Here is a 72,089-nt window from a genome sequence, read left to right as displayed (position 1 = left end):
AAACAGTATGCAGCTTGCTGGAGCTTTGGACAGGCACCCTTGGCAGTAGATGTGGTAGAGCGTATTTAATGCGCAGACGTATTTCTTTGTGCTTTTTGCCTTTTTCTTTTTTTTTTTTTTTAACATTTCCTGGATTTTTGTGTCCCAGCGGCCTGTTCTGTGTGATTATCACAGCTGAGTGTAGGTGCAAACACAAGGTCTTGCTCCACGCAGAGACATCTGTGTGCCAGCATTGTTAGAGGGTATGAACTGGGTTTTGTTTTGGTTTGCTCTCCCTTTTTTGATTAATATTAAGCCTCTTTAGACTGGGCTAAAAAGGCAGGGTTCTGCCACTGTGATGACTCTTTTATTGCCTTACTGGGAACAGAGACATGTCATTCACTTTTCACCTGCCTTTAAAAGACCAAGCATGCTGTATTTTACTTCCCCTATTGTTATTCAATATTCAGTATATGATATTTAGAGAAACCTTGACATCCTTTGTTTGGTGTGTGTTAAATAACGAACGGTTGATTGCCAAAAGAACAAGGCAATTCCCAAACAAGGTTCAGTCATCTAATTCCTTTTTTTGGAGATGGTTTTAATTTGCTTCATATTGCCTGTAAGGTGCTCTGGGAAGACATGTCCACATCAGGGCCAGTACCTTGTTCCTGTTGCTGAGGGATGAGAGATGTTGGGGGCAGTTGCTGGATCAGCGCTTTGCTTGGATCCATCAAATCTCCCGTGGAAGCTCAGGGGAGCTGCCCAAGAGCCATCCCCCTTCCTACCCGCCCTGATCCTGTTCCCACTGTGTCGCTGCAGGGAGGGCAGGGTGGATTGTTGGCAAGACAGCGGTCTCCTCACTCCTTCCCTTGAGAGCAGGGCAAAAAGTTTCTACCGGCTGGATAATCTTTGCTAGCACACATTTCTAGGTGGAGCTCTTCTCCTGGCAGGTGATTATGTATCTGTAATCAGCCTTATTGTGCTTAATACACCCCAGAATTACATTCCTGATGAGGGGCTGCTGCTGCAGGACAGCTCTCAGCCCATCCTCTTTGCAGTGGGGGATGCTGCATCCCTTCATCAGGATGCTGTCCTTCATCTTAGCAAAGTCTCAAAGTGACATCTAGTGGAATACCTAGTCTCTGTGGGGAAATTTAATTAAACCACAGTCCCTTTATACCAGCACAAATATTGTGAAGGAAAACAACTCAACTCCTTTGACATTTTTACAAATAGGTTCAGTGGAAACTGCTGTGTTTACTTTACCTGACATTTGTTTTTTCAGTCAATTATCCCCCAGTCTTTTTTTCTTCCATAATTTATTACATGCAGCTCAGCCATAATAATAAATACAAAGTTGTTTCCCCTTTCTGTTCTTGTCTTTCAGACTGTGCTACAAACGAATGAAATAAAAATGAGTCCCCCTAATCTCTCTTGCTTTCCCATCTCTGTGGTAGCCTCTAACTATTTATTATGGACCTTAGCAGTCTCATACGGAGCAGAGTTTAATTCCAAATGTGAACAGAAGATTAGTCTGAAACTCTAGTATTTTTTCCTCATGCTTGGGTCCTGCTCCAAACTGCACTAAAGACACTAAGAGGGTTGGTTGTTTTTTTTTTTTTTTTTCTACTTCAGTGGTCTTTGGAGCAAGCCCTTTAACCATGACACTTAAACACAGCTTTTAGCCAGATGACATCTTTCTGACTTAGTTGCTCCATCTGAACTAAAGGACAAACATCCTACCTTGATGCAGTTCTTCACTTCTCACTTTTAAATTTGTTCAAGACTTTCAGGAAATCTTTAGAACTCTCCAAAGAAAATCTACCCAAAAATCCAATTTGTAAAAGGAGGGCCCTTATAATGGTGGGTGGTATCACAGGCTGGACTTTTGCGAGTGTTTCCATTGACTTCAATGCTTGGGTTGTAGCCAAAGCTGCAATGACAAATTATTTTTCTAGCTCTTCAATCAAAAGCTGCTGGAATAGAGGAGAAACATGACTTTTTTTTTTTTTTTTCCTTGCTGTTTAAGAATGAAAATAATATGTTTGCAAGGGCAGAGCATGTTCCTCACAACTCTTAGGCATGCAGCAGCTGTTCTTTAAGTGATTTAAGAAAAAGCAGTGAAACAACAGAGCATACTATACACTCATTTAATCCATCAGGTACTGTCATGCTGCTACTTTTCTTTGTGCAGAAAAATAGTCTGATCTTTAATTAAAAACTTTCATCAAAGCAAACCAAATATTCTACAGCCAAAAATCTTCCGCTGGTCAATTTGAAAATATTTCCATTTTCTGTACAGTTATTTTTCATAAAATCCTACCCATTGAAAACTATTTTTCTTCCTTTATTCTTCATAAAGGGCAAAAGGAGCACCTCAAGAGCTACATAAAGTTTTATATTCCATCTGGGAAGCTCATCAGCCATCCACAGAAATGAAGCTATTTAAAGTAACAGTAAATAGAGATGTGAACATTTGGAATTTGGAAAGCTGAATCCACTGGAAAGGAGTTATTTTTCAAAGTCCTTTTCAATATGGCTTTTGCCAATAATACAGTGAATCTGTGACATATGTGATGATTCTATAAAAATCCTTTATGTTCAGTCTCCCAAATAATCAGGAAAACAGGAGGACAAAGAAAGGGAGGAGGAAGGAAAAGAGATAGGAAATAAATATAAAAGCGGTATTTTATAAGCACCTAACAGTGTTAATTTTTTAATTCCTTGTGCTTAAAAGTTTATGTGCATCTAGCTTGGAAATGCTTCCTTGCCATAAAATGCTTTGCACAGAAATACTTAGAAAATCAAGTGGGAAGAGGGATTTCCTTTCATCAGCTTGACATATAAAGTTTGGACAACTGTTAAGTTCACAGATCTGTTAATTGGGATATGCTGGAAAATGCCCTTCAGAGGACAATGGTCCTTGTGGGCCATAGATTTACTTTGATTTCTGCAATAAATTCCACAGATGTCAATGGAAGGGGCTTGGTATGGCTCTTAGAGGAGCTGAAAGAAGACAAAAAAAGGAAAATCAAAACTAAAACTGAAAATGTGTTATGGACTTACTGCACTATCTTTCCTATGAGTCTGTTTTCCCTGGTCTGATACAAAACCTGTTTTGTACCAGGTATGGATGAAGAGCTTAACTCCTCTTATTCTTGACTGACTCTGGTGGGACTTCAAAAAAATCCTCTGACTTATATTAATGTAAAAGCAAAGCAAAAGACTAATTGGGACATGTATAGTGAAGTATGCCACACAGAATACATGCAGTCACGCCTTTGCTAATGTAAATGCCAAAACCAACTTTTTAACTGGAGAGGTAGGCAAATGGTGTGAGTGCAACCCCAGACACTGGTGAAAGCTTGAGCGGATAGTCCTGCTCGGAGGAAAGAGGGGAGCAGCCCAAAGGCTGAGGTTGTCGTCTAGGGTAGAACACTGAAACAGAGCAGTCGAAGAGAAGAGGAAGCAAGCTATGATCTGCATTACCAGGTTTCATTTGACATTTAAACACTTCTCAAATAAGCTGCTCTTTTTTTCTTTCTTTTTTTTTTCCCCTCAACTTTAATTTGGAAAAAAGTGGGCCAGCTTTTTAAAGGTTGATCTCATTGGAAATTAAGCATTTCAACAGCTCCAAAAATCTGACCCAGAAAGATCACCTCCAGTGACATTGCAAGCACACCAAAATAGCTGAGCTTTCCCACTGCAGCTTTTGTGAAAAGATGAGTTCAAACTTTGAGATTGAATTACTAATTCTGTATCAAAATATGTAAAATGATATAACCTTTTTTTATGAGATACTATTTGATAAGGATAATTTTATTAGTTTTAAGTTTAAGGTAATTTGATTGAATGTATTCATTGAGATAGGATTTTAAAACTGTCATTCCACATTTCAGGTTACCTACAGAAATAAAGGAATGAATGATTATCACTTCAAATAGGGACATTTGTCCTACAATAAGGGCCAGATCCTGCCAGTTCAGCCCAAGCTAGAGACTAGTAACAACCTTCTGAGTATGATTCTGGCCCTGGTATCAAAAAAAATGAGCACACAAGAGAGAACTACACCTGTGCTTGTCAATAAGAAGAAGTTTCTTCGGAGAAGTTAGACAAGGATGTGACACAGACACTACTCCACGTAATTTCTAATTTCCTGAAAACCAGTTTACTTTTGACCACCAGCAGGGTTTCTTTGTTTTTCATTAGCACATGGCTAAAGCTCTGTGTGTAACCATATCCAGATTGCTGATGAAAAAATATTGTCTGGAGTCGCATATGTAATCTGGAGACTAGGGGTATAATGAGGGTAGGGAGCAATGTATCAACCTGCGCATGTACTGGGTGTCTTTGTTACCCGTGCCACTGCCCCAACGGAGCCTATGCTCTGCTGCTCCTTCTGGCAGATGTCTGTGAAAATCTGCCTCTAGGTGGAGTTTCCATAGACGAGTGCTCTTGCAGACTTCAAGCCCTTTCATCTCTACTTTTTTTTTTTTTTTTTTTGACGCAGTGCCCTGTCCTCACGACTGAAAATTTAACTGAATTCTAACTAACTTAATAGAAATAACAGATCCTTACATTCTGTGAAATGTGATACATCACAGCAGAATTGCCTCCATTTTTCACATCCTGCTCCAATCACAAATGATGCTCATCATGTACTGTAATAATTTTTGGTGAGGACTGACAGAGTTTCTGACGTGGTTCTATGCAATAAAAGCTATATGATAAGGCAGGCTGGGCTGCTGCGGGTAGTAACAAATCTTCTGTCGCTGCATGTACGGCCACGAAAGCACAGACTCCTGCATGACTACAAAACCAGTGCGGTGCAAACATAGGACAGATCCTTCCTGAAACCAGAATAAAACTGATCCTGATGATCTGAGGCCCTCTGAACTCATTGTCCGTTTTACCATGAAACGCCAGTAAGGCTGTTGCTGTTGTGAGATACACCATGTGCTTTTAGGGTGCTACCCTGTCTTCTTTTTACTCTCTGCTCTCCCATGCATTTCAGTTGAGGTTTTATCTTCAGATGCCTCCCTTGCAGATCAGACCGCACCTCGTTTTTATGGTGGTGTCCAGCTGATGCTCGGGACACAGGGGGAGAAGGAGCGGAAGAGGGAAGCAATCATTCTCCGCGTACGTAGACGCTTCCTCCTTCTCTCCCACCCCTTAGAAGCGCAGGAAGTTCATCCTCAAACCATATGGCACCTAGAGATACGCCATGAGTCTTGGGGGAGCGCCAGCGCCCGGCAGTACCCTCGGGGGCCGGGGGGCCCTTCGCCTTGCCTCCTCTCCCCAACTTTCCGTGGCACGGTTTCCTTCGCGAGCTTCCTTATCACACTTCTGCCAGCCCGTCTCCTTCCTGGCCCGCAACACCTGTGCTGCATTACAGTGCAGAAAACAATACCCACACTGAGACAGGCAAACTGTATTTCATTTGTCAGCCTCGCTCAGCTCCAGAAAAGCCACTGGAATTAATCCACTATGCAGCCTTTGATAGTCTGTTACTGAGGGGCTGGGTGGAGGTACTGGGGGCACTCCGGGAAGGGTTACCTCAAGGCCTTTATAGCGAGGTTTGAGAGCACCGAGTTGTGTTTGACCTGAGCAGCAGTAATTGTTTCATTACTGCGATGTGCTGTTTCTCTCTAAGCTATCCATTGGCAATGATGTCATCAAAGTCACCTGACATGGAGTTGGCGGACGCACAATGGTTTGTCTGCTTTGGCATTTGTGATTCACTTTGTTAGTAGGACCTGCTTATAATTTAAAATGTATGATTTCCTTCAAAGTGGCATAGCTTCGAAAAATAGCATGTGATGCACTAATAAATTATTCAGTCTTCTGAACAGGCTACATGAAAAGCACATTTTTTTCGGCTGCATCTGGCTAGGCATTTGCAACTGTTTCTCTTGGATCTGTACCGCAGCACACTTAGCCATGATTTTGTGACCTCCAGAAAGGATTAATGCAATATGTTGTGCACAGGGCTGCTAGTGAAGGTCACTTGGAAATGTAGGCTAGTGCGACATGTGGCTGCCCACCTGCTCGGTGCTGTTAGCTTCAGGGAGCACCTTATTCTGTGCCTCCAAACTGTAGTGAGCTCATGGACTCGGCAAACAACAGGCAGAGGCCCCGATTCCCTTCTAGCCTTACTCCAGTTAAGTGCTACAGTACTCAGCGCTGCTGGGTTTGCTGGGGTTATTTCTCACTGGACCAGTAACAGGAGACTATCTACAGTTATTGCAATGCCACTTAGGAAAAATCGGAACTTGAGACCAGACCCTTAAAACCTCTTTTCGGGGAGGAAAAGGAGGACCTGCTGTAACTGCTGGCAATAGGGAGGCCCTTTATCATCCCTGTCAAACTTACACAAGGGGTCAGTACTACTCACCCGTTAACAAAAACTAATCCTTTGTGGTTTGATTCACTCTCTAGAAGTCGGTTTGGATTAGACACTACTTCTTTTTGTTGGGAGAAAGATGAGATCAGCTGCAGCGCTCAGGACCCCAGTCTAAACCCAAGATGTTCTTCGAGGAGGGGCATCAGGATGGTGTTAGTCCAAGGGAACTGAAACCTGTTGGTAGCTTGAGACACCTTTTTACTACTTTTTACACTTTTATTAATTTATTGTTTTTGTTGTGTACCTGCCTCCCGCATTCAGAGGTATAGTTCATCAATCAAACAAGTAGCATTTGTACATGAAATGAGTACTGGAGTAGTTTGCAACAACCTGCAGAAAGCCAAAATGGTCTCTGAACCCTTAAGCATACCGAGTTTCATAGGCGGGTATACTCTGTTGTTAGGCGCTAGATAAAGAATGATGATACAGACTGAAAATAGAGCCACACGCAACATTTTATTTTTGTGACAAAAGCTGCTCAGTGTGGCAGAAACATAACCATGGTCACATTCAGCTAAAATATATCAGGATTTGAATGCCCTGGGCCTTAATTTTGATGAAAGTCTTTTGCATACCACCAAAAAGAGAAATAATCAGTACTGCCTAGGGTCTGGCATGTCAGGCTCAAAACGGTTTCTTTGCCAAGGTAAATACATCTTCCATATCTTGGGATAGGCTGGATGTCTAACATGTTGGTACTAGAAGAAAACAAAAATTGGGCATGTTTAGACTAAGATGAGAAGTTTGAGTCCTACATGACAAGGAAAAGGTTCGTATTCTTGTTAACTCGGACAAATCTGAGAAGTCAGAATCCTCATTAAATGTAAGGAAAAAATAATAACAATGAGGGAAAAAGATAGCCAGATTATGCCTTCCTATTATTTTAATGTGGGATTTAGTAGAAGGAGGAGTATTTACACAAGCCATGAACAAATATGATATATTGCACTTTGGCTAGATATATCAGGCGCAGATTTAAAAGGAGAAGGTGGGGGAGCGTGTCACCTGCCTCCCCCCGCCACCTGCATCACCACACTGGGGGAAATGCAGGCAGCGCAGTCAAGATCACGCTGTTACCTCCCAGCTCAGGCAACTGGTCCTCAGCACTCGGTCTCCTATGGCCCTCACCTCCCTCCATCCCAGCACCACACTGCCAAGTGTCTCCTGCTTCAGCTCCACGTCCACAGCTCAGAAAGGCTTTGTCAGTCCCTCCCATAAGGGCACCCCAGTTTAAAAAAAAAAACATCCAGAAAGGCATAATTACCCTGCTGCCGTTAGCGCTACTGTCTTACCCTGCTATGAGGCCTGCCAGCGTATGGATTGATACGCAGGATCTCACGCACAGGGACAGAACAACCTGAGCCACTCGGTCGCCTGTTCTCCTGGACTCTTTTGCCGCTCCTGGCTTGCATCCATCCCTGCACAAAACGGGCTGCATAGACAAAAGGTCTCTGTCTGGCTCTCACGCACACAAGAAGCATACGTTTGTGATAGAGGTAACTGAATCCAGTGAGACTCGGGAGTGAAGAAAACCCATGGGATCAAGGCTGAGAGAGGGTCTTACCAGTCAGAAGCAGTTACTGCCCCAAAAATTTGGGGGTTGGGGAACACAACTTTTTGTCCTCTTCAGAGCAATGAAGCTTGCGTTGCCCGTATCGCATAGCTCAGCCCTTGACTGTGCGTCAGCAGATAGCCAAAGGATGATATTTCACATCTCTGCAGTAGCTAGGCTGACCTTCTGCGAGGCTCTTAACCTTGAGCTAATAAGTATTGTCCTTCAAGGGGTAAAACATTTAACTGCAGCTGTTTACTATTTACACAAAGGGACTGACATGTGAGCCTTCCCATTATGCAGTTTGGCCCATGTGAACTTTGTTCAAAAAGAAAAGAGAAAGAAAGTTCAGATTTTATTACATTTGCAACTTACAGAGGGCAGACTGTCCTCAGCTGTCGCTCGTGAGCTCTTTCTTGAGCTTTGCTCATTGTCAGAGACAATATTAATTATTTCAGTCATTTTCTTTTCCATTTATTGTTCAACACCAAACCATGAAAAATGAACGCTGACGTAATGATTGATCATGAAGCTGGGGGTTGAAAGTAAAGGCTAGAACTGTTGGGCTGTATATGAAAAGGGTTTGGGTTTTTTTCCTTTTTTTTAGATGATAATATATTGTTTGTGAATGGGTTATTTATTAGAGCCATGTGTAGCCTAAAAGGTTTGTAAAGATGATTACTAAAGCATATCCATATGTGGAATGTGTGTGCATATTTGTAAACTTGGCAATTTGTCCAGAATTTTTTTTTTTAAGGTTTGTAGAAAAAAGGTCTCTGAAATTGTGTAGGGTTATTCTTTTTCTTAATAGTAGGCAATATATTTTCAAAGCTATTGTGCTTTGCATAACTTATGCTTCAGTTCTGACATCAGATGCATATGTACTGTTGTATACTTCTGAAATGATGAATAATCTAAATATTTGATCGTCTGGCATCAATCTTAGCAGAAAATTGCTTCTTTGCCAGCATATGATATTCTCCAAATATTGTATTAGATCAGATACAGACCTCTTAATGCATCTGTGTTGGAAGATAACAAAAACTGGCATGACTAAACTACTGTTGGAGATCTGAGCACTTTATCACAATGAAAACTGTCACATTTTTGTTAAATTTTGGAATCCTGGGGTACCAGATTTTTCTTAATGACACTTTTGGCCAGATTACACTCTCCCATGAGTTTTGGAAATAGAAACAGTGGAGGCTCAGACAACAAACAAATACTCTTGTTTCCTGCTCTTAACCAGTGGGTCTAAATGCAGAGCTGTTGTGCTACCGTAAGCAGAGGAATTTGGCAATAGGACTGGTGGGGCTGAGAACAGGACTTTTTCTGTCATATGTTCCAAGACACTACGAATGTTAATGGGAATGGGTTCTGTTGGGTCTGACGGCATTAAATCAGGCTTTTACAAGATCTAAGCACTGGACAAAGAGGAACGTCCTGCAGTGCACCTCAGAGGCAGGCTGCTATCTATTAGTCTCATTTTAAAGGAAATGAGGAAAGCGGCACAGACAGGTGCTCCCTAGCAAGGCAGCACAAACATCGTAGGAAATCCATGAGCTGATACTGCAGAGAGGAAACGGGCTTGTAACTCAACATTGACAACAGTCAACCAGTGGAAAGAAACTTAGGTACTTGTGTACGCAGCTAAATTCAGGCCCAGGGCTTAGTTGCTACTCCCCAGTCTGGGGAGATGCACAATTATCTGCAGCGATCTCCCCTCACTGCTGTTCAGAGCTGTGCAAATGCACGAGACTTGCCTCTTCGAGGTGTCCATAGCAGCACTGTGCTGTCGCTCTGTGGATCACCCTGTGAAGTCCACGTGTTGAACTCTGCTGTGAATATTTTCCCGTACGTGCGTAAATGTCAAAGTAACAAAAGAAACAGGTAAAAGCAGCCTGTGAAAACAGTCCCAGATCCTTTCCAGATAGTTAAGAGTTTATATTTCAGGAAATAGGGATGTGATTACATTATGCACATAGTTAAGTGCCTTGGTTTATCAAGGCATAAATATTTATTTACAATACTCATGTAAATGAAGGCAAGGATCATTTAAATTCATTTTCAAGTTGCCAGAATGCCTCACTGGTTTGGACTGGAATTAAGAAAGATCAGAAAATCATGTCACAAACACAGCAAATATATAAAATACAGGTTTACTAGAGAAAAAGATCTAATAAACAGACCAATCTGAAACTCAATGAGAAACTTAAAAGGGATTTGGGAAGTCAAACACTGGAAGCTATGATTTGCTTCTCATGTTAAAAATAGCACCTCCTTCACATCTCCTTAGGATCAGGCTTATTTCAAACAATTCTAGTTTATGGAGACTATTCTATGGAAAAATATTTAATATATTAATTTTCCTTTAGGCAGACACTTCAGGTGCAATAATAAACCATGCTTGAATTTTATGAACTAATTAATTTTACATCATAGCTATGGTTTATGCCCATATAGAGTTTTGTGTTATAGCCCAATGTGGAACAAACATTTAGAAACAGGGGAGCATTTAATTCCTAAAATATGCAATAAATGTCCTTGAAAAAGGTATACAGTGTCTTGCCAGTGATGCTGTTATTTATCTTCAGGTAACTGTTATTTTGGGGAGCAATTTAAATATTTAAAATGAGTAACAGCAGTGAATGGGTACATGGAATAATTGTAGATTTTTATACCTGAAAGTTATGAAAACATATAACTAGGTTCGGATTTTTCAGATTGGTCACAACTAGTCTCTAATTTTGTACCAACAATTTTTTGGAGGGGGGTTGAGTAGGGTTTTGCAGTAATTGTGACTGTGATTGATGCCAGTTTAAAAGTCTTCAGAGCTGGTTTGTTTTATTTTAGTCAAAGATCAACAGTGGTTACACAGGGTTTAAACCATTACCAAGTACTTAAAAATTTCTCACCAGATGTCTGTATGATTATGTTTTCTAGCCTGGTGTTTAATTGGGCATCTACGCAGTATCAGTGGCCCTATGATTCTTTGTGTTCACAGAAATGGAAAGTAAATCCTTACTAAATTGATCACATTAAATCCTTGATACATCCCACTGCTTGGTATCTTGCAATGTGGAAAATTTACCATTCTGTTTCTGTCTTAGATTATTCTTTCATCCATCACCATTTACTTTCATAACTTTTTGCTTTGTGACTGTCTAGGACTTCATTAAGTTCTTTAAATGAATTTGGGCTCATTTCTGTTAAATTATTGCAACTTGTCCTTTGTACACTGTGGTGTGGACATGCACAAGACACATTGGTGGCTACTACACGGTAATACTTGATCAACTGCTCCTCCCCCCAGGCATTTGTACCTTCTGCCTGAACTTTTATTACCGCCCGTTAAATTATAGCAATCCCATTAATGTCTAACAAATGTCTTTGTTCTCCCGGAATTGTCACTGTATGTTGGTCTTCTCCCAGCTGCTGGTTATGTAGTTCTCAGTCTTTGCCAATTATCTCAGATGCAGGTCTGGCTTTACTTTGGTTAGGTGGAGCACCAAAAGTTCTCCAGCATTGTATCAAGATACTGTCCTGTCTCTTCTACGCTGTGGATTGAGTCCCCATTTTTCCTCTTAGCTAGCCGGCCTTGTATGTTGGGGGAGAAGTGTAACAAAGATTACTTTAGAAATGTTTTCATTACTTTAGAAATGTTTTCCCAAATTCTGTCAGTCATGCATCCCGATTTACCATTGTTTCCAGTATGAACTATAATCGCTATATCCATTTCGCCCTTACATACCACTCCTCCAGCACACATGTATGATTTATTTTATTTGCTTTGCTGACAGTTAAAAGTTCTTGGCATTTGAGAAAGTAAGCGTTGGCATTCCCAGTCCTGTGATCATCAAATACAGATAAGTATTCCCCTGCAGATATTCAGGGAGAGTTATGTTTCTCGCTACCTGAGCTGAGAGGGTTGCAAATATAAATGCAATATAAATATAGGTTTTGAAAGCAAGAATGAGCAATTTCTTCCCTTTTCCATTTCAAAGTGTATGTGAGAATGTCTATCCCATTGCTGGTAGTTTTCGCACAACAATCACCAGATTTTTTTTCAGACAGAAATGATATATTATTTGGTTGTAGCTATCTCTGTTAGAGAATGGTATCAGGTAAGAAAGAGCGTTGGGTAGTGTCATAATCTAAGAGTGCTTGCAAAAGCATCATATTCGACATTTCTCAGAAGAATGTGACATAGTTATAAGGTCACCTTTTGGTATCTACGGTATTACTGGTAGGCCACCTATCCTCTTGGTGTGTAGGCGTTCCCTTTTTACAGAACTGCATCTTCAGCAGAGTGACAGACACCAAAAGCCATGAAATTCAAAACACATGAGATACAAAGACAAAGGTCTTCTCAGTGAATTGCTTTACTTTCTATGGCTATGGTCTGTACTGCGGGCCTGAACCAAAGTCATGTGGCCAGGCTTTTTCCCATATCCCAGGCTGATGAGGACAGACCACTGCAGAAGCTAAGCAGCTTGCAGTTTTTAATTCCTGGTTACTGCATTGTGATTATTTGCTCTGGCTGGTTTTGTGATGCTCTTGGTAGTCAGTGTAGGCCTTGCTTGGCTGAGTATTAATTGCTAAATTTTAGGACCACTGGAGAGGTGGGGATAAGAGAGAGTGAGACAGAGGAAAGGAGGAATCATTCTAAGTCTGTAACAGATGTATAGTCATCAACAAGGTGAGGAGAAAGGAATGAACTATTTGATAATATGTAAAAAGAAGCATTTGGTTGAAAGCAGAGGAGGATAGGAAGCTTTTCCCTTCCCCAAAGTGTTTCTATGAGATCACACCAATGATTTCATAAACAATGCACTTTCCATCTTTACTGATTGACTGTTTCACAGTTGCCTTCCAAATAACCACAGAGTGTGAACTCGTACTTGGGCTGCACCACACTATGCTAGACACCAGTATGGGCAACACATCATAAGGGATTTGCTTGCTGGAAAGGCCTAGGGCTTTGGCTGCGTGCATGTGCAGACTAACTGGACTGAGAAGCTATTGTTTACTGAATAAATGGACAATAAGCACAAGATATTACTAATAAAAAAAAATGTAACTGTATTTAGTAACTTGGTAACAGTTCCAAAGGTGTCTGTGAAGCAGGATGCTAACAGATGCAGCTTTGTAGTCTATCAGTGAAGAGCAGCAACATCATCTTCTGTCTCTAACAAATAGCATACTTTTCACAGAATCATAGAACGGTTTATCTAGCAGGGACCTCTAGAGTCACCTCATCAAATCCACTATTCAAAGCAGAGCAGACTAGCTTAGGTTACTCAGGGCCTTGTTCAGTATTTTGTTCAAGTTGAGGTTTCTTTTAGACAAGTTGTTCCATGTCACGCCAACTGGTCTACTTCTTGTATGCCTGTTTTGCTCCTGGATAGCTCCGTCCATGTCAGTCAAGTTATTCCTCTTCCACATTGCTTTGAGAAGAAAATGGCTTTGAATAATTTGCTGTAACAGTGCACAGTACTCTCAAAGAACCCAAGAACTGATGAAACTCACACATCAGGCAACTTCAGACTGTTTTTTTAGAATTTCTTCAGCTGAATGCTTATCTCAAGAAATGGCTATTTCCAAAGCCCATCTGAAGGAGCCTGCAACTTTGACTGCAATATGCCTTAAGTAAGCCAAATTCTTGTCTGCGCTAGGTGTGGCTTGTACTTACGTGAAAGAAAATAAGGCTGCAAGCAAGACTTACCAAGTCGGAGGAGAACATAAAAGAAGGGAACAGCTTTGGCTGTGGATGGTCTGCACTTGCCTCCATGCCATCCCTAGTTTAGTTCTGGCCTGTACCTATGGCACATGATGGTCATATGTTTCTCAAGAAAAATCACGGTCTTTCTGATAGACTGAATCTCTGAAGTCAGTGCTTAATGCAGAAAACATTACCAGCATTTACTCCAACAAATGGATATAGTGAACATGTCACCATCCTTTCTGAGAAGCAAAATATTATCATAGAATCATAGAATGCTTTGGGATGGAAGGGGCCCTTAAAGGTCATCTAGTCCACCCCCCCTGCAACTGGCAGGGACATCTTCAACTCGATCAGGTTCCTCAGAGCCCCATCCAGCCTGACCTTGAATGTTTCCAAGGATGGGGCATCTACCACCTCTCTGGGCAACCCGTTCCGGTGTTTCACCACCCTCATTGTGAAAAATGTTTTCCTTGTATCTAGTCTGAATCTACCCTCCTTTAGTTTAAAACCATTACCCCTTGTACTGTCGCAGCAGGCCTTGCTAAAAAGTCTGTCCCCATCTTTCTTGTAGGCCCCCTTTAAGTACTGAAAGGCTGCAATAAGGTCTCCCCACAGCCTTCTCTTCTCCAGGCTGAACAACCCCAGCTCTTTCAGCCTTTCCTCACAGCAGAGGTGCTCCATCCCTCTGACCATTTTTGTAGCCTCCTCTGGACCCGCTCCAACAGGCCCATGTCTTTCCCGTCCTGAGGACCCCAGAGCTGGACGCAGCACTGCAGGTGGGGTCTCACCAGAGCAAAGCAGAGGGGCAGAAGCACCTCCCTCGACCTGCTGGCCATGCTTCTTTTGATGCAGCCCAGGATACGGTTGGCTTTCTGGGCTGCGAGAGCACATTGCTGGCTCATGTCCAGCTTTTCGTCTATCAGTACCCCCAAGTCCTTCTCCTCAGGACTGCTCTGAATCCCTTCATTCCCCAGCCTGTATTGATACCAGGGATTGCCTCAACCCAGGTACAGGACCTTGTACTTGGCCTTGTGGAACCTCATGAGGTTCACATGCGCTCACTTCTCAAGCTTGTCCAGGTCCCTCTGTTGATTATTGACCCTCTTATTTTCTTTCACATATTCTAGTGCTAGTCCAAACATCTCTTCTCAACTTCCGTAGCAATAATTATCAAATCCTAGCTAGAGCAAGAGTGTATCAGGCCCGAGCACAGTTCATATGCTCTGTACAAATGCTGGAGGGAAAACTGGAGAACACCTGCATAACTATTTTATTACCGAACAGGACTCTTTGTCTAACCTGTCAACCACCCTGCTGGGCATCTCTCATTTTGACACGATAACGAGAGAACCATTTTTACAAATGAATGTTCAGATGCTGAAAAAAGCAAGTCCCAACTCATATGCTCCACATGTCACCTTTCTGTTTAATAAGGTGTAATTTAGATGCCAGTTCAGTGGAGGTTTCACCCCTTGCTTTTTCACTTCCAGTTAAGCATGTCAGTGGGTTGAGATGTACATACCCTGCAGCTCTGGCAGTCTTCCCTGATAAGGGATTAACCACAAACACATTTTAAAATAGTTCCTCTTGGCTGGTTAGTTTTTCTTTCAAAGCTCTCATTCCATTGACTTGCTCACCTGGTTTAACGCTGCAGCGAAGACATAAAACTAGCTCCGCTGGGAAGGATGATAATGTAGCTCTCACCACTGCAGCAACAATGCTCCAAGTTACATTTGCCCAGGCTCTGTCCTTTCATTTTCAGGAAGTCAAGCAACAAAACTGCAAAGCTTTTCTAAGCCAGATGAGCCCTGTGCATGTGTCGGGTGTCTGCCAGGTTGCTCCATTCAAGTCTGTAGGATTTGTAGTCTTCTCCAGAGAAATGATCTCACTTGTTCTGTCTCTGGTGCCCTTTACGCCCACGGTTGGAGTACGCGTGCATGTGCAATCGCTGCAATTGTAACTGTCAAAGAAGAGAGCTGTTGGATGTGGGCCCAGCTTTAGAAAAATTAGTTCTTCAGTAATTTGTGATTGCAACACTTATGAAGGTTTGATGACTCTGCAGCCAGAGACCAGGTTGTGGCCACTGTATGCAGAGGTGAATGATGCAAGAAGCCTCCATCACCCCTGTCTGAGGCATTGAACAGTGCCTCCGTACAATGGCAGTCCCCAAGAGCTTTGAAATCAGGCAGTGCTCCTCCCTTAAAGCATCAGTTGTCTATCAGCAAAATGAGCGGAGGTACAGAGGGACTAAGTAAAATGCAGAGAACAAACAAACGGTGCTGGGCATAGGGTCAGTCTCTATGTTACTGAATGAAAGGTCAAGAAAGAGGAGGCAGTAACAGCGGCTTGAGTTAGTGGTAGGAGTCCAGACAACAGAGGCACAAGGAGAGGGTGACAGGAAAGGGGCACTAGCAGATATTGTGTCACGAAAGGACCGCAAGGTCAGTGTGGCCAGTGGGAAGAAACACCAGCCATCCAAGAGGCAGAGAAGAGTGCAATAAGAGAGGAAATCCCAACCCTTTGAGAACGACAGACTCTTGGTGACAGAAGCGCTTTTCCTGAGTGATTAGTTTATCAATTAGGTAGCTTTACTGCAGCTTTTGTATAGATGATGAAGCACTAGTCCAAGGTAAATCAGTTGCTGACAGAATCTGTGCCCTTCCTTAGATGTTGGCAGACATAGCTGTGCCACAAAAGGGAAGGGAACCTTGTCAGCATTTGGATGAAGACAGTGGCCACCTGCAGCACATAGTTCCACTATCTCAGACCTTTTTTGGTTTCAGATATGGCCTTTATTCAGTTTTATTCCTGTCTCTTAAACTTTATTCCTTGCTCTTCCACTGACCTGCTGGTTGATGTTGGGCATTTTTTTTTACCTACATACCTCAGTTTCTACATCTGTATAATAAACATAAAATAACTTGTCTAAGGATGCTCTATCAACCAATATGGGGGAGCTCTGATCTTAGAAGAGAGAAAAAATATTTTAATTAGATTAAAGTACCTTTTAAAAATCAAAATATTCTTCTAATGCATTTCCTTTCCATTTGAAATGCATTTTATCAAGTGTTGCATATAATTCATTAGATGTGACTTGTCTTTTATCTACCTTATTTTAGTTTTCACTTTATTTGACTGCAGAACAATTTGAATAGAATCCAAAGAATACCAAACATTTGGTTCATCTGTCTCTGATACTGAACAGCCACGTTACGGGGGTTGTGCCTAGCCAACTAGGAGATGTCTATAATAATGACAGGTCCTGACTCTTTCTGAAAAACAAAGTTTGCTTATCTGGCACTAAAATCGCTGGCTCTGACACCCAAAACTGAGAAGCACACTGAATGTCTGAGAAGCATATGTTCCAAATCAGCTGTCATTAAATGACCAAGCAAATGCATGGAACAACGTAGACATTTTTCACACATTGCAAATGCATAGACACTTTCTCTTAAGTTTTTCCTTTACATTCATGTTCAAATTGAAACCTCTCCAAAAGCCAGGTACTGTGGTACAACAATGGGAAAATAGCACTGGGAGTGATTGATTGCAAAAAATGGAAGATGTATTGTGTAATCATATGCCGGGAGAAGGAGCCGGCAACATGACTTGGTTTCCATTTCAAATAAATAGACAGTGGAACAATCAAGAAGCTGCCAAAGTAAATGAATTCAGCATGGTTGGAACACCAGCACATCGCTGCTTCAGAGAAGGTTTCTGTCACAAGTTACAGCATCAATGGTGAAAGACACAGGTCTTCTGTTTTATTTTTCACTTCCTGAGCCACACTCTGCTCTCTGTTATTCTATCTGACGTCTGGAGGAACGCCAGTGAGTTCACTGAAATTAGTCTGGTTTTAAATTGTTGTAACACAGATCAGATTCCTGCCCACTGTCCTTGAACCCCTGAGATATGCAAAATGTGTGAGGGACTCTTTCTCATGGGGATTTATACACTGCTTTAACTGTTCCCGACAGCTTCTTTACCACATTATGAGCTTTAGGGGAGAAGGAAAGAAATCTTTTAACTATGAAAAAGTGACAGAAATAAAGAAAAATTAGTTACTCTCCATGGAAATTGTAAGAGGTCCCTAGGCCATATCAGAGCACATGTTTTAAATTCTTTTGGCTATCATCAGCAGTGCAGAACTTCTCTTCCAACATGTCCGAATCTGCATTTGATCTTGTAATTTGAGATACGTTAAATTTGAGGTTATCATACTCCTTTACTTTGAAGTCTGTCACAGAGCTTCTTGTAAAAGGCTTTGATTTTGCATAAGCTGAATATAAACATTACAACATGCGTACCCTTGACTTGCACCAAACACGGTATCTTGACAGACTGCAGTGGTGTTGCGTATTTGTGTAAGCAAGGATTTACCAACATACTAGGTCATGCACAGCTTGTCTCGGAAGGACAGAGCGCTCAAACACTATCATGGTCTGATACCTGACAAGCTTTATGTGAAAGCAGGGCACTCCTTCATTAGCTGAAGGTCATAGATTATAATAATGCTTGGCACTTACAATCCTGAAGGTGTTGTACTCCATCTAATTAAAATTTGCAGATATGTAGGCTTTTATGCATAGGGAAAGTAAAGTAGAGATTTCCCTAAAGGCGTAGATAGAAGAGGAAAGAAGTCATAGGCACAGAATCCTAATTCTAATTCAGTTCCTGGCCACCAGTCCTTCCTCAGATTCCTGGCCACACTTTCTAATAATAAGGGAAGAATTAGAATTTCATCCCCAAAAAAGACAAAATAAGCAATGAGTAACAAATCTATCATTCATGCTAAACCATGGCACAATATTTTGCATAACAAAGAGGTTTTATCAGGAGTATGAGTAGAAAAGAAAAACAAACCACTGGTGTTAGAATTTACAGGATTATGACAAGCCCAAAGTCATCCCTTATTTCTCTTGCTACTTCACATCCTCTTTCCCAGCACAAAATCATAGACTACGTACGAGCAGCTTTAAAGAATATTCACCCTGCTGCATATGAGAACGTGTAACACATTCATCTTATACAGACTTTGCATGTCAGCGCATTTATGAAGCTGAAAACCGTAACATTACTGTTTAGCACTTTTTTCTGCAAGCACAGACAGGCTCAGCTCTACCTGGCTGAGTTACGCCACTGACCGTCAGCAAGGCCCGCTTGTGGTAGTAGGAGCAATGCCCAAGGACAAACGTTCTCCGTGTTTGGGATGCAACCTTGCAGTGTATATTCAAGCAAAATGCCATGGAGCTTGGCTTAAGTAAGAATGTGGGTTAAGGCCTATGTATCTTATTAATCAATAAAGAGAGAGGCTGCAAACTGCAGAGTACACGCAGTTGAATGGCTGTGGCTTGCAGTTTATAAAGTCTCCTTTCCTGTTATTCTGTAGAGCAACATCATTAACTAGAAATGTTTAAATAATCACATATATTTTAGCGTGTCTACTCTGCTCTTAAAATTGAATACGTGTACAACTCTTCTAAAGAAAGAGTTTCTCCATTTCATTGTGTACTAGCTTAGAGAAGGTCTTAGCACTTAATAAATACTGTCAACTTTTCAAACCATACTTTGCACTCTTAAAACACTCTGCGAGCATTGTCTAGTGACATCTGAAAAATATGCAGTGATCAGCGTTCAGTAAAGTGCATTACATATGGCTTTTTACCCTTATTCAGTGGCCATAATTTCAATTCTTCTGGAGATAAGGAACAGACAGAGCAGGCTGCCACCATCTCTGTGGTATTTTGTGGCTACCATCTTGATTTTTTTATATCAAACTGGAGAATTCAGGAAGGTCATTCTTAATAAAAGCAACAACTATGGACAAGATTAATTGTACCAAAGAATTAATATTTCAAGAAAGCCGAATGTTCTCACTGTGTCTTGTATTTCTCCTTGTGTTTTAAAACAGAGCAATACACTGGAAAACCTTTTCTTAATAGGCTACATTTGCTTTTGCTAAATTGAAAACAGTGAAAATGATAGTGTGGGAAGTTGAGAAGTTTTCTTCCTCAAAGCACTAACCAGAGAAGATTTCATGTAAGAGCGTGGAAGACATTTTCAGGAGTTGAATAAACAGGCTCAGTTATTTATACTGAAAAATTCCAAAGATTAGGCTTCTGCTTTTTAATGTCTCAGCCCTAAAAGGTATATGATATATGTGTTCGGTTTGTTCTTTTTACATTTGCCCTTTAAGTGCAGAGTCCATTGATAGCCATTTAGAAAGCGCCCAGGGCTTGAGAGCCATGCGTTTTAGCAAAGCTAACAAGTGAGAGATTTTAGATATAAGGACTAGTGTTTAGAACAACCTTGTGAAATTGCTGGTTTCTATGCACTGCCGGGAATCACCCTGGGATGGGGGGAGGAGGGAAGCTTCTGAGGAAGTCTTAAAGAAATGAGCCGTAGCCAATGCTGTCGTCAATGCCAGTGAGAGTCAGACTGGCAGTTTAGGCAGGGTTAAACTAGCGTCTGGAATTTGGACACCCCTGAACACAAATCGTTAATGGCAGGGAGCTCTGTAGCTGACTGGCACTTCCCCCACCCCTACAGACACGGAGTGACTATCCCGCCGCGGATGACACGTCTAACCTTTGGAAAGAGTAAGGGATCAGATGTACACGGAGATGACAACTAGTTGCTTGTCTCATCCTGTCACATGGGATGGCCAGAATCACATTTACCCTTCTCTAACAGTGGATTCACACAGATTTTTTCATCTGTCGTACGCCTGCAGGGGTCGTCCTTGTTGCTGAACAAGGCAGGTTGCTGCAAAATTATTCAGTACTCCAGAGCGACGTTTAAAATGTAAGCCACCGGGTTTAATGAGGGGACAGGTCTTCTCCAGCACTTACCAGGTCTCTGGAACTTTCTCCGTACTTTCTCTGAAGCAGTCCAATTTTGCGCGGCCTTGCAAGAGACCTTTTTGGAGAGGGCTGCGTGTAACGCAAGAGCTTCTGCAGATGAGTGTAAAGTGTCAAATTTGACCCACTGCTGTGATTTGATTGCAGTATTCATGGTGGCTGAGATGCCTGAAATGCCTGAAGATGTAGTCATCTTCTGTGTTATTATCTGAATTGGACTACCAAAGTCATGAAATGAGGGTGTGATTCAGTGAGACTTGCCAGAACCTCTGTCAGCTGCTGAGGAACAGAGTTCCAGAGGGATTGGTGGGAATTGGTAGATCTTGATGTTTCTCAGGATCAGACCTACATGCCTTTGCGAATAACTGTTGCCCCATGATTGATACAGCTTTCCCAAAATTAGAATATGTTTGCACCCTTTTTTTTTTTAACCTAAACTACAACGGGAGCCTTAGTCTGGGACACTTCAGTGGCATGCAAAGTTGGCAAGAACTCATGGTCTAGGGCACAAGTTTGGACTATTAACCTCTGACTCCCATTAGTTCCCAAGAAATGCCTAGTGATCAGTGTTGCTTAATTAATTTGTAGTGAACTGACAGGAAGATGTGGACCTGTTTTCTCCTAATTGTGTTACTTTATAAATATGTCCTTTAAAAACCTTGTTTAGACTTTTGACCTCCCATTCATCTTTTTCCTGCCATACCACAGATGGACTTGAATCTAGCATGAACGATGTCAAGTCTTTATCTAGTCGGAGCTCTCACCAGTATTGCTCCTAGCTGCTCTGGCTTGCAAATACCCTGTTTCAATATAAATGAGAAAAATGCCTTTATCCTCATTTCTCTGTGAAATACAATATATTTGGAAGATAAGCCCAGACCTTCATGTTAATCATAAATCAATTATGTTTATCCTTAACCTAGAAAGCATGAAAATTCCTTCTTTCCTTATTGCAAAATCCAGTAGGATATTCACAGTAATTATGCCACTTTTTATATAAATCATAAGCTCATACCATAATCATTAGAGCTACAACTGAGTAGTTGTCTATCTTAGAATATTTGAAATGTCCATTTCAATTGCAGTGGAGGTTTGGGAATTTATTTATTTTTAATAGTTGAAGTAAAATCCTTTTATTAACCAGATTTCCCCTTTTTATTCTTCATGTAGCCTTTTGAGTTTAGTCAGATTTTACACGACAGAATTCCGCATGAAGAAAGTGAGAAGGGAACTACGAGGTTAAGCCTGTAAAATACTATCTATGCCCAGTACTGTTGGCCATTGATTTGGCAGATAAGCACCCTGCAAGATTGCTCCTTACACCTTGAGTCTGTAAATAGATTATGTCAGTCAAGCTGTCCCCACTGTTTGTTATTCCTATTACTTGAACCATCCAATGTGTTTATCAGACGGAGACCTCCTCTCTGTTAAGGGACGTACAAGGACAGTGTAAACATGAGAAAAGGTGGGATGAAAGAAATATCCTTAATTTTGCTATATACATAAGCAGCTGGGATACAGAGAAAGTAAAGATACTTCACTGTCTTCATGCTCCCAGATTTTTGGGGTTGGGGTTTTGGGGGTTTTTGGTTGGTTGGTTGGTTGGATTTGGGGGAGGCGGGGGGGCACATGTATTTACAGTGCTGATCCCACATGGAACACAGAGGTTCCAGCTTACAGGAAAATAGGAAAAATGGGTTAATCCACCATCTGTGGCCTGCACATACTATTCTATTCCCAACCACATCTAAAAACTGGCTAGTTTCATCGTGGGCTCTCAACTCCCTTAAACCAATTTACCCCATGTGATACTGAGGTTCTGGGTTTGGCTCACATTGTGACTAGCAGAGCCAGAAGAATAAATCCACTGCATCTTGCCTCACAGTTTAGTTGGCGAGATATCAAATAAGCACACTTCTTATGAGAGTTCACGTTTAATTGTCAGTCTAGAACTCAAGCACCAGGAATACCCCACGATGCTGTGTGCGTTATGAAATAGGTGTCATGGACTCATTTCTCCTGTTTGCCTTGGGCTCTGTGGAATGTAAGCATGATCTTATGGTCAGGCCCTGCTGCCCTTTCCACATTAAGTACTAAACTGTCAGAATGAGTGGAAACAGGTGTATGCAGAGAAAGAAAGATGGCTATATCTGAAAGAGTGATTTTGATTGTTGCAACCACGGATGAAACTAAATCTGGCCGAGAAGTGCAACCAAAATTTGTCAGGCCATTTGTGCACCGTCATGGCTAGTGACACATGTGCCAGCAACCATGTTAAAAAAAGGGCACTTCACAAATTCTCCCCTCGTGGCAATGCCCATTTCAGTAGCATGTTATTACTTCTTGAAGACTCTCTGAAATATTTTGGCTTTGTTATGTCAAACTTTACACCTCTCTGTCCTCAGTCTATATTCTCTCATTTCTGCATTGCTTCCTTAATGATCAGAAACCATTTTTTTTTAAGATCGGAGAGCCCACTTTATGCTAGCAAAGGCATAAGTGGGAATAGCAACTAGCTTGTTATATTCAGTGGTACAGTAAATGCTAAAACATGCCCTTTGATTGACTGGCGTCCTAACAAATGACAACGATGAATCAGAATAGATATTCCAAGCAGTACTCCTGTGAAGTATCAAAGATGATAGTTCTGCCCCGAGATTTCATTTTTTATTTCTTATTCAGCTTTTTAAAACTATGTAAAGATGCATGAGCTCAGCCCACTGTTTGAACTTTTCTGTGCAGAAATCAAAACTTCCTAATGAGTAGGCCAAAAGATTTAAATGTACCCTTCGTCTTGCTTTGACTTCCCTAAAAATATGTGACTAAAATCAATCCCAGGCAATTTGCATGTAATTGCCAGTGCTGGAAAACAGGCACCTGAGGTATCCCATCATTTCCCACGCGCTGTGAGATAGGCAGGGAGGTATCTGCTCTGCCTGGCTCAAGCTCTCCAAATGTAAAGCGCACTTTGAGATCACGTACTCTTCCTACAGGACGAGGCTATTACTACATCATGCATAAAAGCAGCTACTATTTGTGTCAAAGTGCAAGTATGATAACTAATTTTACAGGATATATATGAAGAAAGGAATTACTACAGAGGGGTTTAAATCGCCAGTCTTTTGTCATCACTTTGGTGGGGAAAGGGGGACATCTGGTGGGAGGTCTTTGTAATAATTGAGCAAGGCCATTTCCTACTTGAAGCAGTAGGATACAAATCCCTGTGGAAGTGGTATATTCTGAGTAACCATTAGATTTTGCTTGATTTCTAACCAAGAGTGCTGATTAATTAAGGCGTATCAAAGTCACACAGCAGAATGTTTTGCAGTGGTGCATACTGTAAAGCCCTCACTTCCCTTTTATCAAGTTCACAAAGAAGCATAGCTAAGCCTGGATGAATGCCCAGTACCCTCTTGTAAAGAGATTTTCACGAAACATCTGGGAGAGAAGGGGTGAGAGGAAATCTGATCCAGAAAAACCACTTAATACTTTTTGCTGGGGGTTAGAAAACAAATATTAGAAATCTGCAGGCAGCGCATGAGTACATAAGAAAGCAAGATGTTGTGGCATTCGCTAAGCCTTGAGTAAGACATCTTCTCAAAGATTATAACCTGCTTAATCAAGCCTTGGAAATGGAATGAGGCAGGAGGCAAAACATACAGTAATACCTGAGCATGACACTTCAAAATAAATTGCAGCAGATTAAAAGAAGAAATATGAATGTGGCACATCCAGGGTACAATGCCCAGGATACTTTGGCCCATCACGTAAATAATAAGTAATGATTGCATTTATTGATAAGAGGAGGAAACAACAAGTCTTTGTTGTTTCCATCTTCTCTGATCCTTTCCTAGCAATAGACAGTCTGGAATATGCAGCTTTGTTCCTTCTGGCTGACATTTCGTAGCTTCTGTCCCATTTTGTGAATGATGCCCTTCAGAAGGCATCCTGCGAGGAGTCACTGGGTGAGAGCTTCGGTCTTGCTGTGGGAGCAGCAATGCTGGGAAATCATTCCCTGCACAAGCAGTGCTGCGCGGGGCTTTGAGGAGAAGACAGCCACCGGGATGTGAGACCTTGCCACTGCTGCTCTCTCTGTCAGGCCTTCCTGCATTGTAGCTGAGCTATCTCACCCACCGCAAACTGGGTGAATTTCATTCCCATGAAATTCTGTAGCAAATAGACACTTACATTTCTTTTCACCAAAGCGTGCACAAGAGATCTGTTGCAAGCTGAGGATTGAAGTGAGTGTCCTTTTTCCCCTACTGCGCTGCATGCCATATTTCACTTCTTTGTCTGAATCATCTTACATTCTGTGTCCCATGGCAGCCTTATATACTTTTAGCCCATCACTGTTACAAACTTAGATTTTTTTTTTTAATATTTCTCAGTTCTCACTAAAACATTGTCTCTGAGCACATTCCAGATTTATCTGCAGTCTTTAAAGTGCAGTAAGGGACTATCAGGGCAGACAATTTATGCTTGTATTTGTATTTAAGTTATCATTAGTATAAGGTCTTAAATCAGGTTATGATTAGCTTGCTTTTGCAAAGCTAAAGCAGAACTTTCTAAGATAAACTGTATCTTGCTACTATCCAAAAAGTTATTTCCATATAAAGTATGTTTATTAAATGTGCTGAACTGTTATAAAGTTCCTTTAAATTTATGAAAGGACTAAGAAACTGCTTGGCAAGAATACTTGAAATGACAATATATATCATAAATGCCTTTCATACTACATAAAGAACAGCATGCAAAAAGAACAACTGAAAAAGTTCAGCATGTTCACTTATGCTCTGAGTATAACATAAGCCAAGCTGACCTCATTTTATATGAGGCCATTTTATGCTCAAATACACCACTAAGCTTTATTTTATCTGTTGTATTTTCATTATTTTTGGCCAAATCTGAAATGAGAGCATTCAGGCTTCTGAGCAGCCTCATAGAGAGGAATTTAAAAATGGAACAAGGTTCAGACCTGACTCCTCTGATGGATACATAATTTACTTTAAGATAGGCTTCTAAGCTAGCACAAAGAAGCGATGCTAACGTTGTAGTCCTATCTGGAATGCACATTCTAATTGTCTGCACTTCTACTGCAAGTGGAGTGTCAATTCTCTCTTTCAAAAGCAAGTGATCTCATGGTTTGTTAATTCTGGCAATCACTCTCTGGGTAGTTTAGTTTTGTAACGCACTACAACTGGCAAGTTAAGCCATTAGGAAAATTATTTGAGCCAATTGCCCTTTTACTGTCAAACAATGAAGCGTAAGATTTCTTGCACTAAATCTTCAATTCCCATTGGTTCCTGTACGGTTTTATATCAATGATGCAAAGTCATTTTTAAAGGCAGGCTCTCACAGCTGATGGTGGACAATGAAGCAGCTCTGTGAAGCGCCGTTACTCAACACAGTTATTGCACTCATGACTCTTCAGCGGGGTACTAGTTGCTTGAATAACTTTTCTGGTTAGAGATGTGGCCAAACCAAAATTCTGGATTTGCATGCCCATTAGTCAAGGAATAAAGCTTTAGCATCTGAATCTCAATTTGTTTCTGCACTTGACAGGTAACAAAAGGAATGGTGGATTGTCTTCGCCGTGTCTGAGAAAATCTCGGTGAGATTGTTCTCATGGGGAGTGCATTGGCTAAGCTGAATAATAAATTTTCAAAAGAATTGACCAATCCAATTGCCTGTAATTACAGAGTTTAGCACTCTTATAAAGGTAGTCAAATTTCAGCATCAGTCTAGTATGTTCTTCTATTTCTACACCATATTAGTCCAATCGGATTTTCTGTTTTTCTCTGGGACATGGAATACTTACTACTTGCAAGTGAAAAATACCAGCCTTGATGGAAAAATCATCTGATATGTTGTGGTAGGTCCTCCCTTCCCGAGAGCCACGGTAGCTTAACAGCTAGGGTGAGTGCTTGCGCTACCAAAAGGCCAGCCGGAGGGCCAGTTACTGCTTGGGCGTTGAGAGGCAGGCTGTGCAAATGGCATCATCCCTGAGGACTGCTGGGAGTTTCCTTGCAGAGTCCAAAAATGAAAAGGTTTGCATGACTCTGTGCATGTGTGTGTGTGTGTGTGTTGCGCGCGCGCACATACGTATTTTTCAAAATACCTTCAGATCATTTTTGTGGAAGTGTGGCCATCTGTAAACCTGTTCCTTGTCTCACTTGAGCAATTTTAATTGTCCCAGACTCACCCATGAAATAAACAGGTAACTGAGATCTAGTTGCACTAGGGAAAAAATAGGTCCCTTTGTGGTAAGAGATGGCAGCAATCTTCAGCACAAAAAATAAGTGGCAAGTGTTTGCAATAGAAAGCTTATGCACATATATAAAATATATTGTTAGTGATTTGGGTTAAAATGCTACTGGAGTTAATGCTTGCCCGTTCTCTTCTCAGGAACAGTGCAATGAAGAAGATCCATCTATTTTTTAATTAGGGTTTTCTGTAGAATCTTGTGTAAACAAATCCAAACTCCATTGAACCTATACAAATAGAATCCATGCCAGATTAATTTTATATGGTTTAGAGTTGCTGTTGTACATCATACAACTGGACTTTCTATAGCAGACTGGCTCCCCAGCGTACGTCTGTTGACAACTTACATGACCTGTGCGCAACGTGTACCCAGCTGAAGGTGTGTAATACATGCATATATACTTTTCGTTATGAACTCTGCATGGGAGTCTCCCATCTTCCTGGAAGATTAAGCTTTTTCTTTGGCTCCAGAGAGGTAAAAGATACTCTGTGGGAGAATTCAGAAAAGGAAACACTCATTTGAATTGAAAACACAGACAGGAGAATACATGACATTTATAGCACAACAGTTTATTTCTAAGGGATTAGCTGATGAGATTTTAGGAATAAATACAATGTACATTAGGTTTAGAAAAGGCTTTTCCCTAGATTACCATAAGAACATTATGCCATTGATTTCTGACACTGGATTTGTAAACTTAAAATGTAGTGCTGAATCAGTAAGCACAGCTTTCATAGAAGTTAAAAATCATCTCATGGGGTAATTGTTTCAGCTGTAACTCTGACACCGGCAGAAGAGTGGGAAGTGTGATTTCTGTTCTAACTGTATGATGATTGGGCTGAACTTATTAATTTCAATGTAATTCCATTTGTTAATGAAGCTACGCTAAAAGAAAGTTATTTTCTGGTCTAATTTTCAAGGGGTCTTTCTTTTTATTTTTTTAACCAAAGCTGATTGTGAGGTAGCTGTACTGGTTGCATCTGTAAGTGCTCATGCTAACTTGACACCTCTATCATATCGTGCAGTCCTTGTTTAGGTGATAGAAATATTTACAAGCAGGAGGAGAACTCAAATACCTTTGAGATAGTCCTATGGTCATTGTTTGTCAGAAAATAGGATGGGCACATAGGATTGTTTGCGAGAATGCTGGCATAAGTGTTTGTGAAAAACATCACTGAAACTAGTGCGGGATTAAAGCTGGAATAATTTTTTGCAAACAAGTCTGCTTGACATATTTTAAGCTTTCCTCCTTGGCAGAAACTGTCCCTGTTGTGTTCAAATTTTTTACATTTTAATGAGAAGAACAGTCATTTTCACATTTTGCGTGGACGTAGCAGTAACAAATATTTTCAGTAATACTAACAGCTACGGAGATGCAGGGGTGATGTGCTGATACTGAAAACTCTCTAAGCTGCTTCTGCTTGGACTGGCTAGTGGAAAGATAAAGTTGAAAGTAGCACGCTGTTCTCTTCCTGCATAGAAATGCTAACACTTTTCTTACTGGCCTGTTGGTCAGGCTTACCTCGGTGTTGGAAGAATATCTAGGAAAATATGCTATATAAAATCTTTGAACTATAGTCACTCATTCAATGAAACAAAAGCCTGATGTTTCCTGCTATTGCAAAGTCTTCACTGACATCAAGACAAAGTTGACCTTCCGTAAACCAGAAACTGATCTTTCATCATTCTTTGACATTTTTGTGTTTCTTCCGTTATTTCTTCTTCCTATTCCTTCTCCTTTTCCTTTGGCCATTGGAGAAACAGATATATATCTATATTTCTACATCTGTACATTTACGTATTTTTATAAATACATATATGTGTTTGTTTAAATTTTTGTATAAACATATATATATATAAGTAACCTTGCAAAAGAAAACAATCATCAGTAACTAAAATTCACTTCTCTGGATCAACTGTGCCGAGTAACCATCAGGAACAAGAGAGCCCCAAAGCACAGGAGAATTAACAGACCCTGAAGGCAACTGAGGCAAACCAGGCCGCGTGCTCTCTCGGGACCAGCTCCCATGATACAGACAGAGAAAATGCTGAAGTGCCTGGGCCTGCCTCAGAACGCCGCCAAAGCTCTGAATCGCTCCGACTTACCACTATATCGTTAGGAAATATTTCTATTACACTAGTGCACGGGAGCACAACTCGAGATAAGGCACTACTGCGCAAGGCTCTAAAGCGAACTTAGTAATAGCATACCGATTGCCTAGGAAAGCTCGCATCAATTTAGAGAGCCCTCAGCAAAGTCACTGCTGTAACTGAAATTACTCATCCTCCGAACACCAAATGCCCCGTTAAGCTCTGAGATGTGCAGTAAAGACACAGCAATCGCATTTTGCCCTGAAGCGTTTGGGAGTTAATAATTCTTGTAGAGAAAATCCACCTCATTCAATTCTCAGAGGAACTCATTGCCCACACAGCCACCAGCTCAGTCCAGTTTTCATCTAGAGATGTTGCTTCAAAGGGACGACGAGTATTTCATGCTGTACGCTGGAATGTGATTCTGCATCACTAACTCATAAAAAGATGATGATGAACAGGGAGGTAAGTGACAAGAACTGCACAGGGATGGATAATACTTGGCCAATAGAAGCTGATAAGCATGCATGGGGTAACAGAGAAACGTTGCTCGGCAGCTCGGGCTTTGAGGGGCTCAATGGTTTCCACGTACACAACACTGGGTGCCATTTCTGGCACTCAGCTGCCCCCCAAAAGAACGAGGGCCAGGCACGGGCTGGGGGCTGTTCGCATCTCCCACTCATCTTGCTGCGATGTGAAGTGCTTTCTCTCACGTCCATGGCTCTGTAATGGTATAAGGGAAAGGGAAAGCAGGCTTTTAGTGTCCCTGTAGCTCGGCTCCTCCTCTTTTAAAATATTGTCAAGGTATATTCATTTAGTATTGTTTTAAAGTTCAGATGCCTTAGGGACAGAGGCCTTTTACACAAATATTTGGAAGCTGTTCTTATGTGAGCTTTTAAAACTTATCTCCTCTGGAGTACTCCAGGGGTCTAGACAGATTTATTCCCTTCACATATGCTTTCTTTCTCTCTCTGTTTCTCTGTTCCTCCCCCTGCCCATGTTCTGTAAAACATATTAACCTCTTTGTTCTGAAAGGTATTTACTTTTAACTTATTCAAGAGATGGTCCTGAAACTCCATAGCTACATGAATTAAACATTATCTAGTCTTTGGAGCTACAAATGTTGCTGTGCTACCTTGACTCTATAAGGGGTTACAAAAAGATTTTTCCCTCTCTTTGAGTGACTCATTAGGCATTATTCTGTATGAAATATCTCCATCCACTGACTTACATATTTTATCAATGGTTGTAAATATCCTGAATGGGTACAAGCCAATCAAATAAATAAATACAGCTGATTCCTGGCTCTTGAGAGAGATCAAAGACAACCATAATCAACCGCTTTAGAGCAAGAGTAAGTTTATGCAACTGACTCTTAAATTTTTGTTCCAATATATTTTAAAAAAAAAGAGGAAGTGCTTTTAATTCCTACCTTATGCTGCCCCGGAGCTGTAATTATTGCACCACTTCTTTGGATTTAATCTTTTTATGATTTTTTATGTCTCCATTTATCTAGTTCATAAATTCCCAGACATTTTTCCCCACTTTGGATAACTTTACCTCCTTTTGGAATGGCAGACCTCAGTACCATGGAAGTAAAGAATAAGCTGTTGCAGAAGAGACTGAAAGACGGATGAAGCACAGGAACCAATAAATCATATGGAGTGAACATATCCTGCACTTATTTCACATAATTCTTTAAAATTTTTATGATGTAATGATTTTTTTGTTCCATAAAGAGAGCTTTTGGCAAGAACTTACTCAGTGAACACATCGTAGCATTAAGCCTACACCCACCTTTTTTTTTTTTCCCCCCTGACAGAAACTGGCAAAAAGAAAGCCCTACAACTGGGAGTGGGTCTGCTGGAGGATACCACCACTGCCTGATCCGCATACTCCTTTGGTTAAGGGTTCATCCTCGTTCAGGTAACCCGCATGCTGTCTAAGAAACCAACCCCTGTAGAGCTGTGTTACTTAAGTTATTTGACTTAGCTGACTATGTCAGAGTATTCACCCAAGTAATTTGGTATCTTTCAAGCACCAAATATCTGATTCTAACAAATCCGGTAACCGAAGTAAATGAAGCTGTACTAGAACAAAACTAGGGAAAGATCAAAAGTGGGTATCAAATTTATTGTTTCCAGTCATGGAGTAATCTGTACAAATAAGTTAAACTCAGACAATTCAACGCCTTTAACAGGTACTGATCGGTGCTACAAATGGTAAGCAAATGGCAGTAGAAACTAAGGCTGACTGGGTTTGCTATTTTCGGTTGCAGTTTGTGTAACTGTAGTTACATAAACAGCCTCTCTGATTTCAGGAGAACTACCCAAATTCTTCTGTCAGTCATGCGTGCAGGGGCTCAACATTGTCTCTGGTTAAAGAAGCTTCATGCACTGTATCGCAAATCTCACCTCTGAAGAAACAATGCATTTAAAGGCAGGCACAAAAGACCTCAACTGCAGAGCTCCAAACAGGAGGTTTACATTGAATTAAGGGTGGAAATGGTTTGGGCCCTTCCAGAAGCACCATCTGTTTCTACGGCTGGTCATTGTTTGGATTATTTATGACCATAATTTTAGATTTATCTGGTTAACCTTTGGATAGCCTCCTAAAATAACTATTGACTCTTTGAGTTTTCAAGGTAATATATTAAGATGCAAGGGTTTAATGTTATTATTTTATGGAAAGAACCTCAAGCCTTTTAATGTAATATATCAATACCTACAAAACCAGGAAATAGCTACACTATCACACTGCAAAGGGAACTGCAGCATCCCATATTTGTTCTTCACACGAGCTGTGCTAATTAAAATTTCTTCATGAGAAGAACAGAAAAGCAAATGACAGCATTTTTTTTTTAGAATTCCCCTCCCCCACAGTACTTACCGCAATATCTGTCTTCATGTTACCGTTCAACAGAGAGAGAGGAGTAGATGGGACGAAGCTTCTCCAAAAATAACAGAAAAGAAAAAGGAAATGGGTCTTGAGGATTCATGACTTGCATCAGGCTTAAAATGGATGAAAGGAGATGGAAAAAAGTCTTTTCCATATTAGTCTGTATGATCTCATCCTGCACTACTAGAGGTGCTGGGTGTCTTTCCATTTTCCTTGAGGCATCAGGTCCCACAATTCAAAAATAATGTGCAAAAAAAAAAATGGACAGAACTCTGGGTGATTTTGCAAACATTCAAGGATGGTTGAAATTTAGGTTGAAAATAAGCTAGTAGAAATTAGTATCTGTGGGAAAGGTTTTGTAAGACTGAGGTAGTTTTAGTTGGAGTATAATTACACTTTTCATGCTTGCTAGGTTATGCATACCAATATACAGACTTCAGAATTAAAGAGCATGAGCTTTCATGAATTTGTTTGTATTTAAAGGGCAGAACTCCAGTCAAATGAGAACATTTATAGAATTTAGTCTTCAAAAAGGGTGAGCCCACAATCTCATGTAGCTTTTGGCTCCTCTCATTTTGAAAAATATACTGCAAAGGTTAGTCTTTTCCTAGCAAAATAAGTATAAATTGAGGAAAACTTTTTTGTCTTCCCAATAATGTCTTGTGTTCCCCTTCCCATCAGAGAAAATATTTTTCAATTATGAAAATCTAAAAAAGGCTTTCTTCCTGGTGATCTCTGTGCATTTACCCATTAATAAAAAATATATCCAAGAGAGAGAGTATAGTACAGTGCTCCAATAAACAATAGCCTAGGTATTTTTTTTTATTATTTGGGGACAGGCTTTTTAGCAGGCCCTGCTGTGACAGGACAAGGGGTAATGGTTTTAAACCAAAAGAGGGTAGATTCAGACTAGATATAAGGAAGAAATTTTTTACAATGAGGATGGTGAAACACTGGAACAGGTTGCCCAGAGAGGTGGTGGATGCCTCATCCTTGGAAACATTCAAGGAGAGGGGTGGGGATGGGGCTCTGAGCAACCTGATCTGGTTGAAGATGTCCCTGCCCATTGCAGGGGGAATGGACTAGATGACCTTTAAAGGTCCCTTCCATCCCAAAGCATTCTATGATTCTATGATTTTAGAAGGAACTATACATACCTGGTAGAACAAAAGAACATTAGATGAGGATCTCAAAAAACCATGAATTCGGGTCTCCCAGGTGATACTGCAGAAAGATCTGATTGTCTCATTTGCATAAAAAAGAGCCAAAATGCTGCATACCTAGCATTTTTGTTACTTACCCAAATTCACTTTGGCATAACCTTCTTAGCAGTCAATGCAGGCAATCAACCACATTATTACAGGAGCATGCTGATGTCAAACACGGCAGAGGAAGTGAACCAGGCTGACTTATTCTATTTCAGCTGGAAGTTTCTCAAAATGTACTCAGTATTGTATTCTGCTATTAAAACATCCTATAGTCATATAATCTTCCTTTTTATGCTTCTAACCTTATAAAATTAATTTGTCATATTAGACCCAAATTGAAATTTCCGCATTCATCTGAAACACTAGCAAAAATGAAATCAAGAGACTAAAGGGGATCTTATCAATATGTATAAACACCTGATGGGAGGGAATAAAGAAGAGGGAGCCAGGCTTTTTTCAGTCATGGGCAACCTGCTCTAGGTGGCTGTGCTTGAGCAGGGGGCATGGATAGATGACCTCCAGAGGTGTCTTCCAACGTCAGCCATTCGGTGACTCTGTGAAAAGAGGAACTTATCCTACAGTTAGTCCACCCAGCGTAAGACTGATGGCACAGTGTAAAGAAGTTGATCATATTGTAGTTCTTTAAAGAAGATTTCACAATGGCTAAACTGCATTTTTTGAACCTTACTAATCACAAACAAATAAGGCAAGGGAAAAAGATGGGGTTTTTTATATATCCTTTGTCCTTGTGGTTAATTGGCTTCAAATAATGCGCTTAACCCATTGTGGAATCTTGAGAGACATATTTTTGTTCAAAGTGTCTTCCTGATTTGATAAAGAAGCATGAAAACGTTTTACAAAATTTCTTACGGAGCAGGCATGTGTTTTGAAGTTTGCTACAAAATGAATACCAAACTAGTGGTTATTTTTACATGACTTAATCTTATACTACCGCCTAGTGGCTAAGATCTAGAGGAGTTGCTGTACAACTTCACATTTTATATACGGATACAGATATATAGTAGTCATGTATGTTATTATTTTCATTCATTTTTAGAAACCATATTATGTATATGTCCACACAGTAACACTGTTGCCAAATACAGTGAAGACCAGAGGAATTTCCATGTTGAAGGACACTAATATTCATGCTGAGCACTACTAGTGATTGAGTGCAGTCTTAATGTCAACAGGATCTCCATTTTAACATAGCTATGGTTTGAGATAGCGTTACTTTAAAAGTGAGCTGTAGAGAAGGACTTCAGCCATCGCGTTTGAGATACCGATCAGTTCTAACTGTTAGAAAGAAACATTCTTGGGGTAGATTGTGTTATAAATGTCCAGTGAGCAGTTTCTTGCATCTTCCTACAAAACTCTTGTGGCCCAAACATTCATGAGCTTAGCGGTGAACAGAGTTTATCTTGCTCGGTGTGACAGATTCAGATACAGTAAGCCCTCAGGCATCTATTTCCCATTCATTGCTGTAGTTCCTGCATCTGGCTAAGTTCACAAAATCAAGCCCATGAGCGGATTGAGCTTGAACAAGGGTAAATCATTCAGGAGTTCCAGGTTTTCCCATTTCCTCCAAACCCCATGCCATGGATTCTAGCAGCAATATACGACTTTAGCAAAAAACCGGGCTCTTGCAGAAGCTTAGAGGAAAATGCCAGTAGTAAAAACTACTTCTGCAGCTGACAGTGACAGCAGCTAGTTGGAGGAAAGGATTCCTCCTCAGGAAGATTACTTTCCAGCTACTCACGCTACATGACTTTTAATTCTCGGCATTTTGCATGCCTGCCGCAGAAGCTGCTCCTACTACAACTGCCAGCACAGTGACGGCGGGAGTTATGGTAGCAAGGAGCAAGAGATGTGCACCTTGACTACTTCTAAATTTTTTTTTTTAAAACCAACGTATCTATATGTAGACCTAGATATAGCTAGAGAAATTTAAAATTAATTGATTTAGGTAACCTCCCTAGAGGCTTCTGTAGCTCAGGTCTTGCCGGAAGGAGAAATTTTAGTACGCGAAGTTAGGTGTGGAAGAGAAAAACACGATGTCATTTTGTCCACCAGGTGGCACTTCGTTATCGGGCTTCTATGTTTAAAAGATCACCTGGAAGGCGAAACAGGTCATCTCATATAATAACCTAAGGTCTATTTACACCTATTATATGAGGTGTAAAGTATTATAAAGGTCCTGTCTGCTTCTAGAAACGTAATCTACCCAGATCTCTTCTGGGGAGGGGATTTTGATCTCAATGAAGGGAATGGCATTTCTGTCAGTGACTTAAAAGAAAAGCCATTTGGCCTCAATTAGGTGGAAGCGTTAGGGAAACAAAATCTATTTGCAGTGTGCAGGACAGACTATTTTCTTCTCTCTGATTTGTTAGAAGAGCTATATGAGTGGTGGTGAGTGATTTCTATCTAATGCATCAGAGAAGGGAAATGGAAAAGGGGACAGTCACCGAGTGGCACAAACTCGGAATTTTGGGCGATGAATAAGCCAAAGAGGCAGTACAATTCATTCTACAAAAGCTTCCTGCCCTGGTGGAAAACATCCCAGTATAGAACCCATAAACCTTTATTTTGATGCAGTTTCAGTCCAACACACGCATTGGCTGATGTTCCTTTTCCACCATACCAGCTGGAAGTGAGGCTGCAGGCATTAGTATAGGGTAAAGATATTAGTGTAAATAAGGAAAAAAATTCTTCCTGGTGGGGGCAGCACAGTTTGAGTGTGGAAACTGTCCTTTTAACAGTCACCTGTGCAAAAACTGTAATTTAATGTTGCTTAAAAATGTTTTATTCTGCCCAGTTTGCATTATTATGTGTGAGTACGTTTAGGTAAATGCAGGGATGTGAGGTGTAGGTGATGTGCCGTATGCTGACAGAAGCTGAAACTGTTTCCCCAGTGGAACAGATCCACCTCCCGTGGCCGCAGTCGCTGCACCCCAGTATCCCCAACCAACCCGCTCCCGGAAAGGCAACTTCAGGCCTTACCTCTAGACCCTTTCAATCCTTTCCTCCCTGCCTGTAGCAGCGCTCTGACAGTAATGGCTTTCCCAGACGCAGCACAGTGAGATCGCAGAGAAGATCTGCCAAGGCCTTTGTGCTAGGAGAGGCCTCTGACACTGTCTCAGCTGGAGATTAGGGAATATCATATTAATGACATGGAATTGGAGAAGAGGTTTCATTTCCCGACTAGCCAGTCCCCATTTTGGCCTTATATTTCTGTTCATTTGCATCAAGGGTGATTTAGAGCCATCTGTGCTTTGCTGCTCCATTTACTTTCCAGGCTTCTCAGAGGCTGCTGAAAGCACTTCTGTATACATTACTGCTTGTTAAAATAATAAAAGTTTTTGTGTCCTTAGTGCAATACGTGTACAATTACTGAAAGTTTCCTGAACTCTGGCTAGTGGTGTTCTGCTGAAAAGGCACGTTTTAATATCAATAGCTTGTCAGTGAGCTGGAAAAAGGCTTCAGGTGGATGAGTAATGATTGTAAGAGCACCTACAAGAAAACAGTATCTAAGGTTTCTAGTTCTCTTTCTTAGAAACAATAAAAGGCTTCATCTTGTCGATGCACAAAACTGGCACAGAAGTCCCATTTACTATGACCAGTTTGTTTCTGTTAAGGAGAACTGTTTCCAGGGCATTTGCTTAAATCAGCTTTTCTACAAAGAAGTGCAATTGTGTGCTAATCTACACTGTGCGGTAGGAATCTGCCTGACCCTGTACTGTCACTGGGAGCAGACGCTGAACTGGAAATGACAGGTCCAAACAGTGTACAGTTGTAGAAATAAGCAGGTCAAGGAATAAGCAATTCCTAGAAACATAACAGCATACTGGAACCATGCTGTTGCTATTTCTGACTCGAAACACTTCGCTAGTGTTCTCATGGTGAGTTTTAGCTGAGTTGTTAAGACAAATACTGAAATGAAAACTGACAGTCAGGTCTTGCCTACGGACATAGGCTACTTCCTTTAAAATTTACTCTGTCTGCTATGCCTTGGATCCTCAAGAACCTCAAGTTGTTCTAATTATTCTAATTATCAGGCCACATTGAAAGTGTTTGGCAGCCCCTGCACAGATCTTCATTATACATCTCAAGGGAACATCTCCTGATGTAAAACCTTTCTGCAAAGGAAAAATTTGTAACCTTCTCTTTGCCGTCATCTCCACCTCCCTTCATATCTCCCATCCTGCTAGTTCCACCCTACTTCTACTTCTCCCTCAAGCCGGAATTAATATTGGAATGCTTTACAAAAGGAATTAAAGGGGAAGATTTCTTACCTTTACCAAATTAAATCCAAAAAGTACTACAGGAATGGCGCTCTCAAACTGAGAGTAAGACTATACTTTATCATTGTTGCCATGGTGATCAAAACTAGGACAGTAGCCTTTTTTTCATTTTTTTTTAGCTCCCTCAGCCTGTATTTCTGATATGCCAAAGAACTTGGTCCCTGGACAGGGGTGGGATTAACTGCAGAACACCAAACAAATCTCTGAGCCACAAAAAAGAAAAGAAGCTAAATGTTTGAGAGTTTTATGATTGTATCTCCAAAGAGGAAACAGAAAAAAAGGGCAGGGCTGAGAATGTGCTCCTGCTGAGAAAGGAGGGATAGGTGGGAAAAGAGAGTAAGGATAAGGGTAAAACATGGACATAGAGAAACAACATTTGAAGTTGATGAGAAGCAGGCAATACCCTTAATGTTTTGGGACTCCTCCTAATGCCACCCAGTGCCAGACTCTTGACCAAGGATCCCAGAGGAACACCACCACTAAGGAGTCATAGACCAATTCCCTTGACATATTGTTCCAGGCATATATATTCCCTTCCAGACCTCACTTCAAAGGGAAGAGATGGGTGAACAGTGGGTTCCACCTTCAATCCCAGAGCTGCAAATGACAATGTATTTTTTCACATTCTCCACGCCAAGGCAAGGACTAAAAGCAAAGTTTAAGCTTACACACATTTTTTACAAGACTAGAGGTGTGTCAGTATTGCGCATTTGTGAACTTGATACACCAGTAAGTCTCATAATGTCTGTATTTTTGGCTGCTTTGATCAGCAAAGGGTTTCTTACAGTGATATGCACTATTTGATTGCTATTTTAAAGCATTCAGTGGTGTTTCATAGAATCACACGTATACCATAGCCATTACTAAACAATTGCATGAAACAATGAAAACCATAGTCAAAGCTCAGTGCAGCTTTTTAGCACGCAACCTCATAATTTTATACTGTGGTTTGGAGAAGTGCCTCTCTCTATAAAGTTCATCAAGTTACAAAATCTCTCAGCTGACATAAAAAGAAAAAAAGCCAATCAGATAGGAAGGATGGGGAATTCTAATTGAAAAACTAAGGATCACATAACATCATAAGAAATTCAAAATGAAGAAAAGAAGCAGGAAAGGCATTGTATTGAGCAAGTAATTTGAATTTAAATGGGGTTTAATTTAATTTCACAGCACTTGCCTTTCCAAATGTAAAGATCAGAAGCTTTATTAGATAATATATTAAGGAACATTTCAGCATAACTGCTTCTTAAAGTTTCTGACATTTTCTCCTTACAAAAATGCTTCCAAAATAAAGGAATTTTTGCTTTACACAGCCGGGCTTTGCTGCTTTGGAGCAGCACAAGTTCTGCTTATTCTTTTGCTTGGTCATACCCTCACTCATACGGCGGTGACGAAACTGACTGGGAATTTCCGTAGTCAGTGAGTTCAGGTTGAGGTTCCATAGGTAGCACTGCAGGTAAAGCAGCACTTTTCAAACAACCAGTTGCAGCGTCAAAGGCGCTGTAACGTCACGTTAGACTCGCGTCACATCTGTAGCTTTTAGTGGCAGTTCTCCTCTCTTAACAATCACGCACCAGCCATTTCCTTCAAGCCTCAAAATACGGTGCTGTTGCCTACTGCTCCTCTGCTTGCTGTTGCTCCAGCCACAGTGAGCATGAGCAGCACATTTCTTCCTGGCAGCTGGCTTTCGGGTCACACCGGAACCGCACTTAGAAGGAAAAACTACAGGGTGCTAAACGTGTCCAAGAAGGCCATCGTACACTTTAAACAAAACTTTGGATTAACGATATGCATGGGTTCAAGAGCTCGCCTCCTTCTTGACTAGGTGTCTTAATTTAATGAGCTTCTCTCCCTTAAAATCACTGCCCTGAGTTTGTCTAAATTGAATGGTTATTTTACCATCTGTTAGATCAGCAAGACTGGTCTGACGGGCTGGTCTCCATGGGATTGGACTGGAATAAGGTATCTTACTATGAATGTTCCAGGATAGCTGTCCAGAGTGGAAATCCATTAAAAATAAATAAAATAGCTTTACTCCAGTACTATTATATTCTGATGTTTTTTAGAGTTAAAGACCTATGTAGTTTTAGTAATTAAAAAGGGAGGAATGAGGGCACAAACAAGAACATGAAACAGCTTTTAGGAAAGTTTTTCAGTAACTTCGCTTTCCATTGTTTTTCCCCTTGGAATTAGTCATGTTCTTTCCTTTTTTTAACAAGCAAAACAGACATGCAGCACTGGAGCAGACTTACAGTTCTTTGGCGGCGATAAATTTGCTCCATTCTGTTTGGATGACTCCCCTGAATATGAAGTACAAAAATAATTTGAAAAGGCAAAAAATCCTAGGGTATTTTAAAAGCTAGAAGGCTTCAGTTAGGTTTTTTATGAACTACACCAGCTCTCCATAATTAGGCTATAAGTCATCTAGGCATGGTAAGTCTTTTCATTGTGTCTAAGTACAACCTCCACTGAAGCCAAATCACGATCCCTGAGTGGCTTTAAAGACTTAATAGCTGTTTCGCTAATGTAAGTTCATAATAATCTTTTATACTAGCTCTCCAACACTGACGTGGAAGGAAAAACAAAGTAAAAATAAAATTGTAGTCATTTCAAAGCAGAACTCATTCAGTATTCTCACCACCTTAATAGATAATATTTAAGCCAATTTGCTCAGGAGATGAGGAACAGAAGGCTTGACAGCCATGAAAAACTCAATTATTTGTTTGGGGGGTTTTCCTTCATATTTCTGAGTTTCTCCTCTCCCACTTACGCTGTTTGTCTTTTGTTCCCCCGAGGAGAAATTGTAGGAGCAATAGTAGCTTCTTTGCATGTCTTTAATTAAATTCTGAAAGGTGCCAGATGCTTCCATTTGCAATCTCTCTTACTGAAGCACAGAGGAGTTAATCATACAGTAGGCTTTAGTTTACTCTGAACCCAGGCTGGGGCAGTGTAATTAAGTCTTGCCATTTAGTTAAACTATAGCCTGTCATCACAACAGGTCTCTGCTGCGTTGCTTTGTATTGTTTTTTCAATTCAGTAGAGAATTCTGAGATTTTGGCACTCTCTCTAGTTTAAATTATTGAAGACTTGATCTGTAATAATTTCTTCTTGTCCAAGAACTAAGTGTTATAATTTGGCCCTTAGGAAGTGCCCAGTTCAGTCACATTGAAATGTAGATAGCTAGGGCTTGAAGAAACAGCAGGAGAGTTTCAGAGGATGATGGTTCATATTACTTTTAACCAGATTCAAAGGTTATTTAGGTGCCCAAAGGTACACGTAAGTGTTCCCTGGAATTTTCACAAACATCTCCGCCCACTTTTAAAAATCCCAGTGTGGCATTATCTGCATCCTTAGGTGTCTAAACACTCTTTGGCTATGTTCTTGACTCTTGCATCCTCTTTCCAAGGGTACTGCAGTATTAAGCAAGGCAAATGTTAGCCAGCTATTTTGGCATATACCCCAGAAACAGCCACTGAATTCACAATCTTTACCTTTCATAGGGGAAGTTTTATCCAAATAGTCGGTGGTGCAGCTGGGATGCAGATCACTGCCCAGGTACGTCCCGAGGCTGACGAGTTCTTTATCACTTTACCTTTTTCCTCGCTACATCTGGTTCCTCCGGGAAGGAAATAGGGGCGCACGAGCCAGAGGAGACGCCCGGAGCGCTCCGCCTGGGGTGCCCACCTGAGGGACCGGGGCACTCGGTAAACAAGAGCTCCCGGTCAGGAAAACACACCCGCTCTCCCTTCCTGTCTCACAAGATGACTGTCAGACAGTCACAGGGATTAATTCATGGGTGAGCTGCAGACTCAGAACTTTATTCAAGTGAAAGACTTAACGAATAACTTTTAAAAACAAACACATCTGAGGAAAACTTGCTCTGCTTGGGGACAATTAGCAAAGAAGAGAGGTAAAATTCATCAGATAAATTATCCATTATGTATTATTCACATGATTTTATGGAAAAATTTAAATTATTGCAAGATAAAGATCCTAATTTATTACTCCCTTCCCTGAAGCGCAAGAGTATGTGAGAGCTTCAAATAACTAGGCTTTGTTAAAAAAAAAAAAAAAAAAAAAAAAAAAAGTTTAAAACATATTGCTTAGGCCTTTCTGAGTCTTTAATAACTCACTTGGATGAACTTTATCAGATTTGTAGTTATGTTAAATTAATTCCAGAAAATGGAACTGGGGCCACGTCAACTGAAGTCACCACCAAGCCTAGCCCTGACTCCTCAGGCCTAGCTTGAGTCTTACACACATACACAGGCACACGGAGCTTTCTCACAGGCTGCTATTGTCAGAAAATAAAATACTGTCTCTACTGCAGGCAAAAAAAAAAAAAAACGGCCCAGCCAGGCTAAAAACAAAACACGAATTGTGTGGGTTTTTTGTCAGTCTTTCTCCCAATGTCTGTTGATCTGCCGACTCTGGGGTGCCAGGAGGCCTTCTCAATTAAGTACTTTGAGTAAGGCCATTCCTCTTCATTTTATCCTGTCCACCTCGTGCTCATATAAATTCATTGCTGTTTCTTTGAGAATATCGGGTTACCGCAATCCCTTTTGCTTGCCTGGATGATCGGGATTTTAAACAGGAATTAATGTAAGCTTTCCCAGTTTTAACAAAACGACCTTTGCTGCTGCCACATATCTAGCATCCCCTTTGTTCTTTCTGTAGTTAAGTTTTATAAACTCAGCATTACTTAAAACCATAATTCATTTGTCCACGTGAGATTTAACGCGCACAGGCACACCCAAACCCCCCATAGAGTACCTTACTTGTACTTGGGCAAATGACAACACAAGGTGCACCACTAAGGAAAGCCAGGGGTTTATTTTAGCCTAACAAATTTTACATTACTTGTTAAAGTGCCCATAGCCTAAATATCCTTGTCCTCAAAATGAAAAAAAAAAAAAAAAAAGGCATTTGAAGGCATTTGTTTCATGTAAACACAAAGAGATTCTCGGTGGAGGAGAGGAAGCGTATTTAAACGTTGGAGATGAGGTCACAGATCCATGATGTGAAGTGTTCGGCACCAGTGCCTTAGTAAGGGGTTTCCCTCTCCCTTCTCTTCCTCATGCCTCAAGCCATTTCTGTTCCTGTGACTCAAAGCACCATCCTGGTTCAGTGGCAACAAAACTGTTCACGGGACTAGGCTAGGAGTGACCACGAGCCCTTCATAATACCTGGCCAACGTATTTCTGTCGCGGGCCGCAGCACGGACCCCGGTGCAGCCCGCAGGACCAGCTGGGGGGGGCAGTGGGCCACCAGGGTGGATGCGGAAGGGAGGGACTTGTGAAACTGGTACCGCACACAAATGGGTTTGCACTGTAGAGACGAAGCATCGTGTTAGGAACCCGTCAGGCTTATTTCAACTTACAGATGAAGCGAGAGAACAATTTTGTTGCTATTGAACACAGCAAAGAGGACTGCAGAAAGAAAAGGCTGTATTACTGTGGAGAACTGCTGGAAGCACAAGAGCTTTCTGAGTGGCAGCAAGCAGCAAATTGGACCCACGCTTCCAGTGTCCTGCAGCAATAAACAAATAAATAAATAAATACACTGCTGTGAATTTGGGCTGTCTATACATCTTCAAAGCAGTTTTTTGCCTGCTTTGAGCTTATACTGCAGTGAAGAAAATGCTTATAAAAGGCTGGTAGCTAGAAAAAAAAAACAAAACTCTTCTCAAATGGTAGCCAAGAAGAAAGGTCATAAATTAAGAAAGATCAGAGCGATTGAAGCAAACAAAATCAAGGTTCTGTTCTGCAAACCTAGTAATCCTAATAGGGTTAGCGGTAAATATTGATCATGCAAGCAGGCTGTGCAGAAAATCAGGCTTTCATCAAGGATGATAAATTAACCTCACCTAATAATAGAATGAAATAAAAAAGGGAAAATTTAGAATTGATAGCTGGGGGGGGGAGCCTTTTGTCAGACTTTTTATACTGTGAAATAATATCCGAGGCAAATGGCAGAATTCACTTGAGACATTAAAAAAAAAAAAATTAGACTGGCAAATGCATTAGAAAAGGTAGTGCAGAAAACTACCCTCCAATGCCTGGGAGTGCTCCAGGTGACCTTTTGTAATGGAACTTCCCCATTACTGTTTTGTTTCTTTCTTTCTGAGCCCCTATATATGAGCCCATATATATTTTGCTTTGGCCCTTAAATGAGATTGCGTGATAGATATCAACTATTGGAGAATAGGGATTGCTAATGGGGGCTGATCTTCAATGTCCTTTTGTCATTATACACAGAAGAAAAAGGAACCATATTAATTGTTTCATTTCATTTTTATTCAGTATACTCTAATATATTTTCATGTTTTGAATTCCAATTTCTCCCAGTTCACTTTGTATCCAGTGTTGGAAAAGCCATTTCTTGTATTTCTTAATATGCTTGAAGGATCTAAGGAAATTACAGAATTTAACAGCTTTACTTCCAAAATCCATGTAAGAGCTCCAATGACCACCATAAGCTGCATGGTCATACTGGACAAATTGTCTGAGAGTTTAGAGAATTTACTTATATTAACATCTGGAATATAAAGTAGATAAAACCCATCAGAGAGTTTGAAATGTTCCATTCATCAGTAAATCCATTATACTGTACGAAACCACATTGACCTCTTCCCAGTTATGACAAAAGTTTCCATTACCAGAGGTTTAAAGAACCTCTGTTTTTTCCAAGCCTTTTAATATTTAGATGAACTCTGGAGTTTGGAAAGATTCGGGATTAAACTGTGCACTCAGCAATCTGAGTGAATCTCTTATTGAAGTCGGTTACATCTGTTAGATGCAAATAAAGAGGAAAAAAAAATAGTCATCTTTTTTTTTCCCCTGAGGTCCTTAACCACATACTCGCTCGCGGAAGCTGGCTGAGGTGCCGCTGGTAGGAAACGGCAGGTAGCAAGGAGGTGAGAACTCAGCACACCCACCGTATCTTGTCCCTGTCCCTTCTGAGGCCCCACAAGGGTAAGTGGTGTGTTGAGAATAACCCCAAAGGCCCAGCTGGGTCTGGAGCAGATGCAAGCACACAGCCGTGTATCTGTTGGAGCGGCTAGTATATGAGGCCCGATTTTAGGCTGGTGGTAGATGTTCATGCCAGCTTTCTGCCAGCTGAGAGAGAGGACACGCAGCGCCTGCTCTGGCGTAAGACCCGTATGCACAGTGCTAACCCACCAAAAATTCATGACCTGTTTGAACCAGCAAAGGTGTCTCTGTGTTAGCTGGCTATGCCCTTTTCAGTCTGGAACTAAATGGCCTAAAACTGGTTTTATTGTATCATCAAACCACAGCCTGCGCTCTGGCAGGCTTCATCTGTGCCTTCACGCCCTCAGGCAGGTAGCGGGGATGGGAAGGACTTGCGGGCAGGAACAGCTGCCATCCCTGGAGAGGGGGCTCACTGCCCCAGCCACGACAGCAGTCTGAGGAGGCACTAGCAAATGCCAGGGACATGGAAAAAAAAGTGCAGGATGAAAGGGACGCATTTCCCTGGGCAACAAGACCAATACAAGCACTCTGTATGACTTGGCCGCATTTGGTCCCCGTGGTAGCATGCCTTCCCTCAGCTGCCTTTGATCCCACCGCTGAAATACTGCCCTCGTGTTAAGTCCCGGTCTGATTGTCAGGCTCGGGGAAGGTTTGTAATGATCCCAAGGGCGAAATTAAGACACAAACAAGGTCATATGCCGCCAATCAGACGTTTTATTGGGTAAATATAAAAGAGTAAAGCGAAAGGAAAGGCAGGAAATATTAGGAGGAAATTAAGCAAGCATTCAGAGAGATGAGCAAAGGATAGTCACCACCATGGATCCAGCAGCGTCCCGTTGGTCCTGTCTTCAGTTTTTCGGTGGTAGATGGCCACACTCAGGTTTCCTTGTGCCGTCTTTTATCTGGTGTTGGAGAGGGAGTTTGCCCTCTCGTTTCTGTTTGGTTACCCAGGGCAACATCCCGGACCCAACACATGCACATCTACTGGGGGGGCAAGGGGCCTGACCGGATACCAGTTGGTGTCCTATTCTTGGTGGTGCCCCATAAGCCAAAGAATGGCCTGCTGCTTCAGCAAGTTTGCACAGGCTTCCTTGCCAGATGGTGGTACTTGATAAGCCAAAGAGTGGTCTGCCCTCGGGTCTTGTCAGACAAAAGAGTGGTCTGCTGTCCGGTCTTATCAGATAAACACACAAGCAAGCTTTGAGACAGTTGTTCTTAACACTTCAGTCTCTTACACCTCACTATCCAACCCTACGCCTGGGCTCAGGAAGTCTTTGAGCCTCCCATCATTGGAAGCCAGAAGAATACCCTCAAGAAGTACCGCTGCAGCCCCTGCTGCTCTTTCCCCAGCACCTACTGTTGGCTACGGTTAGAGAGCAGACACCCATCTAGAGGGAGTTTTAGTCTCACTCAGTCCCGCTGTTTCAATGCTTTTTGGTCTAGAGAGGGTTTCAGAGAGGCCAGTGCCCTCAGCCTGTCCTAGCTCTGGGCAATGCTGCAGCATTCGGTCTTCCTCGTACTGCAAGCACCCGCTGTTCCAGAAAACCCTTTAATTACAGATTTTTATCATGAGGTTCTGACTCTCCTTAGTGACCCCCAAATGATGGAGTAGTGCAAGACGACCTCTCTTCACCCCTTGGGAGATATTTTGTCTGTACATGTAGGAGAAATTGCCCACAAGTTGCCCCATACAAAACGAAGAATTCTCTTGCAGAATCTACCCTTTAACTTGCATCTCTGCAGTTTCCTTTGGCACATGGCTTTTTTGCCTATCACTAAGTCACACTGGGATTTATCCTGGCATTTTCCAAAATTATTGATACTGGGAGAAGGCACCACGGGCAGAAGGTCAGGCATGTCCAGAAGGCTTGGAGTGCGGGAAATTTCGCTCCGACAGTGATCTTAAAAGGAAAGTTCCTACGTTGTGGGGATGTCTTTTGGTGACATAAATCCTGCACCTCATTCTTGTGATTAAATCCTTATGAAGCTACCACACGCTTGTGAGCATTTGGAAAAGAATCCTGATTTCGGCAAGACAAAGTTGCGACATCAGTCACTCAGAGCAGTTTTGCAGCAGCGCAGCTACGTTCACGGGCCCCGGCACCAGTGCTCAGAGCACGAGAAGCCTAGGAAAGTTGGTTGTAAGAAGAGCGAGAGATTGTGATGTGATTGTGGCATCGCCTTTTCTACTGGTGTTTGCTATAAAGGGGAGCGGGTTTCTTTGAGGTTACTGAAGTTGCACAGGCTGTAATGGTGGCTGCATCCTAAGAAATCTCCGTGAGGGCTTCTGAGACCCCGTTCTCCCCCTGGGCGCTGAGGCTGTTGCCCCCAGAGGTGCTTCCCCACCGGGAGAGCGCCAGGGAGCCGGAGGTGGTCGCCGTGCGCTCAGCGTCTGGCTGTTGCTCAGGGTGTGAAGAAGCGGTCAAAGGCCGATAGCTGCAGCAGGGAGGAGCGTGGCTTCTTTTGCAATACGATTAGCTTTGCTTCACTGCAGAAGCTATGGAAGAATCATCCTCTACGGGAAGATCAACATCAAACCAGTGGGACTGCGGAGAGGTGAGGAGGAAACGGTAGCACCGAGCCAGCCAGCACACCTTATGGTACTCCTGGCACAGTGGTCACCGGTCCCCGAGAGGCAGCAGGGTCAGAGGCCGTGCTGTAAAGAACAGCCTCAGCATCAACTTTTTATAAAAAAAAAAAAAAATCTAATACACATTTTTGTGATGCACAAACCAGCAAAGGTTTATGGATTGAAGTGTACTAAAAAGCTCACTGAAAGGGACACCTAATCAATGCTTTATTTAAGACCTTTTTTCCAGAGAGAGTTTACTGAATGTCAGTACTACGTGTGACGCTTCTTTTCTTCACAAATCCCCTGAGGAGCAGAGAGCCTCAGGGCCGTTTTACAGAGCTGCTGCTGAGCGGTCACATTGTGCGCAGAAATACATCCCCGCGGCCCTCGGTGGTGAAGTCCATAGGATTTTTCCTGGCGTCCAGTACTTCCCCACGCCAGCAGGACTGCCATGGTTTATGGGCGCTCTTTCAACAGCCCGATATTCCTCCAAGCCTGTCCCCATTCCTGAGAAATGCTACTAACAAACGGGTCACGGACCAGAACTCTGGGCAAGCAATTAGTCAGGTCATCAGGGCGAACGGCTCTTGGCCGCCCCGCGCCGCGGGGAGCCGCCGGGGCCAGCCGCCCCGCCAGGAAGGGGAGCCGCAGCCGAGCGGGCCGCGGCAGCGGCCCCGTCAACGGGCGCCCCGTCCCAGCCGTCCCGCGCTGGCCCTCGGCCCCGGCGGCCAAACCGAGGGGCCTGGCAATTGGTACGGCTGCTGTATTGTTCCGTGTTTTTAAAGAACGCTTGCGTGTAGCCTGAAGGTGCGAGTACCCCACAATACGCCGGGAGTTTCTCTGTGATGGTTTTAAGTTTGCTACAGCCGCCGCTGCTCTTTGCTCACCAATAACGACAGGAAAAGCAAAAAGCAGGTAGAATTCCCTCCAAATAACAGCGGGACCCGCACCCAACCACCAGAAAGCCATGTAAAATTCATATGGATGTCTGATTTCCACAGAATCCTACTGTCACACCACCTGTAAGTGCCTGCGGAAACCAAAGCGAGCCACGCCTCGCCGACGCAGACTTGCCACAATTAACGTACGAAGTGGCTGCTGGATGAGGAGACCAGATGCACGCAGGTGCCGCCCGCGGTCCCGCCGCAGCTTGGGAACGCCAGGCGCCGACATCCAGCGGCGCTTTGCGGCCCGCTCCTTGCTGCGCCGCAGCGGGGCGGCCGGCCTCGACAGGGCGCCCAGGGCTGGCGGGAGCGAGGCCTCTCGCTGCAGGGGTGCTCCATCGCGGGGAGCGGGAGCCCGGCACACCACGTCCTCCTCAACGTTTCAGCCCTCCATACCCCTCCAGAGCTTTGCTGGACACAAAGTCCTGTCCTCTGGGTTGGCTGGTGCATTTCTCGCGCACGCTTCTTCCTCGTGTGCGTTAGCTCGTTTATAAAGGGAAGAGGACCAGGTTCAGAGAGCTTCAGAAGAGCCAGGCCGGTGTTCCCTCTGTCTCTGGGGGAGAACAGCAAATGCCGCATCGCATGCTGCCAAGAGGCTGCCAGTCAGGCATTCCTCCCCAGAGCCACGCCGACAAGGAGCGGTGCTAATGTTAACGCTTTATTAACACCTGGGTTTAATAAAAGCTTGGGAAGCGGGGCTGCTGGGGGGTTTTTTGTTTGTTTCGGGTTTTGTTGTGGCTTTAATTAGCAGCAAGCGGTTCTCCGGCGGCTTGGCCGCGAGGCGGGACCCAGCAGCGGGCACCTCCCTTCCCCGGCGCCCTCCCCCCCGCCACCGCCGCTGCCAGGGGCCGCCTCCTCCCTCCCCGCCTTCCCGCCGCTCCCGCCGGGCCCCGTGACGGCCCCGCCCCGCCAGGCGGCCGCGGCGGGGAGCGGAGGAGCCATGGGGTCGGCGGCCGAGCTGCTGCTGCCGCCGCCGCCGCCGCCGCCGCCGCTGAGGGAATGCGAGCGGGAAGCGCGGGCGGCCTCCCGCTACCGGCGGCGACCGGAGGAGCAGGTGGGTGTCGGCGGGTGAGGGGGCCTGGCCGGGCGGGACGCCGCCGCGGGGCTGCCCCGGGGACGGGGCGGGCGGTGCAGCCCCCGGGGCTGCTCCCGCCGTCGGGCGAGGGAAAGCCCCTCAGCGCCTTCAGGCTCCATGGCGGCGGGGCTTACGCAACCCAGCCGGGCTGCCTGGGGCTGCCCCCCCGCCCCCGTGTGCCCGCCCCGGCCCTCGTTTTTCCCTCCGAGACGCTTATTCCCGCGTGGGAAAGGCTGGGAGCGGATGGGCCGGGGTGGTGCCCGCACAGCACCCGGGCGGTGAACATCGGGATGGAAACGGCGGGGGTGGCGAGCGGCCCCGGAGTTCCCCAGTCGTTCAGCTCTCAGTCTGTCTTTTAAAGACTTGGCTTGTTCGCTTTAAGCTCTCCATCTCTTTATTACTTATGAAATTGAACGTATTCTAATCGGAGAAAAAAAACCGACCCATTTTTTGACGTGTCTGCTTTCCTCAGGGGATGTATTTTTGAGGCATGGTGGGTGGGAGTGGGCTTTTCGCGTAGGAAGCGCCCGGAGCCGCGCAGGTTCCCCGTGGTGAATCGGGAAAGGCTTTCCGGGCGCGCTTTGTGTTGCAGGCAGCGTTCCCCGGGCTTAGCCAAGGGCGGCGATCTTACTGCGCCCTCGTGGGTGCTTCAGCTAAAGGCAAAGCGCACTCGACCTTTTTCGTAGTCAATACTTAATGGTCCGGTCCGAACGCCTTGCGCGGTTAAGTGGGAGACGTGCACCAGCACTGATGATTGCACAGGGGCAAACCGAGCTGCTGGAGTACATCCCAGAGTAATTTCCAGACAGTTTTGTTTAATTTGTTAATTATCTCTGTTGAAAATTCTTATAAGATGGTCGTGACTGCACGCAGTCGTAAGAGAGCCCTTTCGCGGCCAGAATAGCTTAATATTTGAAAGTCTCTGGTAGTGCTTGCCTGACTTACAGCTAGAAGCAGGCCACTTCTGAGAGATGCTGGTGCTTGAGAAGTCACTCGGTGACCATTTACGTAAGTCAGTGCATCTTCCTTGTCCCTTTCTCTCAAAAAAATGGGGCAGGGCAGGGCCCGTACCTGAATGTAGGGTAAGGGCAGATGCTCTGAGAGGCGCAGCAGTTCCCCTCTCCGCGTCGGCGAGCCCTTCGGCAGGCTGTTGCAGGAGGGGAGTCAGAAATATTCCCTGCTGCCTTCCTTCCCTGAAAAGAGAGGTGAAAAAGTGACATCAGGTCACCTCGGATGTTACTGCTCTCGAACTGGTTGTAACTTTTGCTAAGGAGGGAGGTCCCTGCAGGTTACCGCTGCTTCTCCCTCGGTGACGAGTGTGTTGGTGTGGTTTCAGGGGATGGTGCAGGCTGAAGAACTGCTTTCCAATGCTGCCTAAACGCATTTTGAAATGAAGTTGGTAAAGGTACCGCTTGGGTGGCCACAGGCACACTTGGCAGAGAAACTCGCTTCCCACTCTTCTCAGGCACAGGTAGTGATCGCGGCCCTTTCTGACACGTTGGGGCGTAACGTTAGGGTAGCAAGGCAGAAATTTTAAATAGGCCGTGAGGAATAAAGAGAAAATCCTACCTGTTTACTGGAAATGTTTCGTTGTCATAGTGTGGAGTATTTTTTCTGCATACTGAGGTGCCAGCAGCTGGACAACCAATAAATTCCATTTGGAAATAAGGAATATCAGTTGCCTTTATTTAATATACATATAGAATGTGAATATTGTATATAATAACAGTAAAAATAATCATAATTTGATAAATAAATAGGAGTCTCTTATTTTTATGTGTAGGGAAGACTGAAGCTAGGTGAGGATTTAGCAGTACATATGCTTGCTGCAAACTTTGACAGAAAGTCCCAGATTCTCTTGTTCAGGAGAAGCACAGACGTGCTGCCGGATTCGGAGGGGCTCCTGGGTCATCAAGCCTAGTCACGTGCTGTCGCTTTTTTGCTTTCATGAATGTGTCCAGCTTTCTCTCAATCCGTTCCCCCTGCCCTTTCTGCCCTCATGGAGGGGCTCTTGCTGAACCCTGCCGTTCCAGCGGGCAGGAATCCTGTTTCCAGCCTGGGTCCCTGCCTGGAGTCCCTGGTGGAGGCCGACTGTTGTTGCTGTGTTTGCTGAGGGTGTTTGCACTGTTAACGTAACTGCTGGTCCTCAGCCTGTGCGTTCCTGTTTCATGTTCTCTTCTGAATACATGTGCTACCTTAGCATTACATGCGATGCAAAAGAAACGGGTCAAGATCTGCTTTGATGATGGTGTAAATTCTTAACTTCTCTCAGCTGGTGTAAAGTAAAGCCTGTGTGAGCAAATCCTTTGGCCTTTTGTGAGAGCTTTTTTTTAGGTGAGGATCTGGGGCTGGTAACCTGGGTGTGATTTGTTTTTTCCCATTTCCTCCAAAATAAACTCAGTTTGTGTAAGATCATACCTAGTAGCATAATGCTAAAATAATACCTTCCCGACAAGCAGGACCTAAATAATAATGTATACACCCTTTAATATTTTTTTTTTAAAAGAGAGCACTCTGTAGGAAATAAATCTATTTATTTAATGCCAAACCCTCTGGCTTTAATTCTCTATTGAAGCTTATTATTATGTCAGCAAGGACATGCTTAATGAAATTACTGACAGGTACATTTTAAAAAGAATAGAAGGATATGTTACTAAATGTTACACATAGCCTTTGGAATTCATTATTGCAATAGACTGTAGAATTACCTACTTCAGTGATTAGATTTAAAAGCTGAACTGGATGATAATGTGCTTAATATCCTTTGTAGGTTTGCATGCAAAGATGAGAATAATTACCCTTACTTTAGCCTTTGAAGCACTGCAGGACCTGGGTAGTTTCTTCCGCCTCCCCTGTATTGCATTGCTGGTGTTCACAAGTGGTATGTGAAGGCACCGAAAGATTGGGCTGCTCCTGAAGCCATCGGAGTAGGTTGCTGCTTCACCCTGCGCATTCGCAACTTTTTCCTAACAGTTGGTAGTTATTAGTCCGATGCACGAGTTGTCCTGTATTTTCAACATCACTAGAGTTAAGGACATCAAATCTCCTTCCCTAACCCACTTTCTAAAATAGGTTAGCCTTTGTCATATTACTACAGTCTAAATCTCATCAACACCTATAAATTAAACCATGAAATAAGAATAGAAGGGTGGAACGCATGCGAGTACGTAGTAATAAAAGGTGAGGCAAAAGCCTGGCATTACAGTAGGGCATGAGGTGGTGTTAGCAGGAGACTCAACACCCGGTCCATCTGTAAGGACTTTGAAGTCAAGCTGTGCTACAGCAGGCGGAGTTCCTGACAGCTCTGGCACTCTGGCTGTCTTCTGGACTGAAGATTGTCTGCCTGGGCTGTAATGGGTTTTAGTCTCTTGTAATCTAAGTTGAAGGCAACGGCAAAATTCCCAGTTGCTTCAGTGCAGCCAGGATCTCCACCTCGCACTGGTTTAGGATACATAGAATCCTAAGCGCTGTCCGACAGCTAAGCTAAATCAACGTTTCTCCTAGGAAGTGTCTGAACGCGGAGTTTACATGGTACATGTATACGCAAGTAGATAAATTAGCTTAGACAATCACCTCTTCATTAACCTGAGTTTGTAACCCTTTGGGATGTTTTGTCATTATTTTGAACAGCGTTTTATCTCTGTCAGTGGAGTATTTTCTCTTCTGATAGATGGGTTCAGTTTTAGAGAAGCTATTACGAAAGGTTTTTGGTGTTTCCCATTGAGAATTTTGTTGAAGAGGTATGGGTGTCTTAGCTAAGTTCAAGTCCTAAACTTTTTGAAGTTTCCACTGTCACTAGTATTCCTCCAGCATGGAAAGAATGAGCAGAAGCAAAACTAGAAGATAATATCAACAGCCTTGTGGTATCCCTCATGTAAATGTGTTGTCGTTCATGGGGCTGTAGGATGGATGTGTGCCGTGTTGCCTGGAACGGTACCATTTCAGTCGTAAGTCAGCAGAGGCCAAGAATGTTTTAAAGTAAACTTGTACGTGTGGAAACTGCGGTGCCTAAGGATAGAAACCTATTTCTAATTTATTCCACACTGAGATAATCTGAAAACTGTAGGTTTCTCCTGCTTGCAGTTGGGATTTGTTTCCGAACCGAAAATAGTAATACCTGACAGGAAGGGCTTAATCCCAAATTTGTTCTGGTTCTACAAATGATTTAACTCTGCTGCAGAGGTTCATAGCTACATAATAATATGTGATAATAACTTTCTAAAAAGCATTAGTGTGTTTTCTGAGGCTTGACAGCATTTGAAGAAAAAACAAAAAAACCCTTTCAGCCATACCTGTAGCACCTACAATAGACAGGATAGCATGCTCTGCCTGAATAATGTGAAGATCCCATTTTCTTAAAGAAAAAAATATTCTGGAGATAGAAGCGAAGGGAAATTTCTTCTCCTTAAATGGCAAAATTAACAGCTGGTGCTTTTCAGCAGGCCAGCGCATTGATGATACCACGCTGAACGTACGGTGGATTGCAAGCGTTTTGCTGGGTCAAGCTAAACAGTTTTAGTGGGGGAACCTTGATAAACAAAATCCTCTCCCTCCATCCCTCCCGTGCCGGGTTCTTCTCTCTGACAGCTTCTCATCTGGTGCCATATTCGTAGGGAGACTTGCTCTTGAAATTACGGGACTCAAACACGGTTTATCGAGGGAAGCCTCTGTTGTTCTTGAAGCCTTCTCTGCTCCGCACACGCTCAAGTTCAGTATCTGCAAAAGCCTTTTCATCTCCTTAACACAAAACTGCTCCTGGTATTTTAGAGTTTGTTCCAGGAACTGTTCATCCTAAACTTGAGTTGCCGTAAAAGCTGACTAAAGGGGATACACTGCAATTGCCTTTCTTATGTTGTTGCTTGTTTCTATAGAAACATCTTGTTTCTATTTCATAAATGGTGTCTAGATTCTTGCTATGAAATGAACATTAACCCAATCTTTGTTTTGCAGTTTTTTATTTAAACTCCCGCTAAGTGTGTCACTTTTATTGGTAGCTCTTGTAAAGTACTTTTGGTATTAAGAATTTTTCTAGTTTAATTGCATTTGCTTTTTTTCCCCAAGAGGAACAAGTTAAACTTAGTTTTTCTCTGTCTTGTTTTTCATCTGGAAGTGAGGTATGCTTTTTTTCTCATTTCCTAATCTATTAACCTTTTCACATTTAAATATCAGATTAAAATTAGCCTAGAGGAATGAACCTGTGTTGTTTTTTTTTTTTCCTCCAGACACTTTAAATTAATTTTGTTGTCTTAATAGTCTGTTGGCTGAGTATCAAGATCTTTTTACTGCTTACATTTACAAGGTCAAATACTACTCGTTAGTTTCCTGCTAGCAAAGGATGCGAAGGGATACCGTTCTCTTCCTGCTCTAGCAGAAGAGGAAGAAAATCAGAAACATTTCCAATAAAATTATTTGCCCTTCTTAGGCAAATTTCACTTTCTCTTGATTAAACATAAGAAATCTTTTCAAGTATGAGAGCGCAGGGTGAAAGCCTGGTCACACGCCAGGTGTTACTAGTAACTAAACTGTCTAGTTTGCATATGTGGAGGAGTAGGAGGCAGAAAACCCGCGCCCGGCCGACTCGTGCGTCGCAGGGTTTTGTGCTCGTGCCCTGCAACGGGGCGAGGCTGTGGTTCGGAGAAAGAGGAGGCCACGGCCTGGGAACTTGCCATTCGCTGCAAATCTCCAAAGCCTGTCCGTGGCAATACGCATGGCTGAGTACCAGCAAGACTGGGTAATTCATTCCTCCGGGACTTACATTGCTGGCTACCTAACTATCAAATATCTGCAGCTGTGTGTTGGCTGGTACGTGTCCCTGTCTGCACCCAACAGAAGCTGGTCTCTTATTTTGGAGGGGAGGGAACTTGTGGTTTCTTCCGTCCTGGTCTCTGTCATCTGCTCGCTTTCTTCTCATATTTTTCTGTAAGATTGAGCTTGAAGTGTTTTCAGTTTTAGTTTGCATCCTCTAAATAAAGAGACGGCTTTGTGAGGCTCTCTCTTCTGAACGTTAACGTTCCACCTTCCAAAAATATAGGAGTATTTTTCAGTAAGTAAGCATGTTCCTAAAGTCACATCTCAGTGGCTTTTTTGACATTTAAGTGTCTATCGGCTTTAGCTATCAGACACACCACCTGTTCCCTGGAGTAAAAATAACCATGACTGGAGTGAAATAGATAGCAGTTAAATACTGCAGAGGAAACTTTTTACTTGAAAAAAAGGAAAATGTGCAGGTGGGTAGGTACGTGTGATGTCCCTGCATTTCTTTATTACACTTTTTTCACGTATCATTTAGATGTCATTAAACACGTGTTTGCTACTAAACTCAAAAGGGGTTTCTTTTCTATCTAACATGGAAATAATTCTCTTAAATATGCCATCTCTTTTTCTTTCTTTTATAACTGTAAATGTGACTGTGATCTGAAGCATGTCACAAACAATTTGGAGACACTGCTGCTTTTCTGTGTTTGTGATGAACCTTGTGGATACCTGTTTCCTACTCCCCTCTCACTTTGCCCAGCAGCATTTTTTTTTTTTTACCGTAAAATCACAAGCCTTTACATGGAGAGCAGTCATTTTACCAATCGGTTGGACTTTTCTCCTCCGTTGCTGGAGGTCACGTTTGCGTAATGCCCTTTTGGGCAGTTGGTGCAAGAAAAGAGAATCTGAGAGACTTGTACTCAGCCCGGTGCTGTCGTTGAGCCCGCGGTGGGAATTTTTCAAGGTGTCTGAGCAGCAGACAACTGTTGGGGTTTCTTCAATTCATTAATCGTGAAAAACAGGAAGAGGGAAGTTATTTGGTTTGTTTTGAAGAATCTTGTACCTTCAGAGTAGTTGAATGGATTTTTTTTGTTGTTGTTGTTTAAATCTTGAATCTTCAGGTGCAGCAGATTCCTTATGTGCATCCACTCCCTCCTCCCACAGAATGAAGGCTGTTGAACTTCATCCAGTTATTTCACTCAAGTCAGTTACTTAGGATTTTTTTTCCACGTACGCAAAAAAAATCCCAACCAAAACAAACCATCTCAAGACCCTTAGGCTAAGTGTGGAAAACTCTGGACCAAGCTGCTGCTTCAGCAGATGAAACGCCTGGAAGGCAAGGCCATAACTACGCCTGTTCTCCTCACAGCTAGTGCCGTGGTGAGGCTACGGGACTGAGAAGTGTTGCGGTCGCTTTAGAGCCATTCAGTTTGTGGTCCTCCCAGACAACGCATCCAGCCCACTGCTGCCTGTCCTGCTGGCCCCGTAGCACCTCACCCATCGCGCTAGCCCTGCGCCGGGGCGGGTGCGATGAAGCAGGGCTGTCTTTCTCCCCGGAGGCTGGCAGGAGGCACCGGCTGCAGCTGCTGGAGCAGCTTGGGTCACTCCTTTCAGATCGCTTTCTTCTTCCAGGCAGAGCTTGTTGGCGACGCTGTGTAAGGACATCATTGATACTATCCTTCAGTGAGCTAGCGTTGCTGATAGCAGAAAAAAGAAGTGCTAAATCTGTGCTTTCATGCTCTCTTTGATTAGCCACAAGAAAATAGCTTCCCAAGCATGTTGGGTAGGCTTTGTATCCCCTTTGTGTCCATTTGTGTTCTGCATCCTCCCAGGGCTTGGCAAAGTTATTTGGTGTGACCTGTAAATGGTCAGGGGCAGGAACTGTGTGCTCCCAGCACCTTGAGGGGAAAAGACCGTGAAAGGGCTACGTTATACTTAGGAGGTACAGACAGGGATCAGCCTTAAATGACTGTGAAAAGTTCAGTGCTAATTTTACCCTTCTCTCCTAGCGAGTAGCATGTGAATCATTGCAAAGATGGTTTCTCTGGTGGGGGGTATGTTCTGATGGGGTCTTGTGTTTCTCTGCATGATCAAAACACCCTTGACGGGAAGGGGGTAAGCATGAAAAGGTTCCCACTGTCACACTGGTGTGGAGTGGCCTCCCATCATGACTTAGCATGTGCTTTCCTGAATTTAGGCAGCAGTGAGTTTGAGGGAAAGTGGTGGAAGCTTGCCATAAGCCAGGGTAGTTAGTGGTCAGAACACACATAATTTTTGTGTCTTATGTTGATGACAAACATAACCGGTAAAGCCACAGCCGGATGCTTGTTGGGTTCAGTAGGCTGAGTTGATTTTACCTTCTCTGTTGTTTTAAAGCTAGTCCAGGAAAACATCCAATTACATGGGAGATTTTTTTTCAGAAGCACTTCAGGGATGTAGGAGCAGCAGCTGTGCTGGAAGTGGACAGAACTTGTGCTTAGTATCTCATCTGCGACCTCCCCAGGAGACTTTCATTCTGAAGAAAGGACCTTTTATGGCATCCTGCATCTGAGAGGGCATGTCGTGGTTCTCCTCAAAGCATCCAAGCCCCCAAGCCGTTGGGCGATAACAGCTGGGTAAATTTGGTTGCAAAGTTTCTGCAGTAAAGTTTTTCAGAGTTTGGATCTTCAAGTTCTGACCTTCTGCCAGTAAACAGACAGCAGACAACAGGTTTGCTGATGAAAACATCCCATTTTGAATAAGGAGGGAAATTTTATAATGCCAAACATCTGAAAAGACAAGAAAAAACTGTGTGCTTGATGGGAACCTTCAGGTACCGCAGTGGGCTTGTGAAGAACATTGTGCATACGTGCTGAGCAATGGGGCAGATCAGATACTTCCCCTTCTGTTTGATATGTTAACTCTATTTTTAACCCTAAATCATTTAAAGTCAAAAGTGGAAACCAAATATGAAACAGAGTATGGAGTACTGTATCCAGCTCTGGGGTCCTCAGCACAGGAAAGACATGGGCCTGTTCGAGCGGGTCCGGAGGAGGCCACAAAAACGATCAGAGGGATGGAGCAGCTCTGCTGTGAGGAAAGGCTGAAAGGGCTGGGGTTGCTCAGCCTGGAGAAGAGAAGGCTGCGGGGAGACCTTATTGCAGCCTTTCAATATTTAAAGGGGGCCTACAAGAAAGATGGGCAGTCTTTTTAGCAAGGCCTGCTGCGACAGGACAAAGGGTAATGGTTTTAAACTAAAAGAAGGTAGATTCACACTAGATATAAGGAATACATTTTTTTTTTTTTTATGATGAGGGTGCTGAAACACCGGAACGGGTTGCCCAGAGAGGTGGTAGATGCCCCATCCCTGGAAACATTCAGGGCCAGGCTGGATGGGGCTCTGAGCAACCTGATAGAGTTGTAGATGTCCCTGCTCATTGCAGGGGGGTTGGACTAGATGACCTTTAAAGGTCCCTTCCAACCCAAACCATTCTGTGATTCTATGAAATACTTTTAAATGGGAAAAAAAATTATTACACTATATGCAAGCATTTAAGGAATATAAAATGAAAAGGAAATTGAGGCAATGAAGTCTTACACAGTGGTTTTACGTTTGTATAAAGGAATCTGCTAGTGCAATTTGCTTTAAGGACATTGATGATCCCAGTATGTCTAAAATAAAATCACTTAGATCTAAAATTAATTTAAATTGCAGTAAGGAGTAATTCATTATAGCAATTTGATAAGAAACATGAGGTTAGGACACAAACGCTCCCCCGGCTCCTCTGAATTTCTTCATCGCTCCTGTCTTTCAAAGAGCAAGGAAAGGCAAACAAATTACTGCAGATGAAGTAGACCACTCTTACGTTCCCTCCTGCATTGTGGCAGATGAAGTCTGGGGGTGCCCCCTGCGTAGCATGTGTTAGCCATGAGGAGAAGAGCTGCTGTAAAGGCCTGGAAAGCACGCTTTCTCTGCGGCTAGCGCAGGTAAAGAAATTCCCTCCGCTCCCTCTTGATACACACAAAAAAAAAACCTCTTAAACTGTGAAACCAAGGCTGGGTTGTGGATTTTTAACACTAGCAACTTTGAAACAGAAACTTCTTTTGCTTTTAAATGAGGAAGCTGTGCTTTGTTGGGGAGGGCTGCTGGGAATGGGTACATTGCTCTTTCAGCGTTTTTCTGTTACGGTAGTGTCTGTCTAGCTTCAGGCTGAGTCCGCAACATTTAGTATGAAAATAGTCCTATGGAAATTAAGATTCAGCTGGGAACCGTGTGCTTGCTAAAGATAGATGATTTCTAAAAACGTTTAGAAAAGTCCTTTTGGGGAAAAAAAAAAAAGTATTTGGTTCTAAGGCTGTGGTTTGAGAGCTACAGGCACATATGTGGGACTGTATGCTGTTTTACTATGGCCCTGAAAATTACTGAGAGAACTTCTAGCTGCTAAAACATATTTAATAAGCTTTAGCATTGCAATTTGAAGTATTGTAACATTACTGGTGTTTGCCCTGATGGTTCTATTTTAGCTATACCTCTGAAGAAACGTATTTGTCCAGCATGTGAAATATTATGCAGTAGTAAAGAAAAATATGCTATCTGTGTGTTACGGCTGATCATCTGTTTTCAGCTTCACTTGTTTTTTTTTGCTGAGTTGCCTGAAGCAAGACATACTCAGCCTGAATTGACTGAAGCAGACTTTGAAATTCTGAGAATTTCCATGATGATTCTGAAAGGTTTTGTAAGCTCTCGAAAATATTTGGAAAAATAACTTGACACTTTTTTTGGTAATTAAACACACGCTTGTCAGTCTCCCTGCCTAGAAGCTTGCTTTGCGTAGTCGCTTTAGGGATGCATGAATCTACCCTTGTTTGAGAAGGAGAGGGTGAGATAGTCTTGCTTTAAAAAAAAACAAACAAACAAAAAAACAAGCAAACATAAATAAAAAAGACCTGGACAGCCTAAGCAAGGTGGAATTTACTCTGTACCCTGCTTAAGAGACTGCGTGCAACTTCTTGCTGTTAGCTTATCAAGCGGCATGGGGCTGCTAGGGAAATCCCGTGTTTTACAGCTGCCTCGTACCAGGAGAGACGTCGGTGTGGACGCGTGTGGTGCATGCGCTTAGCTGGCCCGGTGGGACGGAGCTGGTGGCAACGTGCCTGCGGGTGGCCTCCCCGCAGGGGCTGCCCTCCGCTTGCTCTGTGCGAAGGCTTCCAGCACGTGTCCGAGTACCGCTAATAATCCCGAGGCAAAGGAGCGATTCGCTTGTTTTCCCCCTCCTGGTTGCGCTGGCCACTGGCTCAAAGCCTAAGCTACTTCGCTAGAAAATGTAGTGACTTCTCCTGCACGCGTACATCGTTTCTCTCGGAAGCGGTCGCTGCGCCGCTTGCTGTGAGCTGCGCTCTGATCCTCTCTGCCATCGTCCCGTAGGTGCCTGCTCCCTGTGATCTCTGCATGCGGGAAGCAAATAAATGTATTTTCCCTTCCCAGCGCATCCTTTCTCTTTTCCCTAATCGTTGTGATCAATATACCGCTTAGGCTAACAGTTTGTTTGTCTCCCTGTGCCCTTTGGGAATAGAGGGATGAGAGTTCCTGCAACAACACCGTGTTCCCCGGGCGGCAAGCACCCTGCCCTGCCGAGTCGGGGGGGGGGCTCACAAGAGGCTCTGCCTTTCTTCAAGAGACTGATCTTGAAACACTGGAATTAAAGAGAAGTCAAGATTTATTGGAATTAAAGAAAGCACAGTTAAAGCCAAAATGCTGAAAACTGGGGTTTCCGTATTGAGTGAGGGGGAGAAAACGGCCTGGGCCCGAGAAGCAGGCTGAAAACAGGCAAGGCGGTGGCTGTCAGTCCGTAACCACCGATACTGCAGTTCTCCATGTTCAGGCTCTTCTGCAGAACCGCAGAAAAATTGGATACAATATTCATTACTAGTTAGGTTTCCTGCACCCCTCCCTTTCTGGGATTCAGTACTGAAGCTTAAACCAAAATCTTTATGAATAAGCAAATAAAAAAAATACCCAAGCACGCAGAGCTGAGGGACTCCAGGGGTTTTGTTGGGGTTTTTCCAGTAGCAGCTGTGGTTCTTTACCCAGCCTTCGTTCAGTCAGAAGGTTCTGCATCATGGCCTAAAGGCTGGCCTAGAAAAAAAAAAAAAGTACTAGCTTCCTTTGGCCTTTGCTGGATGTTTTTCTGTGAGAATGGGAATTCACTTTATGACTCACTAGCTAATGGAGAGCCTGGCACTGCTGTGGGGGGGAATTTCTGTTTCTGCACCGAGACCATGCCGTGTAACCGGGGGCGCAGAATAGCTTTCATCCTTGAAGATGGAACTAAAGATACTTTGCATCCAGGAGCAGACTAATTGCACGTAGAGTTTGCAGGCAGTTTGTTGGAACTATTGATCTGTTGACTGACATATTGATGAGTAGCTGCTGCGTGTGTTTTCATTGCTGCCTAATGGAAGGATTAGAAAACTCACGTTTACCATCTTGAAGGTGTGTTCGCCCTGTCATACCCGAACGCAAGGCAGTAAGGTTTTGTGCAAAGGATCTCTGGACTCTGGGGAAGGAGAGATGGGATTTCAAGCTCTAATCTAGTTATAGTTTGCATGTTGAAACAGTCGCACGTTTTCTGCAGTGATACTTAAATATGGCATCTAAAGAGGTGCTTCTGCCTTCCTATGCATTTGCCCCATCTTTTTTCTTTCTGGGAAAAGTGCAGAACTTGTTTCCCCTCCCCTTTGCTTCTTTGTACCACCACTTTGTGTCTGTGCGGTCCTTGGGTCTGTCTCCCTTTGCCTGACTTTCGTGGCTTTCTACGCCGACATCGGGATGGATGTTTGCCTTCTTCCTGGTCGAACCCAGTGCCCCTCTTTCAGTGGCGATAGCAGCCCTTCAGTTCCCTGTGCTTTGGTGCGAAATACTTTATAGTTCGTGCTTGATAGCTTTGTATCGTTCTTGTGGTTCTGAAGATATTCTTGAAATATTTTATAACAAATCTACTTCAGCCAAATCCCCTCCCTGAAATTACAGGCATCTAACTCCATTTTGCTTGCCCTGACATCCACGTTGCACAGACAGGTAAGATGCATGACCTACAGGAGAGCTGTACCCCTCTAGAGTGGCCTCTGGAGGGGAGACAGGCCGTCATATGTTTGTAGTATCACTCGGATGTCCCAAGTTTGGAAAAGTGATTGTCATCCTTAGTGTTGTACCGAAGTCACAAGCTACCTAATATTTTCAATTTCTCGATTTAAGGAGTAGCTTTATTGCATGTATATCTTATTTTGACGCATTCAAATAGAAACAGCTGAGCCTTGTTCAGAATCACAGTAATAAGAACCAATTGTACAACATATTTCCTAATTTTGTCTTCTGTCCACAGGTCCAACAAGAACAAAGAAACCACACTGCAGAGCCTGTAATAGATGACTATAAAAAGATGGGGACTCTCTTCGGCGAACTAAACAAAAGCCTTATCAGAATAGGCTTCACAAGGATGTACTTTGGAGAACGGATAGTAGAACCTGTAATAATTATATTCTTCTGGGTTATGCTCTGGTTTCTTGGCCTACAAGCTCTCGGACTGGTTGCTGTTCTGTGCCTTGTCATTATTTATGTACAACAGTAAAATTTTATAGATGCTGTTTGGATTATGTATTTCAACACTGTCACTACGTCAGTGGATTTATGTGTTGTTTAAGTAAATGGGTGGCATATCAAAAGCTGCAATGCTTCGAATTGCGTTTTGCTGAACTTCCAATGTTTAGGGTGAGGGGGGCTAAAATTATGCATTTTAAGCAAAGTCAGCAGTGCCCTACTACAACTCTGAAGGGCAAAAAAAACAGATGTTTGTTGTATAATGGCATCTAATGTACTTTTTTCTGCACTCTTGGGGCCTTAGTCCAAGGATTGGCTTTTTGTTCCCTCCTCCCACCCAATGTTCTTGCTTTGTATAGTGAAAATTTCCTGTCTGGTTTTAAGCGGACGCTTGATGTGAGTGTCCTGTTCCACTGCTGGGGGGGCTCATGTGCTGTTTGTTCCCGGAATCTGCGTGATTTGCTAGTTTTTTGCTGAAAAGCTAGATCTGCACAAGGGAGGTTTGCTAACAAACCTACAATGATAAACATTCATAAGATGAATACAACTTCCCTACACAAAAGTGTCTTTGGTTAGTATAGTTTATAGCAAGCTTTCCCCCAGGAAACAAGCTATGCCAGCAAAATGCTTTTATACTAATATTAGTGACTTCACACAAGGCTTCAGCTGTTGTTTAGGAGGAATTGCAGTCCTGTATTGGCCAAATGGTCTTAACGTAGCTCTGCCTTGGTTTTGGAAATGTACTCGGCTCCTGCTGCTATTTTTCTTTCTTTGTTTTTATACTTATTCTTTCCCCCAGCCCTCCTTCTGAAGATAAATAATTGGATAATTCATGGACTTTGTAGGTAGTTACAGCTGCAGCGTTGGAGCGTTGCCATTCCAGATGGCGATGCTAGAATACTGTCTGTGTCCTCTGGGTCGTGTGTGAAGTGTCTGAACAACCAGGTGGATATCAGACCAGATCTCTTAACGCTTCCCTAATTTGCTGCGGCGTGGACCCAACGCAAGCTAGCAGCTTTGCGTACGTAAGCAAATCAGACCTGTTTCCTCACGCAAGGCAAGAACGTAGCTGAAATCAGGTGGTCATTTTATTTAGTAGTCTTAACTGATTCATTTCCATGCTAGGCAACAAAAATGCCTATCTACAGGTGCATGTCATGGGCAACACAAATCGGGGAACAGGATCTATACATTCAAGAGTAGGTGCCAAATTCACTCTGGCTCCCCAGGAGCCCCACCAGGAGTGTGTTGAATATTTCCAAGTTGAAAGTGCTCATCTAAAGAAAAACAGTAAACTGAGACAGAATCTTTACTAAATAGGCTACCAATTTAATATTTGCTGTACAGGACTTTTAGTAAGAAACTTAATTGCAAAATTGACTTCATCTATGGTAGAGTGAAATTATACATTTACTTAAAGAAATGTAGTAGAAGATGTGAAATTTACGGAAAACTACTTAACCTTTTGCAGTGACTTTTTTCTTAAACATTTTTATACTAGCAGAGATCAACAATAGATTAGTTGAAAATGCTGTCTTATCCAGAGACTTTTGAAGTTAAGGGGAGCTTCTCTATGGTCCCAGTCCTGCAACTGGATTCTCAAGGCCGATTTTATGCCTACATGGATCGTGTTGGTTGCTGGGCTCTATTTCCAGGACCCGTGGCCCCAGTCCTTACAGACTTTCCTGTTAGTGAAATAATTGTTATTTCGGGCAGTGAACATGAAGGCCGAGCTCCTTGAAAGTCTTTATGTGCCTAAATGCCATCTGTAGACGTGTCTCTGTGCTTTTTCTAATGAATGCGTAGCTACCTTCTGAGGAGCCAGGTCTCCTCTCCAGATCTTCAGATGACCTTGACTGTGGATCCAAGAGGCTCTGCTGAACCAGCGGGATGGCAGGGGAGTGGGACTGAGGCCCAGCTGTGTGTGTTTAGATGGCAACCGGTGTTCATTGGCACCTAGTTAAATAGTTATGCTGATGGCAGGGAAATGTTTGGCAACAGAAGGGGATCCTGGATACAGGGATGTGTTAGTCACAGCTGGAAGTCCCAAAGCAAACAGCAAGTACAGGCTGAACTCAGAGGCAAGAGCTCTGTACTCACAAGTGCCTAGGGGTAAACTTTGGTTTTGTTTCAAGTCCCTTAGAAAGCAGAACATCTTTTACACCTTTGCATATTTGTATAGATATAATGGTGGGTTTATGTGTATTCTTCTCCTGTATAAGGGCTGTACTACAAAAGCATCTTGTCATTAAAAAAAATCTTTTCTTCCCACAATCAAGTTATTCTTCAGAGGATCTCATCCAATTCCTTTCGTCCCATAGGAAGAAGTGTCTCTGTGATATCCTTGTTGCAGTAGTACTCTTGTGTAAAGGCACTGTGCTGTGAGGTGGCATGTAGTAGTCCCTGAAGTGGTGATTTTGCTCTGTACATAAGGAATGGGGAACAGTGAACCAAGGGTGTGACTGAGAAGTGCAGTAAGGAAATTATTTATATGCATGTAACCTTTTATTATGTGCATAACTGTGACCGTTTCACTCGTGAAATCATTTCAGTTGTTCTTTTGATGTTCATGTTTGTATACGTGTACTCTAGGGAAAGGTAGCTTTTGGACTAAGATTGTGTACGGTGAATGTTTTATATGGATTCTCTTAAGGGTAACTTACTACGTCGTGTCCTTCATAGAAGTTTTTAATTTTTAAAAATCTGAAAAAATATCCCTCCTAATGGAGTTAGCTTGACTGAAAAAGAAAAATAATGTATTGCATGGAAAATGCCCCTCACCTGTTTGGTTTCATGCATTCCATTGTATATAAGAATTTGCACCGAATCATCTGTCCTAATTCTGTGCTATTGCTATACTATCTCCCTGTCATTTGCAGGAAAGGAAAGAGGAGTTAAGGAAAAAAGAGGACTGGGATAGAATCCAACATTACCTTTACAGGTCCCTTCCATCCCAAAGCATTCTATGATGATAAAATGTGGAAAATGGAATGCATGAAAATGATGCATATATGTGTCAAAAGCAACCTGATTGTAAATGTGTGCCAAAAGTGAGGGGGGGATGGGTGAACGGTCCTTGCACTGTGTTCTTCCTTCCATCCAAATGTAGTTCCGAGGCAGAGGAAGCACCAAGCGTTCAAAGGATGTCCCTAGCTAAAACGCAGAAGGTTAATTTAAAAAAAAAATAAAGACAATTTCACTTTTGTCTATATAGTAAAAATTGATAATGTTATTTATATTGGTATATATGATTGTTATTCTTGATAGAACTGAAAGCACCTTTATGCATCTGTGTGTAGGACGGTATGAAGGAATTATGTCCTTTAAATCTGTGTTAAACAACAAATGGTGTAATTCCTGTTGGTCAGTGTAACATATTGAAAGTTTTTTACATAACCTCTGTTTTTTTAAAGGATGGACTCTTCAGTACTGTTTCACAGCCACCAAATGCATAAATGTTTGAACTACTGTGTACAGAGAAGAAACCCTACATGTAGGAGGATCTTGGAGAACCCTGTTTGCACTGAAAAATCATCACATCGAAACTGTCCATACAAAAAAGAGAAATCATATTTCTTACAAACTCTGTATTAAATGAATCCTATGGAAAGCACTTTGTTATTCTTTCTAATAAAAAGTATTGTCATCAATGAGAACTGTGAATTCTTTGTGGTGTTTTTTTTCAAGGTTACTTGACTCCTTTCAAAATTTCATGGTAGGTCCGGATGAAATGGGGTAGCGTTCAGATATCCACTGAAATCGGTTAACTTGCAGCTAGTGGACAAATAACTGCAGTACAAGAGATGAATGAACTGCATCGGGTCTCTATGGTTGAGTGTGCAGCAAGTTACGCTGAATTAAAGAAAAAAAAAAAAGTAGTAGAGCTAGATGTTAACAAATACACATTAGGGCGTAAAGTAGCTTTTATTTCACAGCATATCTATTTTTCATCCAGAGCGGCCTCTGAAGGAACCAGATGTGGCCAGGGGTGTGAAAAATCCTTTAAAGTGACAATTGCTGTGCCACAGAAAGGTCTGAGAGTTTTAATTTGTTGTATTTTTAAATATGCATAGAACAGCATATGTTTCCAAACAAATCCACTTCAAATTGTTCGTTCTTTTTTTTTTCTGCAGGTCAGATGGCCGTTCATTCTGCCAGATCCAACAGACACTTAACTGTATCTGCATTGCTCAGGATGCATGGTGAGTTAAGCAGTATAGGTTTCCGAAAAGTATCAAAGTTGAATTTTGGTCCTTCAAACTCATATCGGTAGTTGTGCACAAAATAACTAAGGCTCACTGCTTGAACAAATACAAGCCTTCAGGTTTTATTTCTGATAAAGTATCTTGGTCAGGCCTTTCCCAGGGTGCATGCGAATTCAAGAACAACCTGGCATTGACTCGGATTCTTTCCATCCTGGGCTTTACTCTAGGTTTTGGAAATTTCTTTCTTAGCCTCTCCCTGCTGCCAGAACTGACAGCTTCATCCCCTTTTTACCTTCCTCCTTTCACTCTGTAGCATTGCCTTCTCTAGGGCTGTTCACTAGAACAGTCTCTGTGCCAAGGGTTCAGGCCTTTTTGTCATTCCGTCTTCTTAAAAGCTACCTAGACAGAAAATCTATTTTCTGTTGGATATTTTGTTTGGTTTACTGTGTGCCTGCTTAACACCAGAGGGGAGGAAATTAGAGAGAGGGTTTTTAAAAATAAGCATGTGTTGGGTAGTCATGTCTTTTTTTACAGTGCTTTATCTGTTGTTTTAGATGGTGGTTACCAAACTGCGATTTGCAGTCGCCAAAGGTCCAAGAGAGTGTTGCAAACGTGTAGGGTAAAGAACTGTTGGTAGATTGGCACCAGGATTTTGAGACTAGATGGGTCAGGCAGCACGTGGCTTAGGGTTGTGTCAAGCTTATAGAGGTGGACTGCTAACTTCCCTTAACTCCTGCCAGCCCCTCGGTTTCTTCTGAGAATGTCTCCAAATGCATATAAAGTCATCAGTATTCCTTCTGCACTCACTCTGAAGAAACTGAGCGTTCATCAGCTCTATTTTACACAGAGGAACCAAAAGGGGATGAGAATGGGAAAGGGGAATTGGACTTACAAGAGTGTTCTTAACTTGCGTGCAAGCTTGTAGTCTTTTAAAATCGTAGTCTTGTGCTATCAAGATAATGTTCTTGTGTCTTGTATGCAGTGGTCCGAAGTCCTTGTATCAGCCCCAGCTTATATATATTTTCCAATTAATATGGAAGTGAAGCAGCTGAGGTGATATATCCTTTTCCCCAAAGAATTTCATGAAAACAGCTTCCCCCCACCCCCAAGTGGCAAGAGAGATACGACTGGATAAAGCCCTTCTGGTGCCAGGAGCTGCTCTTGGTGCAGCCTCGGTGAACCGGCTCCTTCCCAGGGCCCAGCAGGCTGCCCGAGTGCCGGGGAAAGCATCTTGCCCGGCCCCAGGCACCACTGAAATAGCAGGAGTCCAAGCGGCATGGAAGGGGAAGGACTGTTATACCACAGTCCAAGGGATTTGATCGGGCAGTGGTTGAAACAGAGCTGTTACGGAGTACGGTGTCTAGGTTTTATGTTCATTAAATGTAAGTTAATTAAGCCCAATTGTTTCTTGGCTTGCCCTGGCACATTACCTTGTGTCCAGAATGAACTTTGCTTGCAGCAAATGTTTCTGCTTCTGGAACCTCACCATCTCTGTCTAGGCATATTTCAGATGCACCATTTAGTGTTAATTGCATTTTAAAGCATTACAAAGGAAAAGGGCTCATCTTCCAGTCTTCATTTGGTTGAGGGTTTAATTAATATATGTGAGAAGGGAGCCAAATTAGCCATTGGCAAACTGTTGAGGGCTTCCTCATTGGAGGAAGAAGCTGCTAGCCAGTGTGTGGGTGACGAAGGTACAAGAGATGGATTTGCATGCTGTCCAGAATGGGTGGCAGAAAGTGACCATTTTTCTGTCCTAATTCACAAATAAATTCTGTTTTCTAATGTAGTGATCTTCCTCAAGCTAGCTGGAACATACTTCCCAGGTACAAGAAGTCCGTAGCAAGGAGATGAATTATTAGGTAAGGAAAAATCCTTTGGCAACCAAAATCCTGTTCTGTAAAGTGTCAGACGTTGAGAAGTCTCTTCTCGACTTGAATGAGATTTGAGTTCTTAAGTGTTTTGGCTTGTTAATTCCTTATTTTGAATATTTCACCTGGTTATCCTTTTAAATCATTCTTTCATTCATGTTCTTTCTAAAAGCTGTTAATACCAGCCCCAAATTCTTGAAAGCCGCTCCTCTGTCAGTAGCTGTTACCGGTGGGGGTGAAGATAGCTGGTGCATACAGGATGGCAGGTCACGGGGAGAGACTGGTGCGTCTTCAGCGCTACCTGGCCCGCTGTCACAAAGCCTTAAAGCAGGTCTCCAGCAGTTCCTTTGCTGTCACTTTCTGTATTCGTGCATCTTGTCCGGTGCTTAGCGAGAGCTGGCATTAGCCAGGTACCTAATTTCCTTTGGCATTTCAGTCCCTTGAGCTCGGGACTTTCTCTGCTGCTGAACAGGCTCTGCCCCGCTCCACGCAGCTGACCGCCACATAACCATCCTTCGCTTCTTGTTCAAGAGTGGAAATATACTTCAGCATACCGCGCTCATCTCCTCCTCCTCACAAAATTAGGAAAAGCAGCAATGATGCAGTTTTCATGAGAGAACAAACATTTCTATGCCTTTAACCTTACTTCAGTAAGCCTTGTTGTGAATCTTCCTGTTGCAGAGAGGAAAAAAGATTTAAGAGTCTATTGCCCATTTTTGATACTTGGTAGATAAGAGAACCAAAGGCATGCAAATATTTGAATAAAAATTTTTTTCATTTTGATTCCTAGTTTCTTCATTCCATCTGTGATAAGAGAGATAAGAAAGTATTTGTCTGAGCTCTGCCAGCAGTGGAGTTAACTTGGCTCTTAGTTAACAAATTCTTATCCCAACGTCTTCAACAGGTACATACAAATTGCTGTTAACAAGCCCTTTTTTTAGTTTTCCTTCACAGTCTCTATTTTTTCTTGTTCTAATGCATTAGCCTAGCTTTTATTTTTTTTAAAGATATGTTTTGGGGAGAGTCTGTTTCTTGCCACACTCCCACCTCAGTGGAGATGGGAGTGTTGGACAATTTAGCGTTTTGACCTTGCACTCGGCATGGGATTTGTAATTGGTGAGACCTGCCTGTCTTGTCAGCTGGGGGGATTTCTGTGCTCAGAAGCAGGTAGGTTTTAAAGTATAGTTAGGGCTTGAGATTAATAGAATTTACTTGTGCAGTGGTGGCTACGCTGCAGTTTCCCAGATTAAGCCATGTGTTGTAATGATAGTGTTTTGCAAGGCACTCTAGAAAATAGGCTAAAGACACCATAGAAAGAATTCAGGTCTTCGTGAGTAATTCTGCTCTGCCGTTAATGCTCTCTTCTTCCATTGTTACTAAAAACAAAAAAAAACCAACCAAAAAAAAAAAAAAAAAAAAACAAAACACAACCAAAAAAAAAACCCAAAACATTCAGTGTATTTTTAAATCCTCCACGTAAATTTTGAGACTGATAGCAGAGATCCTTTTTGACGCTACCCTTCTCCCATCTTTTCTGACAGCTTCCTGATTGCCACCTTTATTTTTTTCCCCTCCAAATCCCTGTGTAATACAGACAGTGGAGGAAAAAAAGCGTAGCTATTCCCAGACAGAAGGCACTCGCTTGCAGTGCAGTGGTAGTGCAGGCTGCTCTTTGCTTCCTAAGTGCTTTGGCGATCTCCTGGGGAAACTCGGAAACCACTGAACTCAGAATCAGCTCTGCTTCTGTACCATTATATATGTTGTTTCTTCTTACTTGTTTTGATGAGTAACATTTAAAAGCCAGTTTCTGACTGAGCTTATTTGGGCCTGCTGCCACGGCCTAAGTAACCCCCGCTGTAGGAATCCCTAAAGACAGAATTTGGCCTGCGTGCCCAGTTGTACTGCTTTCGGACACAGTCCCCAGGGCCAAATTCAAATTGTGATGGAAGGAGCCTATTCCACCCCCCGGCACAGCTCTTGGTCCCGCTCTAGCTGGTCTTGTCCCCTTATTCTCCTTTAAGAATCCATCCAGAACCCCCTCTCTGCAAAATCACTGTGAAGACTCAAAGGGGGTTTTCAGCCTGCGATAACCTTCCCTGTAGCACAACGTCCTGAATAAGTGTGCCAGAATTACGATGTTTAACTGTCATGGGATCTGATAAGAAGCAAAGGTTTTTTGGAGTTTCCTGTAAAACACTGAAGTGGCGAAATCTTTCATTCCCTCCACTTTCAGCACTGTTAACTATTCATTTGCTACATGCCTCGTGGTTTTTTTTCATGTTTGTATTCAATGAACATTAGAGTTCATTTTTATCTCCTGAGTAGTGTTGAGCTATGACATTCTCCATCGTGACATTTTTGCGGTATGTTTTTATGCAATCCCATTGTCGGTCCTGCCGAAAGCTCGTTCGATGCTGCTGTTGACGGGGGATAGAGGGCAGCGGTCACGCTCTTTCTGGTCCTGCCCCGAAAAATGTCCTTGTGTGGCCTCCGTGTCAGCCTGGGACCCAAGGTGCGTTTCCAGCGAGGCTTACGCCGTGGCGGGTTTGAAGCAAACCTGCGTTCTGGCTTTTCTGCGCTCCAGGAAAAAGCCCGTCGGGGCTGTTTCATGAGCGCGCTGTTTTGAAGGCTCATGTGTTTCGTGACAGAAGTCACCTGCATCTCCGGGGACCTTAAACAGGGGAGTCGCACGCTGCCTCTCCTCCGTCTCTGCACCGGTGCCTGGGCAAGGATAATTCTGGCTCTGTACAGGACTGTAAAGCCTTTGCCTAGATTTCTGACCGGTGGTTTGGGAGGAATCCTTTGCCAAGCACGTAGTTGCATGGACTAAAATAGAACAGACTCCGAACCTTAAAAACTAAGCGTAGGCTTCTGCCTTTCTCCTTTCGGGCTTTTTATAATGAATACATAGAATAGTTTCTCTCTCAAATAAAGAAGCAGCATTTGAACTATTCTTTTGTAAAATGAAAACACGACGAGTCTGTAAGTAACACTTCTCATTCCACCTCCCGGGACGTCCCGGGGTTTCCATATGTCTTACGGTTGCCTGAAGGGCTGTGCTGCGGCCGGCTGCCTAGGGGCGGCTGTGTTTCAGCAGCTAGCAGGCGATGCCAGCTGAATGCACGTGGGTGTCTTCTGCGTGTTTCTGAATCAACGTCGATTCATTGCTGAACTCTGGAAAGCATTTTATCTTGAGGAGGCGAAATGGAGCTTACTGTAGCAAAGATGTACACAGGCACAAGAGTCCATGCCATTATTACTGTAAAAATCACGGAAGCACTCCACTTAAAAATGTAACGGTTGATAGTGCCATACATTGCGATGATTATCTTTGTTCATCTCTTCCTGCTTCAATGATTTTATGAAGAGAAAAAATTTGCAAAACCATTCTAGCATTGCAGTTCACAGATGTGTAATATCTGTTACCTTCCTATCTGGACAGTGAGGCGTCACGAGCAAAAAATTTATTAAACCTTGGATTTGTTGCTTTTAGGAGTCTCCTTTTCATATTCTGCTAGTAGTAATATACACGTGAATCATAGCTGAAATATAGAATCATAGAATCGTTAAGGTTGGAAAAGACCCTTAAGATCACCAAGTCGAACCATTAACCTAGCACTGCCAAGTCCACCACTAAACCATGTCCTCAAGCACCACGTCTACCCTTCTTTTAAACACCTCCAGGGATGGAGACTCAACCACTTCCCTGGGCAGCCTCTTCCAGTGCCTGACTACCCTTTCAGTGAAGAAGTTTTTCCTAATATCCAACCTAAACTTCCCCTGGGGCAGCTTGAGGCCGTTTCCTCTCATCCTAT

At 42.7% G+C, this 72,089-nt stretch overlaps 1 protein-coding gene across 3 annotated transcripts; it reads left to right on the top strand.

Annotated features, from left to right (window-relative positions):
* Positions 1 to 48,698: 48,698 nt before the first annotated feature.
* FAM241A (family with sequence similarity 241 member A) lies at positions 48,699 to 65,861 on the top strand. 3 transcript variants are annotated; one of them, XM_082315737.1, is made up of 3 exons: positions 48,699 to 48,847; positions 61,984 to 62,127; positions 65,612 to 65,861. In XM_082315737.1, the coding sequence occupies exons 1-3, from the start codon at positions 48,734 to 48,736 to the stop codon at positions 65,651 to 65,653; spliced, it is 300 nt and encodes a 99-aa protein (XP_082171863.1). In that variant the 5' UTR covers positions 48,699 to 48,733; the 3' UTR covers positions 65,654 to 65,861. The 3 variants fall into 3 exon arrangements, with proteins under 3 accessions (XP_082171863.1, XP_082171861.1, XP_082171862.1); XM_082315735.1 differs by having other exon boundaries at positions 61,984 to 65,861; XM_082315736.1 differs by lacking the exon at positions 48,699 to 48,847 and adding an exon at positions 58,034 to 58,588 and having other exon boundaries at positions 61,984 to 65,861.
* Positions 65,862 to 72,089: the final 6,228 nt, after the last annotated feature.

The sequence above is a fragment of the Platalea leucorodia genome, assembly GCF_965183815.1.
Source record: "Platalea leucorodia genome assembly, chromosome: 6".
In the NCBI taxonomy this organism is placed as follows: Eukaryota; Metazoa; Chordata; class Aves; order Pelecaniformes; family Threskiornithidae; genus Platalea; species Platalea leucorodia.
This window is presented reverse-complemented; position numbering and strand designations above follow the sequence as displayed.

Bases quoted from the DNA above. Each gene is read 5' to 3' on its own strand.
- FAM241A (XM_082315735.1), top strand. From the start codon at position 48,734: ATGGGGTCGGCGGCCGAGCTGCTGCTGCCGCCGCCGCCGCCGCCGCCG. The intron at 48,848-61,983 runs GTGGGTGTCGGC...TTCTGTCCACAG, and splicing joins GGCGGCGACCGGAGGAGCAG to GTCCAACAAGAACAAAGAAA.